This window comes from Anser brachyrhynchus (assembly GCF_964034855.1).
Source record: "Anser brachyrhynchus genome assembly, chromosome: 4".
In the NCBI taxonomy this organism is placed as follows: domain Eukaryota; kingdom Metazoa; phylum Chordata; class Aves; order Anseriformes; family Anatidae; genus Anser; species Anser brachyrhynchus.
Genome location: NC_137698.1, coordinates 72,401,100 through 72,473,188, shown reverse-complemented (window position 1 = coordinate 72,473,188; position 72,089 = coordinate 72,401,100). Strand labels below are relative to the sequence as shown.

General features: G+C 38.0%; 3 protein-coding genes across 5 annotated transcripts in view; all 3 read right to left on the bottom strand.

Annotated features, from left to right (window-relative positions):
- Nucleotides 1-33,301: 33,301 nt before the first annotated feature.
- RNF212 (ring finger protein 212) lies at nt 33,302-56,995 on the bottom strand. The gene is made up of 12 exons (XM_080589722.1): nt 56,349-56,995; nt 54,743-54,804; nt 50,725-50,799; nt 47,384-47,440; nt 42,761-42,819; nt 41,478-41,542; nt 41,319-41,388; nt 40,473-40,518; nt 39,146-39,209; nt 37,242-37,311; nt 36,265-36,461; nt 33,302-34,861 (listed from the first exon to the last, which is right to left on the bottom strand). The coding sequence occupies exons 1-12, from the start codon at nt 56,458-56,460 to the stop codon at nt 34,824-34,826; spliced, it is 915 nt and encodes a 304-aa protein (XP_080445848.1). The 5' UTR covers nt 56,461-56,995; the 3' UTR covers nt 33,302-34,823.
- A 185-nt stretch (nt 56,996-57,180) lies between these two features.
- On the bottom strand, nt 57,181-64,768 carry LOC308194192 (transmembrane emp24 domain-containing protein 11-like). The gene is made up of 5 exons (XM_080589723.1): nt 64,492-64,768; nt 63,563-63,663; nt 62,670-62,795; nt 60,245-60,391; nt 57,181-59,364 (listed from the first exon to the last, which is right to left on the bottom strand). The coding sequence occupies exons 1-5, from the start codon at nt 64,619-64,621 to the stop codon at nt 59,215-59,217; spliced, it is 654 nt and encodes a 217-aa protein (XP_080445849.1). The 5' UTR covers nt 64,622-64,768; the 3' UTR covers nt 57,181-59,214.
- A 5,375-nt stretch (nt 64,769-70,143) lies between these two features.
- Nucleotides 70,144-72,089, bottom strand: part of SPON2 (spondin 2) — a gene marked incomplete at its 5' end in the record, with an annotated part of 23,195 nt that continues 21,249 nt past the window's right edge. For all 3 annotated transcript variants that reach the window (XM_080589721.1, XM_080589720.1, XM_080589719.1), the window contains one exon: nt 70,144-70,899. In XM_080589721.1, coding sequence (XP_080445847.1) covers nt 70,721-70,899 — 179 coding nt within the window. In that variant the 3' untranslated portion in view covers nt 70,144-70,720. The remainder of the gene's footprint in view (nt 70,900-72,089) is intronic.

Genomic DNA, 72,089 nt, shown 5'->3' with positions numbered 1-72,089 from the left:
GAATTAACTGTTTGTGTAGAAAAATCATCCTGGACAAATATTTTTGTATATTATGACCTGGATTTCTGTGTGCTTTATTAGTTGCAAATAAAGCACAAAGTTTATCTTGTATAATCAGATAGTTTGGAGGATGAGATGGGGCTTTGGAGACCCCACCTTGACCTCCAACTACCATCAGAAGGTCCAAAACCAGACCACCTCCTGACCAGCAACCTTTTAGCAGTGCTTTATAAATATTCAGACATAAATCATCACTTCCAAGTATAATCACTAATGTCAAAAGAGTTTGGATTTAATACCAGAAGGAGAGGTGAAGCATCACAGGGATGTCTTCTGTGAGTGTTGCCCATTCCCACTATGAAAAAATGAGCTTCACCCACAAATCTTTGGTCAGCTGTGGGGGAGCCAAAGGGCATGCACAGGTGTTTATCAGCCACAGGAAGCCAAGCTAAGCCTTCTTTGTAAATCTATAATACATTTGCAAGCCACCAGGGCTCCTGGTTCCTTACTAAGAGGTACAGCTGAGCATTAGCAGGCCCCTGGCTGTTGCTATCACCACGGATGATGCTTAATGCCACGCGGACCCTTTGCTGATGGTGCATTGGGTGCCACCATGAGATCTGTATGGGTGACACTACCAGCTGAGCAACCCTGTGTGCTCCTGTTCTGATGCTGGAGACACAGGGCACATCCATTCCTCTTGTTGAGCTGCCTGGGTAAAAGCACCCTGAGGGCTGGGGGTTGCAGTCACCGCAGCACTCTGCAAGGCTGTTGGCACCCACAAAGGCTGCAGCAGTCATGGCAGTGCCACTCCACTGTCCAAACTTGAGAGCAGTTTTAAAAGCAAGCAAACTAAAAGATGCTCTGTCCCAGTGCAGAAAGATGGAACAGGCAGATTTGGTGCAAACAAGCTGAGGGCTGAGCTTTGTTCACTTTGCTTATCATGGATCTATTTGTGCATGGATATGTGCAAACCATCACAGGGGTATGCTCATGTATATTTTCTCACACTTTGTGGACACTGTCATGCACAAAGACGAACCATTGTACGATAAATCAGGTCTGGCATGCGACCCTCAGCTGCATCAGAAATAGCAGCCTGTACTGTTTACAGCTCCTCTACCCACGAGAGGGAGCTGGCAATCCTCCGGCCAACTTTGACAGCCACAAGGCTGCTAACAGGGGCTCGAGTCTGGCTTCTTTTTCCCCTACTTCAGAAATATCTGACACATTTTTCATAAAGCTGGGTAAGAGCAGACAATGTGAGGCAGGTGAAAGAAAACCAGTTAGGAAAGAAACTATAATTGAATTTTTACACATGGTCTAGAGTTTGAAAATAACTTATTCCTGTTTTGACTTATTATAAAATGTTTTAGTTTTTGCCCAGTTCCTTGAGTTCCTAGAGGGTTCTGACTTTGCAGGGTGACTCTGGATCAAGGTCTTGCATTAAGTTCAACCCACCGTGCTGACAGTGTCTAAAGACAGTTAGCATCATGTGGTAATTTGTGCTTCAGTCTGACTCCAAGAAACAGCACACTTAAGCCATGCTGTAACTGGTGTTGCCATACAGGAACCTCAGCAAAGACAGACATGAAAAACAGAGCCCTTTGCTTAGGCCTGGAAGCACATGTCTGTTTATGGAGATGGAATCAGATAAAACTCAACCCATGGCTCACTAGGTCCAGCACTATGTGCCACAGGGGACATAGCTCTGACAACCAGGAGCAAACTGGTAGCTGGCTGGGCTGCTCTGGCCCCATCTCTGAAGATGGACTCAAAGGCAAGGATAAACTCAGGCTGAAATACAAGCACCAGGTAAATGGTCACTGCTCCCACTCCCTGGGCTGAAGGAGCAGCTTTTCAAACCAGTTACAGGGCTGTGCATCACCCTGGGACTCCTCTAAATTGTGATCTTGCACAGCAGTTTGTTTTAGGGTGAAATTTACTGAGAAAATCAGAAGCTGGTGATGTTCAGAGCAGTGTTCTGCAGAATACATAGACACCCTGCCCACCAGCATGCCTCCTGCAGACAGGACACACTGCCTCACTCCCTTTCCCCACTGTCTTCCCCTATGGTGATGCTCTTAACACCAGCTTTCAGTCCAGGGAAGAGTACTGCACAATCCGAGTTAGGAAGATGATGAAAGGACTGAGCAAAGCCTACCAGCAGAGCAGCTTGCTGTAACACATGTCCCCATGGAGATGCGACTGCTAGGACAGGGTTAGGAAATCACGTACTGGGACTAGGAATCAGGATTTAGAAACTCTTCAAAAAAAAAAAAAAAAACAAAACACACACCAGAGAGATCTGAAAAGGCTCAAGAAGCATCAACATAGCAAGAGTGGTGTGGAAATATCCCACAGGTGGAAGATTTCTGCTCTTTGTGCCTAAACCTGTCCCTCTTTGTAGATACACAAAGCCTTTCAGCAGGTTGATTGCCCCCCTCCCATTCAGTAGTAGTTTGGCCACTGGAACATGGAAAAAGCTTTTCTCCGTTTCTTTCTCCAGCAAAATCCCTGGAGCTGATGGGGCTCAGAGAGGCAAACATGATCAGCCTTTAAACACAAAATATACTCAATTTTGAGATGAGAAGGGCATCCTGTGATATTTTGTACAAAAGGATATTCTCACCAGTTCTGCATATAGACATCAATCAAAATAAAAAGAGAATAACCCCAAATAAAATTTTTGTCTTTATAAGACTTGATGAATGGTAGAACACAGCAAAGCATATTTCCATTGCATATGCTCCCTTGACCTGTCGTGAATCATTGTAACAGAAAAGGTATTGTAGTTGTGGCAGTAGCGTAGCAGATTGCCATTTAAATTCCCCAGTAGACAAATAACTCTGTGATTTAGTGCTCCCCTAGCAGCAGACCACTGTAAATAACACCTAAAATGCTCAGGAACTCCCATGATGTCTCTCTTAGGCCCTACACTAGAGCTTGCTCAAGTCAGGAGGGTTTCGTCATCGATTCATCCAGGCTTTGATTCAGGCCTTTCAAACAGATGCTCATCACAGTAAATCTGCTGGTATCAGTGGAAGTATTTTGGGGGTGAATCTGCTATATAAAAATAAATAAATAATTGTATCAGGGCCTTTATTTACTCTGCACTTTGCAAGGAAACAGTGGACTACCGTTGAATTACTCTAAGATAACGCTTTATTTTCAAAGCCATAACAGAGCCTAATTTAAATGGTGTTTTCTGACACATTTTTTTTTGTAACTGCTGAGGCTGTATTACTGTTCAGGTGAGGCTGGAAATCCAGTGAGAGCAGCATGCAGAAATTGGTTCCTCTGTTCCCAATCCATCAGGTGGGCATTTTCAACTCAGGGACACTAGTCCCATCTCTTTCTTCCTCGTTTATTTTGGAGACCAAATAAATAGCTGCTACCCAGAGGAGAGAGCCTACCGGCTTTGGAAACAAAAATCGTCCCCGCGAGGGCCTTCACAGTCAAAACCAAGTCTACTGCAGACTGAAATATGAAATGTAATCTGAAAACTGTCTTTACCCTCGAGGCTAAAGGCCTACATTTCATGAAAAGAAATTTTATTTTCACTGCAAAAGCAAGTTATAGATGGGAGCACATTCACACAAATGTGTTTATTCAATGAAATCCTCACTCACAGTAAGGTGTATTTTCCACTTTCAGCCAAGCATAGCAGTAGCAGAGCAGAGCCAAGGCACTCTGAATTGTCTTGCAAACAGTTATGACTTTGTCAAGGAGCTTATATTAATGAAATTCTGGTAAAGCTAAGGAGTTTTCTATATTTAACAAAGCTGTTTTGCCTGTTCCCTCATTATTTAAGGATTTCTGAGCATTGCTGCTCATTCTTAAGTTGTAAAATAGCTATATCAGGTAATTAGCTCAACTAAATACTTTTCAGGTGTTTTTCTGAGTGCTTATTTTTTGCTTGCTCTTCAGCATGTCTGCTGGGGCCACCGAGACCTCTCACATCGATTTCAAATGTATTCCCATTGATTTAACTACTCCTCCAAGTGTTTACTCAACAAGATAATAACTATCTTGCCAAAAAATCGTCTGAGCGACATTTACACTCAAGGCACCAGGGAAAACAAAACCAGTGCTCGTTAAAAAGTCTTCCCAAATTCCACCCTCTCACCTGTCCCTCTATGTACGCCTTTTCCTGCCTTGGGAATGTGGGAAATACCAAACTGTGCACACATCCCCACTAATAGCCCATTGCTCTACAGCACCTGCCTCCAAAGCTGAATTACAGCACTTCTATAGCAAACTATGTAGGGAGCTCTGCTTGGAGCTGCTTCCTTGGAAGCTGAACAAAAAGAAAAAAAAGAAAAAAAAACTTGAATTTAGTCAGAGCACTCTAAAAAGGGGTGACCTGTATTAGCCTACAGATCAAGCTGAAATTGCAAGACATACTGTGAGTTCTCATTTTGATGAAATCCCAGATGGTTTTCAAAAAAAAGACAGTGTTTATGTAGAATTTACAGAGTGTTTAAATGTTTCAGCTGGAGGGGAACCATCTCCATTGCGCTAAGAGCACTGCATTCATTTTCATACAGTAAGGTGGAAAATAATCTTCTTCACAACCATAAAATTGTTCCTTGTCTCTGTCTGGTTATGAGCATAGTTTGTCAGCACATAAATAACAAGGTTGCAGGATGAATCATGGACAAACTATACAAGGTCTCTTAAAGCCCACTTTTCCTGCAACAAACATGATAAAACTTACTTGCTGCTTTTATGAACTGACCAACAGACAGTTTATATCCCCCAAATACTCAATATGGCACAAAGACACTGACAAACAAGATTTTACCAATTAAGATTCCAATAAGATACCAATAAATTCTACCTAACCAGTAGTTGTGGTTTAAAACTCAACATTACAAATAAAATTTGAGTATTTTACCTTGGTTATTTCAGGAAGCCAGGCCCAAATCCAGACTCAATAGAAAAGTTTGCATCCCCGAGAGCAAGAGGATGTGGATAATTAAAAGTCATCGAGGTCTTCCCCTGGCACCAGCTGCCCAGGAAGTAACGGTGACACAGAAGTGGATATGAAGCATATTGAGTGGCTTCCAGGCATGGACCAAAACACAGAGATAACAACACTCACCCTCCTGTTAAAGCAGTGTGGTATCAAGATGGAGACCACTTGAACTCGTAGACCTTGGCAAGAACCCTCACCACTGTGGTTTCAAGCAACACTGTATGTTAAGGAGAAGTTGATGGGCCCCTCACTCCCTTCACTGCAGAGTTCACAGTTTCCTCAGGTTACAGAGTGGCTTAGTGAACCAGATTCCATTTGTGAGAGACAACATCAAAGCCTCAGGTCTAGAACAACCCAGATGTCCTGTTACACCTACCCTCCTGGTGTTAAGGTCCCAGAGTATATCCTTTGGGTATTGTTTCAGCCCACATGCCTGATGGGGACATTCTGTTCAGGAGACCAGACCACATCTTAAGTGAAAAAATAAAACAAAACAAAACAAAACAAAATAAAATAATGGATGTGAGGACCTCTGCAGCAACCCATTGGAGATACTTACCCAATCCATTTGTGCCAAGCTGTTTGAGACAGCCTTGTAGAAGCTCAGTTAGGAGTTTTGACCCTTTACAGTCAGTTACAGACACTGTTATGAGCAAGCCTTAGGTCTGTCTCTCTCCTTAGCAGTTTCTATTGTTAGAGGTTGTCCTTTGGTTATATTTCTGACTCCTGTGAATCTGGTTCTTAGGTGCCTACAGGTCCACATGCATCACTTAGGAGAATCCACCCAGACAGGCCAGGAGTCTGACCTCCCTAAAGCAACAAAAGCATCTGCTTTCAATATTAAAAAATATACTTATGCTATTTACAGCATAATATAAAAATAGCATACATATTCTTTAATATGCTATTTAAAATTAACACCTTATTGGGGTGCTATAAAGTAACGTGACCTTTCTGTGGATCTAACACACCACCCATGCCACTGCATTGCTCTTCGTAGCTGAATGTAGTGATGGCACAGGGTGGCCGGACACTTTGATCGTGTGCATGCATCCAGGTCACAATCATTGGCTATTAACTGGTTACTTTCCAGGGCACTATTTGTTTAAGTCCCAGCTGTAGAAAAGTCTAGCTGGTGGGGGAGGGCTAGGCCTGGGACAGTGCAATGAGAAAGGAAATGTAAAAGCAAATTTTCCTGGGGAGGATTAGCCTGGGGCTTAGGTGATATTATTTGAATTGGCTTTTTTCTTTAACAAATAAGCCTCAAAGGGAATGCTTTTTAGGTTTCTAATGAACACTCAATTGGCTTCAAACTACAAGGGATCCCACCCAATCCCAGTTTATTTGCACTGTTTTCTGATGGCGTACACGCTTTTTGTATTTTTGTATTATTATTTTTTTTTGTATTTTTGAATGCTGGCCATATAACCCACCTTTGAAACATCATAACTTCCATAACTTCTTTTTCTTTTTAGCCTGACCTAGCTTGCTTTTAAAACCAGATGTGTCTTTTCACCCAAGGTGAGGCTTTTCAGCCAGGCAACATTATGCAAACACGTATTGTAACATCCCCAAACCTGCAGTGAGTCAACAAAACATCAAACAGACCAAAGCACTTTCATGGTAGCCATCAAAGTCAGTCAGACTTTCTCAGTAAAAACTGCCAGCTTGCATCTTTTTTTTTTTTTTTCCAATAGCAAAGATAAGGCTATTTATCTTTCTTTCACAGTTACAAATAAACAAGGAAAAGAAGGACAGTAGTTTAAAATGATATCTTAATCAGCTCTCTTCATCTAGGAGTTTATATTTCAAGCCTTTACCTGCATTTCAGACTGAAGTCAAAACGTCAAACTTTTCTCCTTTATCTTCTCAACTCAAGAGAAGATCCATATCTTACAAAATGAAACAAATGTTTTCCTTGAAATGTTTCAATAGGCCTTGATTTTGTAAAACAAGCTACTTCTCTGGCAGTTGCTTTGGTTTGGGGCAATTAAAGTAATTGCCACAAAAGGGCTGACAAGTGTTACAACTGCTGGAGTAAGAGAAGAAGGAGTGGGTGAGTTGTGTGGATGTGCACAGTGTGTCTGGGCAGGAGATGAAGTGGACTTTTTTTTTTGTTTGGTTGTGGTTTTTTTTTGTTGTTGTTTGTTTGTTTGTCTTTGATATTGGCTTATTTAAAGTACTTTTTAAATATTTAATCCATTTTGGTCCTAAGCATATATCTATTAGCTGTGTTCTCCTAAATCACCTCTAATAACCGGATCAATTTTAGGTATCCAGGGAAGAATTAAAAGTGCAGTCAGAGCAGTAGAAAACAAGGTTGCTGAGGAAAGAGTGCAGAAATAGGGTTTGTTTGGTCTTTTACACAAGAAAAAAGAAATGAGGCAGCTTAGACTTACAAAGTAGTTGCTGAAGAGAAAAGGACAAACGGATCTTTTGGGGTCCATTGATGATACAAGTACTTGGCTTCAACATTCCTAAGAACTTTAGTTTTGCTGTCAGGGAGGCTTTCTGTTGGGGTGATTAACTTTGTGCTAGAAAATCTTGTCTAGGAATCTGTGAAACCTTCACCACAGGAGGATTTCTTAAACAGCTGAGGCAGGAACAGTTCAAGTGTTGAAGGAACAATTGATCCCGCCTTAGAGGAATTGGCTGTATGATAAAACACTTCTTTGAGATCTCCTCCAACATTATCGTTCAAGATCTCCTTTTATTTCCTCAAAAAGCCTTGGACTAAGACTGGACTTGTGGCTCAGAACTGATTCAAAGTTTGGGGTTGTTCATTCCTTAGCCAAGATTTTGGTCTGCACTGTTTTCTCTCTTCTCAGCTCACACAGTGTACAGTGAAATAAGAAATCCAAGCAAGGTGCCAGCATTTGGAGCACACAATAGTCCTCTCTGGCAGCTATTCCCTTCCTACTAACACCAAATGCTTGCAGAGGTTTTTCACCTGCTACTGTCTACTCCCACTTATGCTTAACCTGAACACTGCCTCCCTTCACTCTTCTCTGTTCAAGTAGTACCCCAGGGACAAGAACCGAGTATCTCAATGTATGAGTACAACAGCTAACCCATTTTGGGTACTATGCCTTGAAATGAGGTTGTGGGCAGACTGTTAAACAGATGTTGGTTTGCAAGCTAATGGGGAATGATTCTCTGTGTTGCAAAAAGTCACAGGGCCACCACACATCTACTTTTTCCAACACGCTCCTGATTATTCCACCCAGAAAATTTATCTGCATGGTCTCTGGGGGCTTTAACGTGTTTCTCCAGCATTTCTAGCCATCTCATAGATTGAAAAGGGATGGAGGTCTGGTCAGAGCTGTTGCCCTGGAGAACAAGGCCAAAGCTTGAGGAGAAGAAGAGACAGGCTGCTCAGGTGCTGCCCTGGGCCCACAGCTGATCCACCCATTGCAGGCAGCACATCTGAAAGGCTTTTATTATCTTTAATTCCAAGAAATTAAAATGTCATCACAGCCCTCTGAGGAGTAAACCTGCTTTCTCCCTCACCTTCTCTGTTCTCCATCTGGACCATCTTCCACCGCTCCTCCTGTAACACCTGGAGATCGCTGTCCTTTTCTCCTGTTCATGCTGGGGTCTACATGCAGCCAGACAGCACTGCTAGACCTTCTCTGCTCCCCTTCTGCACACCAACAAAACCAAGCCTTGAGCAGAAAGGACAGGCTGTCTCTCATCTGTCTTGTGTCTCCTTGCTGATGAGGGTGCCTACAAAATTATGATGGGGGGGGGGAACAGTTCACTACTGTAAATGGCTTTTCTTTCTCCTCCTATTTAACACCTCTGAGTATATTTTTGACTGTTGTTTGTTTGTTTGTTTGTTTTGTTTGTTGGTTTTTTTTTGGTAAGGTCACATTTAAATTACTTGCTTCTCTACAGAGAACTTCACTCATGCTAAACCTGGGCCAGTGCCATGCTCTTGGATGTGGAGGTACTCAGAAGTCACACAAAAAAGCCTAATGCCTACCCCATAGACAGGGGGCAGGAATTAATCATTCTGCGCGCATGTAATTGTGGCATCTGGATGTAAATGCACTGACATCTTTGAAATTTGATCTGAGATTATTTTGGATTCCCACATTTCAGTTTCAAAACTATGTCACAGGCACCCACTCTGTACTCTCCTCCCCCAAGGAGTGTTCCCCGCAGCAGGAATTTGCAGATCACTCCATTGCAGGTGCATTTTTTCTCAACTGTCCTGCAGGAAATATTTCTGCAACGCTTCATTTTATGTAAAATAAATGATGTACTCGATGTGAACAGCTAGCAAGGCCCACCATAGTCACACCATACAGGGACACTAGAAGCTTGAAGGGCTTTTCAGAGATGATTGGCTTCATGTCCTTGCACAAGTGATAAGGTTTGTTCTGATCCCACTGGAGCTGTAGGGGCTGTAACTTTGGAGGACAAACCGAATTCACTTAGAGCTGCAGTTTTCTGTAATCCTCAGGATCTTAACTACTGTTAACATGGAAACTGCTCAAGTGCTGCTGCTTTTCTTTCCCCCCTCTCCCTGTCTTTGCTATGTGCAGTTGGATGCTTCAACTTTACCACTTCCTTACAAATTCTTCTCTTTCCACTCCTTTCTTCCTGGACTTCAAGTTTGCTATTCATTTCACCTTCCCATGTTTCACTTCTCTGTTGTTTCTGTATCTAAAATATCCCACCAGTGGCTCTGCTTACATCTCTACCTCACTTTAAGCTTCTTCTAACAAGTTATTCCTTTCAAAGCATCCACAAAGAGAAACTAACAGTCCAAAAGTGCACCACAAAATCGTTCACCTTGCTGCAGCTTTCATGCATCCTGTCCCCTTTGAGTTCAGTCCTTCACAGCGTGGGCTGCCTTCCCCCTCTGCCAGTCCTGCCCAACACCAAAAAACTTCACAAATAATTAGGGGAAGCGATTTGGTTTGGAGAATGAGGTATTGACCTTGCTGGTTTTAGCCCTGCCATTAAGATGCTAAATGACCTCGAATAACGTTTTTAACCTTGTCTGTACCAATCTGCCTCATCCTCTGACTTTTCTCAACAAAACATGTAAGCTCCTAGGATCTTTCTATGTGCTGTTAAAGCCTTTTAACAAAAGGGCCTTATCCCCTGCAGATATCCACATCTAACCTAGTCACTTTAGTTTCCTAGGCAGTCAGAGGGGCAAAATGGGCAGATTTTGCTTAAGATTCACCTAAGCAAATGCAGATCTGACCTTTGGAATGAAGTAAATTGGACCATCAGAATGCTTGCATGTTGAAATTGGTCCCCCAACTATTAGCCCATTGCAATTCCTTGGTTAATTTAGCTGAAGTATCCAAATTATTTTGGTAGATAGCAATTTTTAGTAAATAAACTATTCTTTTTTTAAAAACCACCCAGCTCTGCTGGGTCATACTCAGCATATGAAAAAGAGGTGATTTTTCTACATCTCTTAAGAAGTTTCTTTGTAAGCAGATTCTTGAACTTTTCCTTCATGAGGAAGTTTTATCATGTTTCGTGCTCCTGAAGAGCTATAACTGTGAGCAGTGTCTGTAGGCATGTAGGTACTAGGAAGCCAGCACACTGGACCCACATCAGAGATACCATCTTGGTTGCATGGAAGCAGAAAGCACAGAGCTCCTGTACAGCTTGAGAACTACGTCAGTTCCTAACCATAGGTGTAACACCATGAAAATACTATGTGAGAAGTGCATCCTTTCTACCTTAAATGAGAACACAGAATTTCCGTGAAATGGCGTCTGATGAGGAGCTCATGGGAAGGAATATTCTGTTTTTCTACCCAAAGGAAGGAGTTTTGAGAAGAACAGGCCTTTTGCAAGGCAACAAGATGGAAAAGTCATGTCACTCTCCAAATATGCAGAAATGGAAGAGCTGAATAAACTGACTAGCATGAACATTACACCTATCACTGCTAATCAGTGTCACCTCATACAGCTGAAATGGCATTAGAGTATTTGAGTGTCTTTGAATAAGACTAAATAACAGAATGAACTTTTTGGAAGAAAAAAAAAAAAAAGGTTTTGCCAAAACCTATTACATATATACTACAAAGGGGTGTCTGTGAGCAACTGGGAGGGAAACAATAATAATAAACTGGAGGAATAGCTTTCATAGAATAATAAATGAATTGCAAATAGCACACATGTCAGAAACTAACTCAAAAACAGAAAACTGTTCCAAAACAGAAATAAAATGAGATTGTGACTGGGACACTGGGACAAACAGCCTCTTCATCCTTGGAAAAGGAGAGTCTCTTTCCTGAGTAAAGGATTAATTTAAAAAAAAAAAAAAATTTGGAGTTAAAATGCCTTTTTACAAGCCAAAGTAATTTAAAAAAAATAAAAAATAAAGTATGCTCATTTAACTACTCCAAAATCCCAAGCACCTAGAGAGGTTACTAGAGCCCCATAGACTAAGGGGTTGCCTGGCCTGCAATGCTCTGATATGGAGACCTTCTTAAGAGCACCACCAAATCTGTGTTAGGCATAACCAGGAGAATGGATTTAGTCCTAGAAGAAAACCTTCCCAAGGAAGAAAATTTAGGGAATTCTTTCAGCTTATTAGCCACAGTGTTATTGAAAATGCCTGTGCCAGTAGTATGAGGCTGGAGAAGTCATCGTGGAGAACGGAAAATGGAGATGGATGCAGATCCTGTGAAGGAGACAGAGTTAGTGCCTTTGTGTGAGTCTCTTCCTCCCAGTGCTCCTCAGGAAGGGCTGGTAAAATGTGAAGGCTTAATTATTTCAGCTTGTGCAAATTTGATACTCCAGAGAAATATTGGGGTGGCTTGTAATTCTGAAAAGTGGAAGTTGCTCAGCCAGAACCTCAGTTAGTTTGAAGCCAAGGAATCCACCCTTGTGTACAGCAGCTGGAGATGTAAAGAAGTTGAGATATAACTAAACTAATCAACTGCAAAGAGAACTTTATCGGTCCCCACATCCCTCCAGTCCCATGTCACTGCATTGACCTGTAGATCACTGCTAAGGAAAGGGGGAATTGCCTGTTTAATAATTCTGCTGAGAGCACTGCAGTGCAGCTATGTAATGAGAACACCTGGTAACTGAGGACGGAATGGAGGCTAAGAGTCTCATTTTGAGTGGGCCATCAGCCCAAATACCGTTTTCATTTATTATCAGGCTAGATGGGACTTTAGCTGGCCCTGGAAAAGAAAATTGTATCTTCCAAAGAGCCCCTTGAGCCATCCTGATCAAGAAACAGAGCGATCATAGTAATGTAATGGAAAATATAGAATCTTCTTTCTCGCTTCTTTCCAGGAAGAATGTCCGATGTTTCAAGCTCTGTCTCTTTGGTCGTAACATTGTGCAGGAGTACAGAAAACTAAGGCTTTGTGCAGGTGCACCCCAGGAGCAGCCCCAGATGAATCCAAGCAGTGATTCTCCACTCTTCCTTGAGGTACAGCAGGGTCAACCTGCAACTTCAGAGGGTTGCATTGGCATATCCTTGACAAGGATCAGCAACAGTCTTGGAATTGCTTACGAGTTCTGATACTTATGGCAAAGCCTTTTAACACTAAATAGGGCTAAAAAGAAGAAATATTCCTTATAAACTAGTCAGCAAAACAACAACCTCATAGAGAGTGGAAGCCTTTCCAGAGGAAGCCTAAAAATTTGGTGTCAAGGACATAATTCACTATTAAACCCAGGAGGATTTAACTGCTGGCTCAAATGTAACCGGGTTGCCCTGCTTGGGTTAGTAGATAAAGTTCTGCTGCAAGGCCAGTGCTTGCAGTTGACTGCTGTGGGATTACTGCTTATTTCCTTCCTTTTGGACAAAGAGCATTTCTGATGTGGTGAGTGAAGGAGAGGGATGCTTGAGAAACACAAGTAAGAGAGTGGCTTTTCAGTGAAGATCCATTTAGACAACTTGGTATCTATTACAAGCTTAAGTCAGACGGTGTCTGCATGCAAATGTAGGGAGGTAGTGGAGGGGAGCCTCATAGAGTGAGCGGGTCCTTTTTCATCATTAGCATTTGCAAAGTAAGTAAGTGGCATAAATTCAGCATCCAATGACTGGAAGCACACGGGACATGCCCTGCATGTCACAAAGCTCTCAGACCTCTGTGCTAGCACCATCTGCTGCTATCATGTTCAGGTGCTCTGCTCACCAAGCTGAGCTTAAGGATTTATTTCCATTGTGGAAAAGGTCTGCAATCTCACATCAGTAGGACACAGCTGTCTGCTGCTGCACACAAGGGAAACCTTTGTCCATTAATTCTTTGTCTTTTTTGGAAAATGGCTGGGCTTAGGGGGAGGTCATAAGGATGTTCTCAGATGCCTTAAGTTCTTTGTCATGCTGTCTGGGGCTGGAAAGCAAGGAAAACAGAAGGATGGTGCAACTAAGGAAATGGCCATGCATGGTAAGGGACAGAGGGCCTGTTCCAGAGAGAGGAGCCAGTTGTCCTTGCCTTCAGACGACACCAGGAAAACAAGCCACAAAGCGCTCACAGAGCACGACAGTAGCAATTGTCTATATAAATGTCTATATAAAATCACTTCTGCCATGCTCCTTAAGCACTTTATGTGTGAGTGTACCCAGAGAAAGGACAGGATGAGAGAGGAAGGCAGCGGGTGGCTTCGCACCAGGACAGGGGCTGTTAAGCCACCTCCAGATGGCACCGGCTCCATATGATGCTTTATCTGTCTTGTGAAGAAAGCGGATCTGTCACTCAACTCATTCAGACAGGGTTTCTTTTCACTTTCCTGGAAGGGTTTGACTGTACCTGGCGGTTTTCTTACTGTTACCCATGAGATAAAGATTTTCATCTGTTGCAGTGGAATAGCCAGAACTCCTTTATTTTGGTTCTGTTGAAACAGGAGGCCAGTGATGATGGGAAGAGCTGGTAGCCTGTGCAGGCTGACATGAGAAGTAGTTTGCTGAGCCCTGCCATTGAGATAAGGACAAAGGGCCAGGACCAGCTCTGGGGGAAGCATGCATTGCTCACACAAGGGCCTGCAGCACAGCAGAGGGATCAAGGTGGGGAGATATTTCTGAAGTGGGGATTGTGGAAATAGCATCTAAAAGACAAAGCAGATATGGCACAGACTGTAAGTGACGGGACCTTCTGGCTTACAAGACTTTGCATGGAAAGAAAGGAAGAGGGAGAAAATCTGCAGGAGAAAACCAAGTGTGCAAAATCTTCCCACCACTCTCATGTAGCCATATTATCACTCTGAAAAAAAAAAGAAAAAAGAAAGAAAGAAAAAAAAAGAATTTTCGGGTGTAGCTTTAAAACAGGCAATCATTTGCTTGAAATTACAGAGAAAAGCTGTACTTACTTTCCCTGCTGAAGTACTGTCTTTGGCTTGATGTGTCAGTAAGTGGCCAGGACTAGACCACTCAGAAGAACAGTAGGAATCTTTGCAATGTGTGATTACAGACAGGAGTTAACAGGGACATCCAAATGTCTTTAGTGACAGACCTAATATTAATTCCTTTTAGCCTAGCAGATGGAATTGGAATATACTGTTAGTAAGCATTACACGCCACACCATAATTACAGTATATCCCTCTTACAGTACTGACCTACAATAAATATTGCTTTAACGCAGCAGCCCCTGCCTGGCCTCCTCATGCACAACTACATGAGACAATACGCTTCCCACGAGTCTTTTGACATGCCAGACAAATGGTTTTTCCAGAGAAAAGACAGAAAAGGAAATCCGATGAAGGCTGGGGCAGGGGAGACGAGAGGAAGGAGAGGGACTGGGGAGTGAGAAAATGGCGAGCAGACGGGCATTGGCTGTACAGAGATTAGCAGGGCTTTTTTTTGCAGCACATGGTAGCGTTTGGTCACTTGAGGGGCCAGCACAGGGCTCTCCCACCCCACAGCCACCATCACTGCTGCATACGGTCATAAATCTCCCTCCTTGGAGGTATTTAAAAGTCCTTGGGATGTGGTCGTGGGCAACCTGCTCTAGGTGGCCCTGTTCAAGCAGAGGGTTTGGACCAGATGGCTTCCAGAGGCCCCTTCCCACCTCACCCATCCTGTGGTTCTGTGATACCAGCAGCGGAAGAACAAAGTGATGAACTGGTATTACTGTGGTTACAGGATGATTTCAAACTAAACTGCTAAAGAAGATTTTATTTTATTTTATTTTTACATCTCAAAATATTCCTTGAAAGCAGCTCCTCAGCAGGAGCTGAAGGAAAATAAATTGGTTATGGTTTAATGGACTAGTCCCAGAGAGCCTTTCATAAAATAATTATAATACAATAAATGAGAAATGTTGTAAGAATGGCTAAAATGGGAATTTACACAAAGTATGTTGCCTTTTATTTGCATATGGCCTCAATGATTATGTGCAAGATTTGGCCCTCCCCATAATAAATGCCACATTATGGTTAGAGAAATATGATGCCTTTGTTTTGGCAGAAAATAAATCTCTTAAGGTAATCAAAAATCTATGTAACCTATTCTAAAAATATCCTCTCCAAAACTGCCCGTGCCAGACAAAACAGGAGAAAATATTTGCCTTTGACAGGGATATTGATCTATAAAATGTTTCTTTTTTTCTCTTTTCTTTGCCCGCTTGGTTTTCTTCCAAGTTCCCCTCTCCTGGTGCTTTCAATGGAGCAAGGGGTACTTAGGGGAAGGAACATCTTGAAACGTGACTTTGCCAGCTCTCCCCTGATTTTTATTCACACTGAGGCCCTGTGCACTGTTCTGGAAATTCAGAAAGGGATTGCTTTCACTTTTAGCTCTCTAGACTCCCCCCAGCATGTATAAGGACCTTTGTATGAACAAGGACTTAATACACACATTATTGCAAAGTTGCTTTGGATGCCCTCTCCCCTGCACAGAAATAAATGGAAGTGAACCTGGAAAAAATGTTTCACTTCCTATGAAAGTCAATCCACCTAGAAAGGAATCCTCATAAAGAGCAATACTGCTGGAGGCAGGGATTTCTCTGAATAAAGTAAGTGTCTAGGTGCTCAGGAGGTGGATTTCCTATTCATTGGTGTACACTAGTGGCTTTATAATACTACGGTGACGCAAAGCACCTATACTAGCCTAAAAATACAACACTAGGATCACTGAAACAGCAGCACAAGGCAGCTGGGCTAGACCAGTGTGTCTGACACTTGCTATACTGGTTGTGGAAGCTAATTTAGACAATCTGTGACCTCCTTATATTGGCCACCACTCATCTCTCACATGTCTTCAAGTTGGGGTGAGAAGAAAATTACAACACTATACTCCTTCAAGACCATGACATTATTTATTCCCTACTTTTCTTCAAAGGCCCAGCAGTGTAAAAAATAATTCTGGGAGTATATGGCTGACCATATGATTACAAAACATGGGATTTGGGGTGGAGAGAGGTTGTTTCTTGTTTAGCAGAAATATCAAATCGCTGGGGGGATGGCATTTCCAAACAACAAACACCCCACCTGTTGCTTTTACCTGGCACCCTCTCACACCAGAAGAGTGATTAATTAAATCTTTTATACAGTTAACTGCTGTTCCCAAGGCTCTATTTCCTCATTAGCAAGTGTTTTTCTTTCAGGCAGAATACTGTGCTTTGTTGTGTGTGCTTGGAAAGCCTTGGTTATGCCTGGCCAAAGGGAGGTGGAGCCACAACCCGTCCCCCATGTGAGTGTCTTTTAACAGCTCTCAAAGGCTGCTGATGGGCAACTGTCCCTTCTGCTCCCACACGGTACTTGAGGCTGGTCTGCCCATGTTGGTTTCCTGAGACAAACCATTATAACCTCCTGTTAAGCATAAGCAGACATACGGTTTTTGAGGGACAAAAAAACTATAGGAAAGAGTTTAAATATTGAATTCGCTTGCACAGACTTATAATTTCTGTCTGTAAGGATGAACAGCACAGAGGCTTACTCTGAATTCAATCAATCATTCCAAAGCACAGTCAATAAAACCAGTGTATAATAGCTGCTGCTAACCACAACCATGTATCAAATCAACCATCATGGTTTCTAGGAAAGAGGATGTAAGGAAATCTTACAGTTATTGGACCATTCTTTTTCCTGGAATACTATACTTCTAAAATAGCAGCTTAACAAAACACCACCAAGATCAAGGAATATTTGCTGTCAAAGACCAAAGGAAGCACTGGGTTCATAAACTGAGGGGCCTTTGAAAGCCTGAAGGAGCACTGAAAATAGCCTTTCAGCTTCTCTCTCTCTTCTTTCTGGTCTCTTTTTTAGTTGCAGTTATTTGTAGCTATTTGCAGATATAAATCCTTCTTTTGAATGCATTCTCCTAACTCTCAATTCATACTTTCACATAGAATAGACTTAATATTTGTTCAAGACCCATGACATAAGCTGGCATTCTGAAATTTGAACATATACACCCGTATCTTTGTGCACACATGTAAGTACATGGAGGGTAGCCAGCTGCTCCGCTAGCAGTTCCAGGCTAAGGATTTCAGCCTTAATATTCAAATAAGTCCTTCAGGTCTTCAAATTTTGTGACAAGGCTTACTTTTCCCAGAAAACTTAGAGAAATGCTACCATGTGCCAGGGTCTTCCTTCCCTGCAGCCCTCAGAGATGACAGACGAGCTCCCCAATTGTTAGTACTTTCATATTTTTTGGAGCCAGGAAAATATTAAGGGAATCATATCTCTTCTATAACCTGTTATGACATTTTGGACAATTCTTCTTGTTTTTTATCCATTCCATAATTTTCATGACAGTTCAATGAAAAGATGAGTTATCTGCACCCTGTAACCTGTCATCCCAACACAAGACCAAGCCAGGGATCCAGGACCACACGTGCTGCCAGTCAGCTGGAGTCACAGCATTCAGAACTGTGATGCATATGTTGCTAGAATCAGCTTTTTGTTGAATAAAACAAGCACTTCTATCTCCTCCTTGAAATCTGGAAGCAGTCTAAGCTGATGATAACACATCAGCCTAATTGTTGTCATTGGCATTTAGTGGACTGTTGCACACTGTGACAGCACCAGCTGCCAAACAGCCTTGAAATGTAGGACCCAGCCCCAGCTGGTCACACCTAGACCTGAGATTACTGATCATCCAAATCTTGCTGAGTTCCCACGATGCTTTGACAAGAAAAGAAATATTAGAAATTCCTCGTGATGAAAACAGGAAGCCATCATGGCTGATCATGAAAACTGGTCATGAAAAAAAGAGCTGGGAACTCATGAATAACAAATTGTTATGTGATTATATATTGTCCCATTCAAATGTGTTTCCTTCTTGGGAAAAAGCCCTGTATGCCATAGGTTTGTGCAGCATACATCCAGTAAGCCAGTTAAATTGCTTCGAAGAAGTGAAAGGAAATAATATCCCTCCTGAGAAGAGCACGAGATCTTTCCTGAAGACACCACAGTTATGCCCTAAACTGTGTGTGCAAGTCAAGTAACTTGCCACTTCCATTGCAAAGGCAGGAAAGAATGAGATGAAAGAATCACTCACTGCAGGGAAACAAGAATTTTTGCACAACTTCGTTGAGTTCCCTCTTTCACTGCCTTCCCCTGCCAGATCCTCTTAAGAGAGAGAAAACAATAATCTCATGAGATGGTCTATTACTGACAGTTCATTACACTAATTTGAATGGGAATCTTGCTTTCAGTTTAAAACTGGAGATGTTTTTGCCATTCATGAATGATAATGTATTCATTACGAAAACACCATGCTGTGGGAACATGTCATTTCAGTCATAACCCACCTTTCAACTACACCATTGGTCCCTTTCCAATAATAATTAGAATCATTCTCTAAGTTTATTTTAAAATACAGGAAACTTTTTCAGAGTATGCAGAAGCTCCCTCATGCTGTGCCACTCTCAACTTCATGCTAAATATTAGTGAGAAGCAAGATGGTTCAAACAGTACAGTGGGACAGAATTGTAATGGAGGCTGACCTTCACATCTCCAGGATCAGCACCAATAAATCAATGATTCTCATTAGATGTTGTGTTAGTTTCTACTTTTATTGCTATGGCAATGTAGCAATGTTTTTCTATAAATTTGAAGAAACATAACTGTGTTCAAAACTCTTCTTCCAGTAATTTACCAGTTTATGATAGTTTGTAATTTGTAATTGTAAAATCATACATTTTTTCCCCCTGGAGATACTAGTGTCTTGTACACATACACACAGAAGCGCATACTGTTGCATGATTTGCCTTTGAATGGAAATTTCCCATAACTATAAAGTAAACCATTCCACACAAGTGAATACAGTAAAAGCACAATTACATCAATGTGTTTCTTACATATTTTGGCAAATTACTAGGATCTGGTTATCAAATTTATGATGTTCTGCTCCTGTAATAAATAATCTGTGAACCCATTAAAGCTGTGTTTCTCATATGTCATTAACTACGATAGACCAAGCACATGTGGAAGCATAATCTCCTTCCTAAAGCCAGATACCGTATATCATACTTAGGATTTTCTATGTGGCCTGTTGTAGTATTCTTGGAACCCAGGGAATTCAAATGTTTGCTATATATTTGAGACCTATAAAAGATTGGGTTCATTTCTCCAAATACCAAATAAGTTTTCCCCTCAAAAGATTCAACTTCGTCATTCAGTCTGCTGCCATCACATCCAAACCTTAATCTGCTAATTACAAGCAAAAAGTAAACTCTCAGTTTTTAACCAGCAAGAAATTACATCTAGGCAAAACATTTCCTGCTAATAACAGAAGTTCTGACAACTTCAGTTTAAACTCAGAAATATTGGACTAGTTTTACTCTCCTCTACCCTTACACTTACCTATTTTTACAGCCACTAGCAGATAGTTTTATTGTCTTAGCACCCCACAGAAATTAATCTCCAGCCAATCCTAAACCTCTGGCACCAGAATACCTCTGTCTCCTCCATTAAAAAATAAAACCACCCTGAGAGTGAAAAAAACAGTGGACGGACAGGTTAAATGGTTTGCTCGTGGTTGCACTGGAGCACTGCGATCAAAGCATCTTCCACAAGTGCCAGTGCAGCACTGAAAACTACCCCTCCTTTGGGCAATAAATACTAATCCTTTTGCAAATACTCGTGAATTTGACTGGAGAACAATGGTGCTCTTCCTGCCAGCAGCGCCACCTCCCACTGCAAAGGCAGCAAATTGCAGTTTGAATAAAAGCTGGTCAGCACTGTGTTACTGCTCAGCAGTGAAAGTTGCATTCAGTCTTCCAAATATTCATCTCTTCCTCTAGCCCACATTCAGTTGTGAATTTTCATTTGTGTGAACATTTTTATCCTGTTCTGTTTCTGACAAAGCTCAGAGAAGAAACGTCAGTGATATTACAGCCATCTAGCATAATGTTTACTAAATAATTCTTTGTTGCATCCCTCCAACTGTTTTCTTCGGAGGGAAACAAACATTCTTACAAATACAACAGATGACATATGAAATGATAAAAGTGCCTATTGGGCAAATGAAAGATCTCCTTTATTCTCCAAAACATGAAGCTTTACAAGTTTAATGTGGAGTGCTGTACTATGCCAGATACGTTTGGAAACCATCCCAACTATCACTTTGAAATCCTGCCTATTTAAAAGTTTTGGCAACTTTAATCACAGGCACAAAAGCTTCAGCAAAATTGCTGTTTTAATGAGGCCAGCTCTGCCAGGAAGTGACAAAGCAACCAATGCCATCTGTTTGCATCTACCCACATTTAGTCTATTAATATGAGCCAAACTTACAGTTGTAAGTATTGTTTTACTGGTATCATTATCTGGCCTAAAAATAAGCGATCGGTCTTATTCATTGCTGAAGTAACTCTACTGAAATCAGCACTGTTACACCAGATATAAGTTTGACCCAATGCTTTTTTGGCCAGAAAAGAAAATCGGAAAAATTCAGCTCCATATGCTATGAATGCAAGCAAACCTTGGCTAAACTGATGTGTTTTTTTTTTAATATATGCATTACAAGCTGAGAACTAACTACCCTTGTGGGTCACAGTGACTGTATCCTGAATCTCTGTGGAGTTAAAATGCTTGGAATAAATATAAGTTAAAAATATGTTTCTATGTTACTGTGCTACTATTGAGTTTCTATTCAATGATCCAACATGCAGTAGCCAAATAAATCCATCTGGCTTCTTTTCTACGCAAGCCTTAGGTCCCTCAAGATATTTTTCTGCATATTTTCCATAGTTATAAAACTTGGACATGCATTGATAGAACATGAATATGGGCATTTGTGGGTTCCTTATACTTCAATTGAAGACTTAAAACCACAAATTGATTTGACACTCCAAAGAAGCACACTGCTGAGAAATGTCTGCTCACATTTCATGATGTCTCTGTCTACACATTAAGAATGGAGTAACCAGGGTTGAGCATAAACTGCAGGAACCTGGAGCACTTCTTTGTCTGTAAATCTGAGTATGAGCTCCAGCTACAGCCCAGCTCCCATATAGGATGTACCCTAAGTATAAATCTCCACTCCCCACCTCCTTCTTCCACCCTCCCCCAGTTTGCCCTCTTTTTCTAACCTCTGGGAAGAAGACCCTGGCACATGGATTGAAAGAAAGCCAAAGCCAAATCCAACAAGGGTTGGATCCCTGCTGTGCTTGTGTGAGACTGCACTTGTCCTGCAGCCTAAGGTTGTTTAAAATGCTTCAAAACAACTTGCAGAAGATACAAGGCAAACAGCTGTGCCAGCCTATGTCAAGTTGGTGAATATTACGTATCTTAAGCAACAAAGTGGTCCCATTCACAATGCTGCTTTTCAGTGCCAGCTTCCAAATGAGGAGATAACTGAAAGAGAAAAGTTCATTTAAAGAATGATGCTCTGTCCGGAAAAAAATAGTGAAGGTTTTCAGGTAGGGATGATGCGAGCTTGTGAGGAACACAGACCATTATATTCCTTGGTTGGCTGCACAGCCATCCTTCCTGCTGGAATATTTAGGCCTAGACACAGGAACTTATATCAAAGGGAGATGGACAGGCAATGTCTAGATGTTGCTAAACAAGTGCTAACATAAAATAGATATAATCAAACAAAAGAAGAGGAACTGTAAGCTTTTCCATACCTTTAGAATCTGAAACAGGCCATTTCAAGTGGATGGAGAAGGAAATTCTCCTGGTTTCCCACTTGCTTCCCACATTTATGAATTAAGTGTGTGCAATCACCAATGTCCAGCACTCTTAAACATAGTTTAATACAAGACAGACATTAGTTTCCTTGGCTGACATTCTCCTGCAACAGGGATAATTCTTCTCTGGTCCTTGGGCCTTCATGACTTTATTTCATATTTGTTCAAAAAACTACTTATGATCATCTACATCCTCTTGGTTAATGGCACAATTTATTTTGTTTTGGGCAGCTTATGTTATGATCTCTGAGATTACACTGGATTTAGGGATTTCAGTTCAGTCTTTAGTGGCTCATACATATCACAAATCTAATGCATATCACAGAACACAGGCTAAAAAAAAAGCATGTAACATGGCATTTCTGTAAAAGCCCAGAATGCTGGACCACATTGGCAGGCTAATCTGTCATCACTAAGAATTATTATATTCATAAGTCTGTACCACACAAACAGAATCCTCTGACCTAAATGAAATTACTCTGGTTTCACAGCAGTACCACTTAGACTGCATTACAGTCCCTTATCTGTGGCTTTCCTCTGGCTATAAGTGATGGGAGACTCTGGTGCCTTATGTAGCTATACTGCCCATTTACTTTCCATATTAGAACAATAGGCGTAAAAACTTTGTTTTTGTAAAGATCTGCTGCAGTTTGATTTAGCACTTCAGCCTCCTCTTTGGAAATAGTCTATTCTGGTTTTGATCAAACTTTTTGAATGTATCAGAATTTTTTTGAACACTGTTCCTTTTATCTTGCATGGTGATTCTTAATCATGGGGATGTAACTAGGCTATGACATGAACAAATATTTCCAGAATTTTCTTCCCCTTTAATGCCAAAGTTCACAGTGGTTTATGGATTTTAACTTACTGTGCACACTTGACATTGTATTTAAGATATCTGCATGTAGCGTTCTGACTTTGAAGACTGTTATAGGGTGTAACGTTGGTTTCTTTTAAAGACAATGAATTGCAGTTCTCAAAGTCAGGTTACCTCGAACATCGTTTGGGGATGACCCCATGGGAATACACCCCATGGCACTCCTGGAGAGAAGCGCCAAGGCTGCTGTGTCTGCCCCAGCTCTGCCCATGGCTCCTGCACTGGCCACAGGGGAAAAATGGTGCAGGCTTAGGGTAACCTTGAAAGAACAATTCTTCCTAACCCGATAACCCTAGGCATTAGATTAAGTTCTTAAAAAGATGCATTGCAAATAATTTCAGAGAACAAGAAATGTAATTTTAGTTCCATATTATTTTGTCAGTGCAAGAAGAGAAGACACAAAAAGGGACTTTAAACTAGGACCCGCTTGATTCTAAAACAGCAAGGTAACAGCTGCTAAACAGCATCTGATATTTGATTTCTGAAGCTATCCCCAGACCTGTGGCCCTGTTTAGCAAGTGCCGCAGTGTGACCACCTCTCCAGCACCATCCCCTCAGCGCGGAGCCGGAAGGCCGCGGTGGTGAACCCGCGACACGCTGCAGGCCATGCTCCAGCTGTCTTCCAACAAACCAAGCCGCGGCAGCTCCAGAAGTTCACAGTAGCGGCACTAATTTCTACCAGCTGAGGACTTTGAGCCATTATCACTTGTTTAGACTTCAGAACAGACCTCTGGGCTCTGCCGCCTGAGCCTCCTGTAAACAGAGCGGCTGCGCAGCCACTCCTGACACCGCTGAGCACGGAACACGGTTTCCTGATGGGCCCGGGGTGTTCGCGTGGTTTGCTTGGCCCCAGAGAGCACAATGTGCCTCGTACTGCGATAACGTGCGGCTCTGGTGACAAAGTGACATTTAATGCCTGGAACAATGGTGCCGCGGGTGCGGGGAATGGAGCACCTACCACATGGGCACTGCTGAAACGAAGCCGGCCCCGTGTGCCAGCTTTGTGAAAAAGAGCACTTTGTTTCTGCTTGGCCTTGGCAAGCTTTTAACCCTGGCTAATTTAACATTAAAGCTACACTAGCTGTCTCAGATCCATATTGTTAAAGCCAGCTGGATATGCCAAAAACTACAAAGAGAGGGAGCATTTTGCCTAAACAAATAATACTGACTGTCACTTTGTATCAGGACTTAATCCTGTTAATGAGCCACAGGTGGGGCAATTTCCCTGATTGAATGCATTTTTCAGAGACCATTACCATTCACTGTGCTGCTTGCTGATAGCCATACGGTATGTGCTGTAATCCTGACATCGCTCTTACTCAGCAGTTCATTATTTAGAGTGCCTTTTACTTTCACGTCCAGTCAGCCCTGTTATCTAGCCTAGCCACCAGGAAATGCTGCCCCAGTTTATTGTGAGCTGTATTCAGATTTGTAGATTTGTATTTCTTGTTGTTTCCTAGTGGGTCCACTCTACGGTGCTGAATATGGGAAACTTCACAGGATTAAATTAGCATCAATGAAGACAAGGTAAATTCTTTGGTTACTCTACTTCACGTCCTAAGCTCTCATTTTGTGCTACACAGAAACAGGAACATGGACTGGAGAAGCTTAACAACTGATTAGATGTGAAAATCTGTGCTGAAGTGCTGTTTATGTTAATAGCAAAATATTTCAGTTCATTTGTTAATTTTTCAAGTATATTGCTTTAATTCTTGTTATTATACAATCCCAGTGTGTTTTCATGGATGTAGAAGAAATGAGAGAAAGATTCCATTGCTTCTGAAACCAAATGGCTGAATTCACACCTCTATACATACAGAAATTCTTTAATATTTATTTGGACATTGATGGAAGGAAAATCCCATGCAACCAAATGCGAAGACATCCCCTCTGTCTCAGAACAGGTCTCTCCTACAACCCTGTGGAAAATGAGCAAGCAGCTAATATTTACCCTGCTTCGTTGCAGCGGGCTGGTGAGGTAGTCCTTTGGCCAACCTTTTCTTGCATGACATCCTGACTGTCTTAGCTACGCTTGCTCTTCCAAGAAGAAAAAGATGGGAGAGGAGGCAGCCAGGAAACCTGTTTCACTGTCCGCTGAATAAGAATACACTACGTCAGGTAAAACATTTTGAGTTTATGATCTTTTTTTGGTTCACAAGTGAGAAATATGAAAAGCCCACATATGTTTCAGTGAAAATCATCTGCCTTGGAAAACTTAATTCTTTTCACTGAAAGCCAGCTCTGCTGCTGAAAACCAGTGAAATCAGTGAAATCAGAATCAGTACAGGGATGGGACCTGCAGCCTGAACTTCCCTTGGTTGTGTCGCAGATCACCACCGCAAATGATTTGCTGCTCCTTTTTAAACTAAATGTGAGGCAAAAATGGCTATTTTGGGTTAAACGAACAAGCACATCTCTGAGTACAGGAACTAATAACAGGCTGGCCTCCATCAGATGGTTATCTCATGCTTTGTTTGTTTTTACCCGAATTAGATTAGTGCCGCAGTGTGATTTCACCCTTATTAGACACCAGAAAGGCTACACAATGTAGCACTGAGCCCAAGGAAAAGTTCAGACAGAGTTCAGAGCTAATTAGACATCCCAAGCTCCTCACGGCAAGGAAACCTCGAGGTGGAGTGGATTCGTGCTTGTCTGATATGACTGAATTGCATGGGCACGGATTTTACTGTCAGCAGCCCATCGGGCTTCTCTGGTGCCCAAACACCATTGCAACTGCTGGACTTTGCTCAACAGTGAAATAATAAGTGCACTCTCTGCCCTACCTGTTTGCACGAAAAGGTTACTGGAAAATCACTGAGAACTCTGTTAAAAATATCAGTTACCTGTAATGTAATCATCTGTGACAGAACAACATAACTGGGCACAACCAGGACACCAAGAAAGGATGCATAGAGGTGCAACCACTTGGTATAATTTTTTTTTTTTTGACATTTCTAAATCATTTTTAATGTTACAATGGTTTGTGATTTTTGTTCGTTAATTTTTAGGCTAAATAATAATCAGCCCCAGATTTTAAAGATATATTTTGTATTACCAAAACAATAATATCAGAGTTACAGAAAAGAAAACAGATGCAACCCCTACCAGTCCTTAAGCAAATGTTTATATTTGTTGTCTTCCCAGTTATAAGAGTCTGGTTGCCAGAAGGTTGGCTATTTATGAAATTATCTGCCAAAACACGTGCACATATCTCTCCTTAATCCACAAAAACCTGGGTGTAGGAACTGTGAGCGTGGCCTCTGGTGTTTCACCCCTGCTTGACTTCAGAGCCATTGTTCCTCCCATGCAATACAAAGAGGCTGGCTGCTCTGTTTTAAAAATAATCCCTGGCAGCAAACAGTTATATTCCAGGCACCTCTGCCCCAAAAGCTTCACGAAGAATAAAACTGTGCAGGTGGCCAGCCTCACGTATCACTCTTGTCCCACTCAGTTGCACTTGTCTGCTGATGGTTTTTGCTGGACCAAATTCACCACTGGGTGCTGGGCCCCTCGATAGCAAAATCTGGCCTGTGCCCATTGACTTGGCTTTAGCTGCGCAATGTTAATATAGCGTTTCGGGATCTGCTTAAAGGAAAAGGTAAGAGGTTGTATTTCTCGAATAGTCACAATTTTCACTGCCTTGGGGTATAGAGAATGTGGATTAAACACCACACAAAATGTGGGAAAATACATCATACAGCAGTATCTCATTAAAAGGAATCTATGCAGTAATACGACATTATGCATGGTGGATTCAACCTGCTTGATACTGATGAATGGTAATTCAGGTAAAACAAAACATTGATTAGCGTGCTATGAGAAAAAGCTTTCTGCATAAACTTCAGGTTTTTTACTCGTGAGCTAATTAATTTTTTTGAAACGGGCTGCATTTGTGAATTTTGGAAACTAAATGAAGCACGGCAGGGATTCCAGTTTATTGCCTAACAAAAAGTATTACTCTTTTAACAGTTTTGACAGGCACAACTGAGTCTTACAAGATCTATTCCCTTCTCTCCAACCCTGTTTTTCCCTTCAAACACTCTGTTGCCATATTAACAATCAGTTTAGAAGATTTGCAGTTACCTCAACTGCACATTGTAGGGAGCTGATTTGCTGATTTCTCCCTCTCTCAATTTATTCTCAAGAAAATTATGTATGATTTAATCATTGCAAATGACACAAAAGCTTTCAATGTGTGTTTAGTTATATATACAGCACATATATTTGTGATGTTCATTTTATAGCTTAGAATCATAGAATCATTAAGGTTGGAAAATAACTCCAAGATCATCTGGTCTAACCATCTCCCTACCACCAATATCACACTAAGCATGTCCCTAAGTACCACATCCAACTTTTCCTTAAACAACCCCAGGGATGGTGACTCCACCACCTCCCTGGGAAACCCATTCCAATGCTTGACTGCTCTTTTTGAGAATAAATTTTTCCAAATTTCCAACCTAAACCTCCCTTGCTGCAACTTGAGGCCATTCCCTCTCGTCCTAAAAGCTTGAATCTTTAGTGTTAATATTTGCAGCTCCATCATCAAAACCTGAGAATAGTTTTAAGAGAATAATAGTTTGAAACAAAAATTGTCCCAAATAAAGAGTGCTCAAGTTGTAACTCATTAAATTTCTTGCACATATGAAAAATATTTATGAAGTCCCCCCTTGATCTGAATGACCAAGCCAGAATGCATGGAGCAGATTTCCCTGCCAAAGTGGGGAATTAATTCCCCCCAGCAATTTATAATAGGCTGCAGGAAAGTCACACTCACTACTATGTTATCAGGAGTGCAAGGCACTGCCATGCAAGGACCCCAGAGAGGTTCCAACATGCTGGCATGTAAGTAAGACTCCGAACTTCCTATTCCTGTGTCTTGTCTGGTGTGCAAAAAAGGCTTCAGGAGACTGACGCCTTTGCATTATTAGCTGGCTGTGATTTATGGTGTGAAGAAGAGTGGCTGCGGCTGGGGTGCAGCTTGCTCAGTTTCCTGATTGGAGCTGAACTGGAAATATGCATCAGCTTTCCTCTAAATCTGTAGCCACATCATCATATTTACAAAAGAAAGTGAAGATACAGACCTACCATGTCCACATGTATCCATGACAGGGTACCAGTTGTTGAGCCTCTGCATGCACACACTGCCTCATCTGTGTACCACAAAATGGGAATGGGTGGGCTCTTTGACAAAGAAACCACTTTTTTTAGGGAGACAGCAGTGTACTATGCATATTGTGTATGTCACAGGTTGTGAGAATACCAGTTAGCTTAAAGGAAAAACCCTTACTAGATGTAAAAGCTGCTGTACATTTCATTCACACATTTTCCACATGAACTATTGAAAACCCTGACAAAGTGATATATGAGCAAATAAAATGTGAGTTTACTGCATACAGACTCACACTGTTTCTGGTACATTTTTTCTCAAAACTAACTGTGCCAACTGTTTCTCTTACAATTTTTCTCAAAACCCACTGTGCCAACCAAATGTCATTGATATGTGACTTTCCACACAGATATATAGCGTTGCAAGTTTTCAAAATACTACACTAAGGCTGTTAAGCACATTGCTTTAAACTTGCACAAAAAATCAGAGGATATGAAGGAAGCAGACAATTGGCAGAACTGGCCTTTCCACCACATATGTCAGTAAGACCTATAGCTTGGGAAAATGATGCTTGTTGGAGTATAGCACTAATGTATTTACCATATGCTGTGCTAGAAGCTTTTTACATTCATTCTAATAATCTGCAAACTTGGTAATTCACACACACAAGCTGGAGCTCCTTTTTTTAATGTTTCAGTAAAGATTTAATATATGGTCTTGTAGCATTACAAGGCTGTGTTGGTTTTATCCAGCACACTGTATAGACTCTGTTGGTACGCTGTGAAATGCTGTCAGAAATAACAGTAACTGTACAATTCCTCTACTTAATGAGTGTTACTGGCCTTGCTTCTTAGCCCTTAAACTGTTCCTTAGTTAGTAAAGCTGCACAATTTGTAAAAGTCCTGCTAGTTATTGCTATGAACTACAGAGATAGTGATAAAAGGGGAAATAAATACATAGAAAGCTGGAAATGTTCATTTCAGAGCTCACAATGAACAAAAGAGGGGATACCCCAGTCTGGGTATCTATTCCTAAAGGCATGATACCAAACAACAAAACAGCAGAAGTGTCAACAAGGGGCATTCAACCAGCTCTCTTTTAGGACTTCCATAGTCCCTCCTTGCTTTAAACACCTCCCAGGACCAGTCGACCACAAATGGGCTACAACAGGAAGGAGAAAGTGCATGAACATCTGAGTATGCACAGGAAGAAAAGCTAAGTGAGACTAGAATTAGGTTGTTTGCACTGAAAGCATACCCCAATGCTCCAGGCTGCTTTCCTTCCTCCTCCCTTTATCTCGCTCTCCATCTCCCACCTAGGTTTTCCTGCTTCTCCTCTTCACCATCCCCAATTTACAAAGCTCACATATTACAGACAGCCACGGACACAACAGCTAACCCATGCAGAGCTGAACCGCTCCTGGGTCAGATCTTGTTTGCAAATATAGGTCAAAAACCTAATTGAGACTGGACCGTGTAATCCCAAATGGCCCATCTGTTCCTTACTCCCATTTCACAAAGCCTTGCTTGTCATCACCCCCTGTGACTCCCAGAGCTCTGGCCTGCCTATTTGAAAATCAGTTGTGCTCAGAGGAGCTGGGGATGGCTGAAATGTTTTTTCACCATATTCTGCACAGCCAAGTGCATAAAGACACATGTACTCAGACCATCTCCAAAGTCAGCTTCTGTTTGGCTCAACGCTGAGCTGGGCAAGGATGTCAAACATGGCTAAAACGTGTGCTTGGTTAAGGTAGGGGCCAGAAAAAGCCTTTAGGAATGTCTAGTGGGACTGATTTTCCTTTTTCTCTTTTTGTGTTGTTTCCTCCTGGTTCTTTAACACCGCGATAGACAGCCCTTGATCTTGTTATAGAGGCTGACCTGACAGGAAATGTGTTGTATACCTTTCTTTCTGAGGCTCTGTGTTGGTTAGCAGAAAATACCACTTTCATGGGGTGATTCTCTAGAGTGCCAAAATTAAACTGGATTCTCTTGGCATTGTTGATTTTCTGCAGATATATAGATATATATACTTTTTTTTTTCTTTTTCTTTTTTATTCAGGCCTTCACAGCACTGTTGGTTGAGTGCCTGGGCTCAAGAGTATTTCAAGGTGGACTGGGATGTAGAACAGCCTCCTTCTAGACTTTGGTGGTTTCTAAATAGCTCTAGGGCAGCAAGGTCAGGGGCTACTGCTTACTATGTGTGGAGTAGGAAAGCGACCCAGTTTTCAGTTGTAGACTAGAGACAGTTTTCTTATTTTGCTGGTGGTAAAGCGTGAACAGTGTCATAACACTGCTTGTTCGCTGACTCCTAACCCTGAAAAAGCCTTTAATACTCATGATTGTGTCCCTCCCCACCTTGTCCCAAGGAAGTTACTTCCCTATCTTCTCCGAGCAGCTGGTACCCTTGTCCCTGGCACTACTGTCCTCTCGAGAGTCCAGGCCAAATGCTTAGTGTCTCTTCAAGGGACGAAGTATCAGGGCTGTAGACATAACTGGGGGAAAAGCTGACCAGAGCTCACAGGGCACACCAGCCAAAGGAGCATTAGGACAGCAGGAAATCACTAACCTTCTCCATGAAGACATTCAACTGGCCTATCCTTTTGTTATGAAGGGCACAGCACTGGTGCGTATTGGTGCAACTCAGGCAGTTTTCCTCGCAAAGTGCTGTGGCAGTCAAGGGTGCTAGTGCTTCATGCAACTTAGGGACTGGATAGTGATAAAGCTTGCTGGAACTGATGGGATAACCAACAATCCTGAAGGTGCAATGTGGAAGAATCCCAAAAGCACACAGCACAGACATGAGAAGTAACCTTCTTCAGAGTGATGTTGCTATCCTCACAGAAGAGACTTGTAGAAAGAGTCTGACACAACAGCACGTCTGACTGTCAGAAGCATCACGTGCTCCCAAGAGGCACATAAAACCAATCTGCAGACTTAAGTATATCGGCACACTTTTGACACAGAGATCACAGAAGGAGAGAATTACCAAATTCCCTTTCCTCAGGTCACGAGCAGGTTAAATTCTAGAAGAAAAATAGGACTACCATGGATAAGCCAAAAGTGCTGCATCTTGATCAGTTACAGCATTCTTTCCTGACTGGCAGAACATGAAAGTTCAAAAATAAGCGGTAGCAATTTTGCATTTTAATTGGCACAATTGTAGAAAATGCTACTTGGCAAATATCAGGTATTATGTCTAACAGACTAAGCATTTGTCTACCACAGACTTCCTTTGTATTACAAAGCAATAAATAGATGTGATGTTACCTTAAATGGTATAAATGTCACCTTGTGGAAAAGATAAGTGATGACTGAAATGAAGCTAAACTTGGCAACGATAATGCAAACAAGAGGATACCCTAAGCATCACCGATGACCCCACTGCATGAATAGCATGATTCTGACTTGTAATAAAATCTCGTGCTATTGTTCATATGTGCATAAAACACCCTTGCAGTGAAATATATACACTCTCATGTTCTGTCCCACAAAACAGTTGAAAAAAAGAAATTAGTGCCATCCATGTGTCAGAGCCAGAAAGTTCTGTAGAGAGAACTCATGGCTCACTCGGTCTCTGTGTTTTTCATAACGAACTTTGTGTTTTTCAAAGCTATACACCATAGCATTACCACTGGCATCTTCACTCTGAAGTCTTGAATACCCATCGTGAGGGTGCAGTGACCCTGTCCCGAGAGACTAGCACAGAGCCAACATACTCTGTTGCATTTCCCAGTACCAAGTCTAACTATTTCTTCCTTCAGACCACTCGTGCTAACTCCACCAGCGTGACTAATCTCTGCTTCCATTATTATTACCTTCCATGTATTTGTGGAATACTGTATCTGAATGACTGTAATAACTGTCAGTATAGTTCATTCAAGTCCCTCTCTTTTTTTCATCTTCAGATACTTTTCTGATATTTTATCTTAAGACTCAGACATCTCTTTGTTTCCTTTCTTTTTCTGTAGCATTTCTACATAAATTCCAAATTGTAAAGGCCAAAACAGTACAGGTTTTACTCCATTTACCCAGGAGTGGTGACTAAAATTTGTTTAGAGGTAGGTTAGCACCCTCTGGTGTATCATTAGTGTACTGCAAATTTTCTTTAAGATTAAAGGAGGGTAAATAAATTATCATCAAAGCGAGAAAAAAATCATTGAAGAGGGATGCCTAAGAGATGAATACAGAGAAGATGCTGAATTAAGTATTTTTCAACTATTTTTTTGTGTGTATGCAAATGGTAAAGGCATTGAACTTGGCAAAGTGATTACTGACATGGCTTTTTTCTTATTTTTTTTTTCTAGAAATTATTTTGTATGATATGAAAATCACTTAGATATAAGTTTCATAATTTTCACACTATAACTTCATTAATTTGTGGTTTTGAATTTTCATTTTACCTGAACTGAGATGCAAGAGAGTGTCACTCAGAGGCATTTCTGTTCAATATGTGCAGATTTTATGTAATTTATTTTTGACTGAAATGACAATCCGTTTTCTCATCAAAATACATTTCAAAACTTCAAAATCTCCAAAGATGAGTGGTATTTTTTTGTGTGTGTTTTTGTTTGTTCGTTTGTTTGTTTTTCCTTCAGGATTGAACTGTGGCTTCAAATAGATTAGGTAGTGCCTTTTAAGTAGAAGATATTATCAGATACTAGGAAGTAGTACGAAGCAGAAGAACATTTATATAAATACCTATTTTTATATCATATATCTTTGATGAGATGTTCCAAGTCCTCTTCTCAACCAACAGACACAAAGCAAAGCTTTTACCACAGAAAAGTGGTGAAGACTACAAGAATCATCAAGATCATTACTGAATTGTGTGCAAATCCTTCTGGTTAGCAGCAATATAGAAATCATTCTGCTCTGTGGGTGTACTTATTCATGTTTGAATGACAGCATGCATTTTTTATTATTGTTAATTTTGTCAAACTAGTGTCTCTGAAAGCATATATGACTCTTTCCTATATGATTCTTTCCAGTGACTCTTCAGTCAAGTCTCATTTATAAAGACAACTTTGTAACTTTATCAACTTCAAATTCTGTCTTCCTTTACAACCGTACAAATTACAGGAAAACAAAACAAAGCAAAACAAAACAACAACGACAAAATAAAATAAAATAAAATAAAACCCAGATATTTCAACTGATTGTAGCATGCAATTTTCAGCAACCATAAAAGCTATGAAAGCTATAATCTGACTTTGCAATCTTGGCTGATGACTCTGCAGTGTGATAAAACAGAAATTTGAAATAGTACCTTCCTGTGATCCAACCAAATAGAAAACCATTGGGGCACAATTATAATGGAAGCTGGCAATTGTATTTTACTAGCCTCATTTTTTCAAGCTATTCTAGCTCATTTTGAACTAGAGGAGAGTAGGAATTTGAAAAAGTTATGCCTTACTCCTTTACTTGTATGTGTCTCTGGTATAGTAAAACTAAAATTTTCAAACAGAATATTACTTGAAAAGTAATTTATTTTGAAATCCCATCTACAAATTGAAGTATAATAACACTGGGGAGGAGAAAACACACAAACTGTCCCATGGTAAAAAAGTAAAAGCAATTACTTATTTAACAGCTTTCCAGTGAAATAAGGGAAATATGAAGCTTAAAATTGGCTATTGAAATCCCTGGTCCATGCATGTTCACAAACCTGGTATTTCTCCATCTGTTTTACTCTCTTTTGAGTGGCATACTTAAACCCAATGTAGTGACTTTGCAGTGGAAACATCAGAATGATTAAATCAAATTCAGAAACAGGAAGAGCAATCATTCACACTTCTGTTTTCTGGGTGAATTAGCATTCTGCTTCAGCAAAACAAACTAAAAACCACTTTTATATACCACTTCCTGTTTTAGCTTTTATTTTAGGTCAAGCAAAACATTTTAACCCAAAAGAAGATGTATCATTTACTTAGTGGACTTGATCTCAAAAAACAGCTTGTAGTTTAACTATTTTTAAAACAGACCAGGTAAAGTTAGGGCCAAAACAAAACAAAGGTGCGTATTTGTTTAGTCATTCATACCAAAATTTTGCCAGATATACACAGTAATGATGGGAATTTCAATGGAAGAGTTATTCTCAAAAGAAAAAGGTGGCATTCTGGCACCCTCAGTTCGGAACACCAAGTTGCTATTCCTGTATGTGAGTAAAGGCAGTCACTGGCACGTTCATACCAGTTCCCCCATTTCATCGCATTTTGGGAAGATATTACCCAAGTCAAATGGTAAGCTGCTCAGAGTGTGGCATGCTGCTTTGAGCTTGGCAGAGCCTGCTAGAAGGTAATATCCCTCAAGCCATACCCTTTTCAACAGTGCAAACAAAAGGTGATCTGTCGAATAAGAACCCAAATTTAGATTTCTGGAATCAAATGTCCATAAATTAAATTTATTTTTTTTTCAGGAGTGGGGCTCATATATACAGGCACAACTACTTAAAAACAGAGTTCTGCTGCAGTTCACTGCATTCACAGAAAGACGTGTTCATTAAATATAAAAGCAAAAAATTGTCTTAACACAGTTAATAAAGGCTGTTTATTTTTACAATATATTTTAAACAAAAATTTCTAAAAAAAGCCAGAGCTTTTGGTACTCTTGCTTAATGTTACTGTAGATGGTAATCAGCAAGACCAGCAATGTTTTAAATACATTATTCATACTGGATAGTTAGCTGGTTTATGCCAGTTTGATGTTTTATAGAAATTACAAATACTTTGATATCCATACAGTTTTTCCAGATGCTTATCGAACAAAACAAATCACAGATGTTTGCTTATCTTTCTGATGTATGTCCTCCAAAATTAGCTGATCCTATAATAAAAATACAAATATAAATATTTTTAATAAGTCTAAAGGAAAACTTTATTCATGTAAATTATTTTGGGAACTTAGTCAAGGAAAAGGGAAAGTAAAAAATAGCAAAATTTAAAAATACAAAACGTACATTTTCATGAGAACTTTTATACAGTTTTTTTATGAATCTAAATATGCTCCTTTTTATGTAACTAATATAACCAGATTTCTCTTTTTGTAGGAGAATATGCCATATTTCAACTTCAGCTACACAAGCAAATGTCCAAAGTAAATATTATTGTTCTGCATCTGAACCACAATTAGCTGGTAAACATACAGCTCAAAGAAAATCAATACTGAAGTTCCATATAGCTGCTTGTTTTATTAATGTAGATTTATACTCCATTATTTACAGAACCTATCGGGCTCATTTCAGATGCAGCAATTCCAGATTCAAAACAATTACGAGGTAAACTTTCACTGTCTATGGGCATTCATAATTTGAATATGAGTGAATTTCTTGAAACATCTTTATTTTGGTTTCATGATTTTTCTTTATATCTAGAGAACAGCTTATCTATGAGCTCAAAATTGCTTGGCATGTGTTATTCCTAGAATAGAAAGGTTACATTTACAAATTAAGACTAAAAAATTCTTTACAGAAGAATTAATGTAAATAAGTTTTCACTTGTGATGTAAACTTTGCAATACAAATAATTAATCTGCCCAAATTAATCTCCTACCTACACACCTCTTAGGCTGGTCTCTATGTAACTACTTCTGCTAGCTTTGTGCTGCAACAATTACCCTAGAGTAATTCCTTTTTTTACTGTAACTTTCAGATATTGATTCCCGTTGATGATCTGTTTTGCTGTGACTACCGAGTCACTGTACTTCTACCACTAATGCTTTTCTTTTCTCTGCTCTTTACTTGAGACTTGTTGCAAGATTAGATTTGCCAAATTATTTAGAAATGCTATTTTTCTAGAAAACAATTAAGGAAATCATCAAATTTAAACTCTTAAAATAGTATTGAGGGGTGAAGCAACAACATATTTTCACAGCAGATACTCTATTTTAACAAATGGCTAAGGCTAAACACTGATAAAAATAAATATAATAAATCATATTAATATATGAATAAATCATAAATATATTTTTTTCATATTTTGCTGATAGTCTACTTCCAATTTTCAAATATAATTTTATTCTTGCGTAATTTATTTCTTATTTACTGTTATCCTACTATATTATTTACTGGAGAACAGTAAATAAGAAATAAATTATACCATACTAAAATACTTATTTACTGTTCTCCAGGAAATTAGTAATAAACATATGTTATGCTGATATTTTTCAGGAAAAAATGATAAATGTTGATATTTGATAAAATATACTTGCTTTTGATAATATATACTTGCCTAAGTGTTGTCTTTGTAGAATTCCAGAGATGGTGATAGGATGTCTTGTTACAGATGATTGTGGGGAAGGTGATGTAAGTGGATACAATGGAGGGGTTCTGAAATCAGAAGCAGTCCACGATCCCCTTCTACTGCATTGTGATCCAGATGGTGATATAAGTGAATATCCATTATGTGGTAGGCTTATAGGCGTGGATCTATTAATGAAATTAATTCATGGATAAGATTTGATGCTCCTTTCTCAGAACAAGAGATTTCAAAACCCTTTAATTTCATATTTTTCACATTTTAATTAAAAATACTATACTTTCTTGTGTTCTATAGATTCCTTATCTGATTTTTAGTTATATAAGAAATACAGTTATATAAGTTATAAGTTATATACTAAGTTATAATTATAAGCTATATAGTTATATAAGGAATATTATGTTACATAAATATTAAATTTATGCTAGAGAAGTACACTGGGATTAATAACTATAGACTACAAGAGTACTTTTTACTGAAAACCATTTTAAGCTTTTTTTGATGGTAACAGTTCTCACAGATTGAGACATTTTCATTATTTAGATGGAAAACCTGAAAAAATGTGACACACAGCATAAGGATGTTCAAGTTATTCAGAGAACAGCTGTTGTGTAGATACCATGTTGTCATTTTTGACTTTCAGAAGAGTTACAGAGAGGCTGTTCCACTTCCTTAGTATAAAATTACCTCCCTTTGTATAGAAGTATCATGACTGCATATGTCCACAGTTACAAAAACTCAGATTACCTCTGCACATTTTTAAGAAAGTAATTTCAAAATATAACCTTCCAACAATAAACAAATTCATATAGGTGACAGATAACTTACACAGTAACATTTCTTCAGATATAGAATGTAGCCTTTAAATGTGCAGATTCATAAAGGCCAGGCAAGAGTCCAATTCAGTATCTCATGAGAGACTGTAACATCTTTAAAAGGTTTTTAATTACCTTGTAGATCCTGCTTTATTTTGACTTGATGTTATTCCAGCTGACTGAGAACTTCTGTACGATACACTACCTGTCAGAATTACATTTTTGAAAACAGGACCAAAATTAATTACCTTCTTTATTTTAGAGATCACTTCGGTAACAAGGATTAATACCTTAATAGCATTATCTGGCACAAATTCGTGATCGGTTTATTTAAGAATGAAAAATGGTGCAAAAATACAATAGAAAATGAAAGATAAGGAATTGTTGACTAAATGAAGTCAACATGTCACTTCAGAAATGATAAAAATAGCCCTAAAAATAATTCAGTTTTGGAGGGGATTTAGCACAAACAAGGCATTACTGAAGCATGCGTTGTCTTCCAGTACCGCTTGCTGGAAGAAGCTCCAGCAGAAGTGAAAACTATCAGAACTACTCAACAGCACTCCAGTGATGGTAAAGGTGAAAAACTGTCTTTAGTCGCAATAGATTAATCTCTACATAGAACTTAGCTATCACAAAGACATCATATTGCACCATTCCTTCAAATCTTTTCCAAGTTTAATACAGATATTTTGGTTTCTTTCACATTCTCTCACTGATTAGATTAATACAATAGTTCGGAAGTATTCCACTTCTTCAGCTATTGCTTTTTGCCCCATTGATCTCCTATAAAGAAACCTTCCTTAGTTTACCATTGCATCATTGTTTCTACTCGCCCTTACTTTTGCAAGTATGCTTTGATTCATGAAGTTTATCCACTGCAAAACTTTCCGGGTTGATTCTGAAATGCGCTGAGCACATAACTGTCTTATAATTTTACTATCTAATTAAATATCTATTTATATTTAGACACACACGCAAAAATTATGTAGACTCTGGATATCTTTTTAATTAATAAATTAGTAATTTAATAGGCAAACATGCATTTAGGAAGGATCTGAACATATAAATGAAATGCAATATAGAAAAATTAATTTTTAGTCCTTCATTGTAATTATATTACAACTGCATTTCAATTGCATTTATCCTTGTTTCAGGCCTTTTACACCATGAAAAAATATGAGTGCTAGAAGTTCCGTATGTGGCTCTTAACTACAGGAGCCAGCTGTAAGAGTGCCTGAGAATAGACTACTACAGAAGCATGCTGAATGTAAAACTGAGAATAGTAGGGACACATAAATGATAGACCTGCAAAGCACTGGAAATTCAGGGAAACTCCTCAAAAATAAACAATGCCCAAAGAAATTGCAGTATTTCAATAGGCTGCCATTCATGTCTTATTTACACAAAGGCTGCCAAAGAGTTACCCAAGCTCTGCAACAGCCAAGGAACGAAAGGCAGTACAGGCAGATAAAATGTCTTCTACACTAATAGAGTGATATCGTGCCTAAAAAAAAAATCACCTCACCTGAAGAAATTCTAATGTAATTAAAATTAATTGCCTTATTTCTGTTACAAGATATTTTTCTAGTTTCCTAGAAAATTTAGTTTCCTCTCTTTTCCTCAAGTGATTTTTAACATGATTTTGTGGACAATGTTAACCTCTGGTAGCTATAAACCAGTATAATCATGAAGGCTAGCGGAGGGCCAACACATATTGCAAGTACCTATGTTCTCTTCAACCATACACAACAATACAGTATTTTCTTTGCAAATGTTGACTACGGTTGCTCAGCAAATATCACTTTGGTTACAAGAAATTATTCACAGAACTGGGTAGGTAAGTACGGGGAAGACTTATTTCATTCTTCATTTTTAACTACTTCCCATCTGCTGGACTGATGTCTATATGGTAAATTCCTTACAACTCAACACAATTCAAGTTTGCTCAGTAAATTGCTAATGTATGGATTTAAATTTTTTAACCCTCTTAAAGAAATACATTTTTTTTTCCAGTTACAAACTTTAGTCTTACGTACCCATACGTCCATCCTGAGGTGGAGTTATTAACGATAATCTTATTGGAACCGTCCCTGTCTCAGGCTAAATGAATAGTATAGTATTAATTATAGTGTACATTAATTATTAAGGTATTTTAAGCAACAGTTTTACAGTTTTCAGGACTAGAAACCTGAAGATTTCTGCCACTCTCTACAACCAGGTTTGTTCATGGAACTAAAATGCCAGGAAATAAAACCTTAGAATTAAGTTACTGTAATAAATTATTAGTAATTAAGATAGTAATACACTTGTAATGCCCAGGTACAAAGCCTGCAGCATGATCACCTGGTCAAGCAGCAAACAAAATGTTTATGAAAGGTGAAACAAAATGACTATCATAGTATGTGCTTTAAAAATGCTTTTACCCATCATAAATGGAATTTAAGGAATGCTTGGAAAATCAGAGTGCCAAGGGTGCCAAGTGATTTACCTCTTTAATTTCAGATATGTCAAATGAAAGCATCTACATCTAGTCTGATCCCCTTAAATGCTCTTTATAGTCAAGGAAGAGGAATGAATATACTTTAAAATGAGATAAATAACTCATAATAATCCACAGGTTATACCTATATTCATAGGTATAATTGATATAACTTATCCATAGGTTATAAAGCAAATCCTGGGATGCTAGCTTAGATTTGCACTGGAGCCATCTGCACGAGGTCTGGTCTTACAAACATTTCCAGTCTTTAACATATTAAAAATTAAATTTAATCCCAAATTCGTTTCATAGAATCATAGAATTATTTGGGTTGGAAGGGACCTTAAAGACCATCAAATTCCAACCCCCCTGCCATAGGCAGAGACACATTCCACTAGACCAAGTTCATCTATTAGTAACATTTCTCTTGAAAACAGTTAGAACACTTTTTTAATGAAAACATTGTGAGATTTCAAGAATTTGTCATTTAATTTACCAACAGAAGGTTAAAACTCTGTATAAGCTGTCTGGACATAGTCCTGGACAGCTGGGTCTAGGTGGCCCTGCTTGAACATGGGGGTTGGACAAGATGACCTCTAGAGGTCCTTTACAACCTCAACTATTCTGTGATTCTGTGATATGGCATGTAGAGAATAGAATTTTAGAAAATGGTGTTGAGTTTTTCTTTCCATTTTGTTCCATTCTGGGGATTATCTGACTTCTAAACATCAGCCATAGTTGAAATTAGCATTTACATAAGAATTGGTTTGAATTGGAGGTAGGGGGGAAGTGGTGGTCTTTTTCTACAGTATTAAAAGGACTGGAGAATCCAAAAGCATGTGAGTACATATTTAATACATAGATATATACAAAAGAAACCTTACCTTCCTCATTGGCGAAGGTAAAGGATCAATCTCCATTGACTCCATTCTTACAATAAAGGTCAAAATAAGTATGACATTGTAATTAAAAATAACAAATTCTTTATAATGACTAACATTGTGTTATGTTCTTTTGTTATATTTGACTAATAATACAAAAACATAATGTCTAACACATAACACATATAAGTATATAGAACGTGTTCCAAAACCCTCTAGAGGTAAGAAAAATACATTAATTGATTCTGAGCTTTGATTTAGACATTTACAGAAAACTTTTTTTTTTTATGATTAACATTATTCTTATATTTAAATCTACATATAAATATATACACATTTATCACTTGTCTACACAATAAGGGCATTCTGATTTTTTTTTTTTTCTAATGAATTAGTCACAGGAAAAGAAGTCTCTTAGCTTCAGGAAGCTGCATGTTTAATTTATTTAACGTTTTATGAGCACTGAATGCCTTAAAGGAGCTCATCCCATCTAACTTTAGACAACTACAATGTAAACATAGCTGTCTGTACAAGTCATTTAGATTTCCACTACAGTTAAAGGGAAGAGTTACTCACCAATTAATCAATCTATCTATCCAGAAAATCTTTTGAATAAGGTGCATCATGTCTCAGATTTTTTTTTCTAGTGAGCACAAAGGCAATCTAGACAACTAGCTGTTATGTACACTAGAGTAGATATCCCCACTTCTTTTATGCTGACAGAGTTTACAGAAACAAAAAAGCAAAAATCATTTTAAACTCACTGTAAAAGAAATGGCTTTGTGTATAAGGTGTTAGTATGTTGTCATTGTTAAGATTTTCATTGAAAATCAATTGATTTCCACCTACGTTTCAGAAGTGGAAGGATGACTAGGTTGAAGAGAACATAAAGAGTAGCCATTCGGTCTTCTTGAAGGAACTAAAGTTATTAATAAATTTAATATTAGAACATTGCTATATCCAGTGATACGTATTCCATAGTTAATATCTTAAAACAGCACTTCTTACTGGAAAGTGGGTTTCTACTTGTACTGGCAAATGGCAGTGGAGTAGTTTGTTGAGGAGGTTTCATACTAAAAGTGGAAAAAAAAAAAAAAGGATGTAAATTGAAAGATGTTTTGGTTAATTCATTTTTCTAACTGGTCAATATCAAGGTACTGTATCCATTAATAGTTACATAGTAACATAACACTCTTTGCCGTGAAGCAAAATAAGCAATACATTTGAGAAGCTATTAAATTCATCTTCTCTATTAGTCTGTATCAAGTCACTGCATGCCTAACAATATCAATTTAAGATAACGTGGCTTTTCATGGAACAAGACTGTATGGAACAACATGGCAATTTTATGGAACAACAGATAGTAAAACAGATATTTACAACAGATATTTACTACAGTTGTGACAAAAATCTTCACCGTGATGTATATATTTCCCCAACTTTAAAAAATCGAGTTTTCAAAGGGAATGTTGGCACACTTATGCTATTCACCAACAGCTATGTAAAATGGAGATTTTCCCAATAACCATAAATTGGAAGAACACGTCTACTGGTCATGCAAGGAGAACCCCTAGGTCACACTGTTTTGGTAGAATTCTGTGAAAGTCTGAAATCCAGTAAGAATTCTGTAGTTGGTATAACCAAGGTGCTGTTAATTTGAGATGCAGACAAGGAAAATGAGACAGTGGATAAAAACATATAGACTATGATAATGCACCATATACCTAGTTACTTTAAACTGTGTTTCTCTCAGTTACATTACACCAGAGCACCCTAAGAGAGCATAATGCAGTACTATTTGCATGTCATAGTCAAAAGAAAGCCTAAAAAAAAAAAAAAATTTGCAATTAAATTGCTGGGTTCGTAAACTGTCTTGTCAAGGAGATTTCAGGATCCTTATTCACTGGTATTCATAAAAGTGACATTATGGAGAGGGGCTCCTCTGAAGAAGATGGATCTACAGGGAGTACAACATTGTAACTAAACACCAAGAACTCTAAAGCAAACGAAGCCTGTCAAGTAATTTTCCAGTATTTTTTGAAGTTTTTTAGAGTAGCTACTGATTTGAAAGGATTCCTTCCTGACAGGCTTGATTAACGTGAAGAAAATGAACCTGATGACAGAAATCATTGCTCATTCACCTCTGCAAAAATATTATTCTTCTATTTATACAACATGATATATAAGAGAAAGGCAAACAAAGCAATTTTTTATTGTTTAACAGTGAAATCTACTGTAGTCTGATTACAAAGAATATTTGTCATTTACTTTCACTGCATTAAACCTCTTACCATTGTATCTGATGCATTTGTTGTGTTGCTTTCCTGAGAGATTCTTCCAGCTTTATTCTCTGTGACATAAAGATTTAAACAAGCTCTCTTTGTATGATATACAACTTCATTTTCATAAAACTAGCATTCTAAAGTGTTGAAAGGTTGTGTTTTATTGCTTTTAATCCTAGGTATAATTGTTATTCCAGACTTACTAGGTACAATGAGGTAAGATTGTAGCTCTTATATGGATGCATTACCCAGCCAGTCTGAAAAAGATAAGCTGCTTTTTAGCAGCTACAGACTTAGTTTGATTATCTTTTCTTAAAAAGTGTAATACTTCATAAACGAATACCAAGAAAAGTGCTTAAAATAGTTTACTTCTATTTTTCTTTCTCTCTTCCATATCTGATACGCTACGCTCACTAAGCCACTTTCAATAATTTACTAGCAGTCTTGGCTAACCAGGGAGGTCCCAGTTGACTGTAGGTTGACAAACGTGACTCCAGTCTACAAGAGGGGCAGGAAGGAGGATCCAGAGAGTTACAGGCCTGTTAGTCTGACCTCAGTCCCACAGCAGGTGATGGAGCAGATCATCTTGTGTGCCATCATAACGCACATACAAGTGATCAGAAGCAGCCAGCACGTGTTTATGAAAGGCAGGTCATGGCTGACTAACCTGATCTTCTTCTATGACAAGATGACCTGCTTAGTAGAGGAGGTAAAGGCTGCAGATATTGTTTACCTCAATTTTAGTAAAGCATTTGACACTGTCTCCTACTGTATTCTCCTGGGCAATCTGGCTGCTCTGAGCTTGGACAGGTGTACAGTTGACTGGGGAAAGAACTGACTGGATGGCTGGGCCAAAGAGTCATGGTGAATGGAGCTCAACTCAGTTGGTGACCAGTCACCAGTGGCATCCCCCAGGGCTCATTCTTGGGGTCAGTTTTGTTTAATACTTTTATCAATGATCTGGATGAGAGAATTGAGTGCAACCTCCAAGTGTGCACATGGTACCAAGTTAGGCAGGAGTGTTGATCTGCCTGAGGATAGAAAAGCTGTGTAGAGGGATCTGGGTAAGTTAGTTCGATGGTCTGAGTCCAAACGCATGATATTCAACAAGGCTAAATGATGGGTTGGCACTTGGGTCATAACAACCCTCTGCAGTGGTATAGGCTTGGGGAAGAATGGCTGGAAAGCTGCCCATCAGTAAAAGACCTGGGGGTGCTGCTCAACAGCATGTCCATCACTGTGTCCAGGTGGTCATCAAGGTCAAGAGCATCCTGGCTTGCATCAGAAATAGCATGGCTAGTAGGACTAGGAAAGTGTTTGTCCCTTTGGTGAAAAAGCACCTTGAATATTGTGTTCACTTTTGGGCCCCTCGCTACAAGAAGGATACTGAGTTGCTGGAATACAGTAAAGAGAACAACAGCGAGCAACACAGCTGGTGAAGGGACTAGAAAATAAGATCTAGGAGGAGTGACTGAGGGAACTGGGGTTGTTCAATATGGAGAAGAGGAAGCTGAGGTAAAACCTCATTGCTCTCTACAGCTACCTGAACGGAGGCTGCAGTGAGGACAGTGTTAGTCTCCTTCCTCAGGTAACAAGTGATAGGACATGAGGAAATGGCCTCAAGTTGCACCAGGCAAGGTTAAGACTGGACATTAGGAAGAATTTCTTCACAAAGAAGGAAGCATTGGGATGGGCTGCCCAGGGAAGTGGTGGAGTTCCCATCCCTGGAGGTATTTAGGAGGTGTGTGGACATGGCACTGAGGGTCATGGTTTGGTGCTGGGACTTGGTAGGTCAGGATGACGGTTAGACTTGGAGATCTTGAAGGTCTTTTCCAACCTAGAATCATACAATCATAGAATCATTGAAGACACAAAAGTTTTAGTGCATTTAGTATGTAATCACCTGGAAAAGATACTAATAACAATATTTCCAAAACACCAAATACTGTATGCCTATATTTCCCATTACAGATTCAAAATGTATTCAGTTCTTAGCAGTATCTATTTGTACTAAGATTATGTGAAGAGTATTTCCTATTATTTTATAGACACAACAAAAAAATAATTAAATTAAAGGTTACCAGCTTGCAAAATTAAAGAGTCCAAAGAATATTAGGCTAACTCCCTAGTATGTGTATTTTTTACAGTTATACATTACATGATCATACATAATTTTTATGCAGAATGTAAAAATTTATTCAATAGCCTCCATACTGCATTTGCATTTTATCCTCAATTTCCTGTGTGACTTCAGATCTCTGCTACTTCACACTATTATATTTTGATTTGAAGACAAGTTATACATTTTCTTGTTAAAGTTTCATGCCTTCACAATATTTTTTTTAATTCTTTTAAAACATTTCCTCTTTTATAAGATCACACTGTTTGTGGGAGATATTATGTGTTGCAGGTGTGAAACTGCACAACAGATCAAAGATAAAAATCTAACATATGTAGGATCTGTTTGGTTTATATATGTATATATATTCCTTCTTTTTTTTCTAAAGAAAGTTAGGTTTGATTAAGAGAGTGAGCAGTACAGATGTCAGGAAGAATGTACTTTACCATACCAGTCTCTAGGACTGCATCATTTTAATAATAAAATGTCTTAAAGAAAGTGAACAGCTATGTGCTTTTTAGTATTTCTCAGTTCTTGCAGAACACGGGGGCCAGACTTGTCAGGAATACGGACATCAAGTATCCACACCACATGCCATCATCTGCACCCCAGTATCTCTGAAACTCACAGGAACAGCAACAAAGCTTTTATCAAGGTCATCAGACCTGTTGGCTGACAGTGGAAAGGATGACCGACTAGAAATAAGGAAAGGGACCACAAACAAAATAGGCAAGCATGAGAACCCCCTTTTGTGAATTCCCTTATGCAGTACTCTGCCTTTCCCAGAGGCCAAGGCCCATGGAGAGGAGGGTGGCAGGAAGAATCACTTGTGTCAAAGGGGAGACATGTGCTTCCTTAGTTTCCCAGGAGTCATTGCCATTTAACAAACTGTTAATGCTGTAAATCATTCTTGCTCCATTTTTTTCCCACTCACCTCATCTCAAAGCCAGTGTCAGGAAGCCTCAATGGAGATTATAAACCTGAGTGTGAGCGTCTATTCCTACTATGCCATTCCAAGTGCCTCTGCCAGCTGTGATCTACCCTTCCCTAGCCACTTCAGACTCCCCATCAGTAGCCTTGAAAGAGGGAGCATTGCTAACTGAAATTCGTAGAAAGGGGATGGTTGTATGATCACAAAGAGAAATTCTTCTAATCCTTGCTCACCTCACCCTCACTGTCAAACCATTTCTCCACCAAAACAGCTTCACCAATGCTAGCCATTGCTTCAGATAGGATGTTTAAGACAACCAGCCTCTTCTCACCCAGAAACAATGAAAGTAGTTTTAAAATAATTAAATGAAATGGACAAAACAGCAACAAAAGCACCCTAAACAGTGTGCCATTGAAATAGCAACCAGCCAAACTTTCAGCTGTCTCTACCCTGGCACCTGAACATCTTCTTTAGGTCAAGCAATCTTCTTTGGTGCTTTACAACCATTGGTGAATGAGTATCTTAACAGCAATTAACTGAGAAAGTAATCATAAAAAAGCATTAAAAAATCTTCAAAGATTCCTCGGAGATATCATTTTAATTTATGTAGAAATCTAGTAAGAGCTTTATTTTATTTTGTCTATAGGTCTGAGCTTTACCATCTGGAGTCACTATAATAGGTTATAAGGGACCACAAAGTCAGGATTCCTCCATGGCCTGCCCTTGAAAGCAGGACTGGATCTTGAAAGAAACACCCACTCCACAGTACACCAGGACTGATCTCAAAAAACCATCATGAAACAAGGGGAGAATGGACCTGAAAGCATTTAAGTTTACAAGCTCTTCTGTCCATGGGGACCATATCATATGCTCTTCTCACACAAGAAACGGTCAGTTGCACAGATATATGAGTTTGCCTCTATCATTTCATACTTAGGGCCCCTACTGAAGTGCTGATCCACCAGTACTTTCAAGTAGCTCTTAGTAAGATAGCTGGCCATGCCCTTAGAAATAAATGAAACAGCCACCTATTTTTGCAAATATTTGGAATTAGCTCAGAAATCAAAAAGAAATGTTGGATTTCTTTCCAACCTGCAAAGCAAGAGACATAGACATGAATTCAGTACCTGTTCCTGAGGCTGATATATTCTATTTCTCTCCCCATCAAACTATCCCTGATTCAGGGTACTAGCCTTTAATCTTCTTTCATACTGTTCAAGCTTTTCATTTAGTTTGTCAGCTCTAGACTTCTTTTTCTTTAGGCTTATCATCTTTGTAGCAATCTCTCTCTGCCTCTTTCACTTTCACCTCCATACAGTGAGTTAGTTTCTTCCCTCCCAATTTTTTGACTCCTCATTTAATCTCAGTCACCCCACAACTAGCAGCCATCTTATCAAACTATAATTAATAAAGTCCTCACATATTTTAAACAATTAAAAACTGATATTTATAATGACAGAAAGGTGACAAGCCTGATAATTCTAAGTATTCCAATAAAAGGTGAATGTATTTTCTAAAACTTAACCAAAGTAATAAGGCAAACATAGCCAACAAAAAAAATAAAAATCACAATTAGTTTTACCTTTTTTCTGTGGTATGCTAATAAATGTTCACGATTTTTTTCCTGAAATTCTGAAATCTAAAAGTAAAATGTGTAGTTATACGGTTATATCAAGCTTTGTCTAATTACATTCATGTAACTTCAGAAAAAAAAAAAGTAGTGAAGAAGAACTACTTCTCAGCACACATTTTTCTATATTTCAATAAGTATTTAACATTTCCTTTATATAACTCTTTAAATCCTCTTCCAAAAAAGCATTCAAAGTCCAAGTTATCACTGACACGGAAAGACTTATAAATATTAATTAATTTAGTATGACCTAGTGGTAGATTTATTTCACTGAATTTGTATTTTAACACTGTTCAATAATAAGGTAAAGAAATTGGAAAGGCAGTTTACCTGAAATGTTTCTTAGTCACTAATGTTAACCAAATACACAAAATTAATGGCAACATAAAAATTAATGCATCTTACTGGCAATTATAACTTGCCTTGTAAAATATCTTGTTAATTAAAAAACTAATTGTTAGATACACTGTCCAGTGGTGTGTAAGCACTTCTTGTTGTGTCCAAATGAGGATCATAAACTATTACAGGTTAAAAGTAAAAAGAAAAAAGGTAAGCAAGACAAGAGTTTGATGAACAAATTACAATAGGCAGAAACTTACTAATAAATCTTTCTTCTGACCTCTTAGGAGCAAGAAAAATGCCAGAAAATGTGTAGGTCCAAAGGCAACCAAAAAGAAATACTCAGAGAAGATAAACCCACAGTGGAATTGCTAACTGAAATGGTTACTTCTGGTTGACTGTAGAAGAGTCTGGGAGATTTCCATTCGATGCTCATCAAAAGATCAGAAGCGTCTTCAGAAGAACTGATAGAAGAAACAGCCAAAAAGGAACGATAAGAATTCCCAACATGCTGTCCTAGCAAGTAAAACACTGGTTTAACACAGCTGAAGGAGATCATCAGAGAATTTCCACAAATACCCAGACTGGGTCCTGTGATGTTCAGCATGTTTATACATGACCTCCAGAAGAAGGTGACTAGCAAAGCTATTATTAATATTATAATAGCAAAGTTTGCTGATGATACTACATTAATCATGTTAATGAAATTAAGTTCATGCAGTAAAGAAATTCAGAGGAATTTTATGAGACTGAATGGCTGAGTAACTGCAGTTCAGTCTAGATAGTGTGAAGTGATATACAGAGCAGAACAAAAATATCTACATTTATTCATAAAGTAATGGGCTGTGAGCTGGCTCCCACCACCTAGAAATGGGTTCTTGGGTATATAAAAGAGCGATCTCTGAAAATGTCAGTTCAGTGCTCAGTATCTGTCAAAAAAGGAAACCAGATCTTAGGAGTGGTTAAAAAAGGAATAGTATAGGCAACATCATTATTTCACTGTAAGCATGCACTATGACACTGTATTCTGAGTCTTCTTAACGTCTGAGAAAAGATATAGCACATCTGGAAACAGTTCAGATTAATCAGAGGTATTTAATAGCATCAGTACAAAGAATGACTGCATGGATTATGAGTCTTCGTGTCTGAAAAAGAGACAGCTGAAGAAGGGATGTGTTAGCAGTCTAAAACTAATGAACAGCACAGATAGAGTACATAGGAACAGTTGCTTTTTCTTCTTGCATGGGATGCAAGAAATCAAACAAAACTAACAAGTAGCAAGCTAAAACCTGAAAAAAATGAAATGATCATCACAAAGTGTGTAACCTGTGAACCTCCTTTCCATATTAGGTGATAAATGCTAAATATTCAGAAAACAACTTTACAGTCACATGGAGAAAAATATCCACCAAAAGCTTTTGAATGCAATGGCATCATGCCACCTTGAGAAATCCCTTTGCAACAAACAGTTAAACAGTAGGATCCTGTTCTGAAGACTTATCACTGCACAGCAGTCTTGCTCTCATATGCTTTCCTAAGCACCGGCTGCTGTGACAAAAATATTATGTTGGATAAACCTTTGTCCTAACATAGAACAAGCTTTTTCTTAAAGTCCTTTGATGCTGGTGGAAGTTCTGGCCATTTCTTAATGCTTTCCAGATTTTACATTTCCCTGTTTCCTAAGGGTTAACTCAAGCTACAGAAAACCCACCTTAGACTTTTGGTATCATGTCCTACTTTTCCTTTCTTTGGCACATTACAGAAGTTTATATTCAGGTATGACTGGTGAGATAGCTGTCTGAATTTGTTCAGTTTACATAATAACTGCTCATCTTTGTAGATGTTGCTAAAAAGTGTGTGTCTGAAAGGACCCAGGAAGGCATCTTATTTACCTTTGTGTCAGCTATGGATCTTCAGAAGATGATTGTTGAGGAAAGGGACCATGCTCAACTTTGGAGAAGTCAGAATAGAGCAAATATGAACCCTACAATCACCATTGTCAATGAGGAGATTCGGAGATTCCTAAGATAAAGGGAAGAGGTGATCTTTACTTTGTTAATTTTCTACTGGATCAGCAAGCTCACCACAAGACCAAACAAGTACCAGCACAAAGCAGGTGAAAACAAATGGAGGCTGCAGCTCAGTTGAGGAAGGATGTACTACTTACAGTCCAGCCTAGAGCGGCTGAGGCTGCCACTGAAATGTTCAATAAGAGGGACAAGGATGAGAACCAGTTGCAAAGACAAGCTGAAGAGATAGAGAAAATGAGAAGACAGTGGGAGTTTCTATGTATTTGTTTAACCCAGAGAATTACTAAAGTTCATGGACTGGAAACTAAGAGTGAAAGAAAGGAACCTGTCCAGAGTTTAATGAAGGCAGGGAGAAAATTTACCTTGAAATCTTTTATTGTATCCGTCTAAGAAGGCAGATCAGGGTTTGTTTTCACATTTTAGGAATTATATTGTTATTATTTTTAGTAAAACCTAGCTTTTGAGATCAGGAATCTTTGTTTACTCTCTCACTATTTCCTTTTTTTCTTTTTTTTTTAAAGAAGAAAAGAAGGAAAAAAAAAAGGAGGGAGCATTCATCTTAGGGCTTTAGCTAGCTCAGGTTTTCACTGTGTAACTTTTTATTGCCATAATTACTGTATATTGTCTGGGCCTGTTTAAGATTCTGGCAGATCTAATTTTTCATTTCATGGCATTGAAAGTGATTCTACACCACTGAAATAACCAGAACTAGTGGTCCTCAGAGAGAGTTTGAAAACATAAGCAGAGAACATGATGAATAATTTATGCTTCCTAAGAACTTTGAAACTGTGAAATTAAAGAAGTGAAGACAGTAACAATCATACATTCATTTTCAAACATTCATTCACACATTTTTACACACATAAAAATCAGTAGAAGTTTCTGATTATTTTATATAGTAAAAATGTTTTAAGAGTGATTCACCTGTGTTATTTCTTTTGAATATTTCTTGCATAATGTATCTATTCCCATGAACAGTGACTGAATATCAGGATTTGTCTAGCAGGAAAAGAAAGTATACCAAGGTTAGTACTTTTTTTTTTGCAAGCTATATTAAACAAAGCATTTTGTGAAGTGTTCCTTAAATTGAATGATGTACATAAACCAAAAATGGACAGATCAGGAGTAGGATAATATGGAAACTAAACAAGTTCAGTTTTATTTCCTGTATTAAATATCTGGAAAGCTTTGTGCTTTTGTTTAACTATATTAGACACAAATACATTTATTTTAAGAAAGACAGTAACAATTCGCAGAAGACATTCAAGGAAGATGTTGTGCTGCCCTGCAGGAGACACTGCCCTCAGACCAACAGTCAGGTTTCCTGCAGGCCCTTTCTGGGCTTTTTGGCTCTCTCCATCCCTAGCCACATGGATACACCTTATCATTGGTTTTGGCTCAAAGGCCTTTTTTGAAATGGCCCTTTCTCTCTCCTGCCTGTCAGGCAGAAGAATGCCATCCTAGCATAAGAAAAAAAGCCCTACAATGATAGTTGAATTTATCAGATATTTTCTGATTGAGGCTTTATTCAGAGAACATGGTATGGATTTGCAAACGGCAACTTGCATTTTAAAAAAATGCACTTGTGTTTAAAAAAAATGGAGAGAAAGTGTTCTGTAGCTAAGCTATCACTGTAATAAAGATATATTTTTTATTTGTGCTGAGAGAGAAATGCTACAAAATGCAAAGTGAATTTAAAATTGATAGTGACATTTGGACATCTATTCAAACCTGTAAAGCAATGTAGTTAGTTAACTGTTGCTTTAATCCAGAATAGGTCTGACTTAATTTAGTCATAAGAAAATACAAACAAATTACTCCCTCAACATACTTATGCTAGTTATAGTACTCAGTTAAAATATTACAGAGTGATAGTAATCAGTGATCACATTTCAAGATTCTTCATGGGAGAACCTTACAAGATTTCTACTGTAACAAAATGAGGAAAATGAGGAATCTAAAACGGCAAAAACAATCCCAACGTACTTAGATCATGAGGCAGGACTGTACCAGAACATAGACGCCCTTCATGTAAGGAACAACCTTTTAAAAGCCAATACAAAAACAGAACCGAAACTGTTGCAGGTAAAATGCAAATACTAGAAGTTCCAAGGAATCCTAGAAAGTTTAAAATTTTGAAAAATAAAAGAAAGGTGAATTATTTAAGTAAAGAAGAAGCTGACCACCTATGAATGAAACTGCAGTTCTTCTAAGCTACCAAGAAACTAGAAAGTTAAGCTCTATTACTTAAATAAAAAAATTACATTGAAATTAAAAAGAATTAGACTTTGCTCTATTTAGAAATGAACAAACCTGTAGAGAGACAATACTTTTATTTAGTCCAGAAGTAGTATAATACTAGTGTAAAGTCAAATAACCATGACTATGTAACAGCTTCACTTCCCAAACCTATTTTTAATGTGTACTTTTATTTTATATTTTTGATAGCAAAAGAAAGTTAATATTCACATATATGAAAAATAATTATGTGAGGGGCTAAATTAATAACCCACATTTGCAGCAGATTTATATCTTTTGTTCCTCATATTTTGATATCTACTTCTACGTCGTGTACAGCAATCCAGCTGAGCAGCAATGGCACACACTGTTGGTTACTCTGTGTTGCACACTCTGTTGGTTACTGTACGTGTGGCTGCCAAATGCCCTTCTACTTACTGATGAGCTGATTTTGCATTTCTCTCACCATGAGAACTACACTGCTTTCCTTGCTTTGCCCAGCTACCAATTTTCATAGAACTCACAGGAGAAATTTATTTGTATTTGAAACTTTCTCTGCTCTCTGAATTTAGTTGACATTAGCCAAAGCTTTCAAAAGGTTCCAAAAGGGTGAATTGGCTCGCTGAGAAAGAGAAAAGCAGATAGACCAATAGCACACTCTAAACTATGGCATACGAGTAAAGAAAATACGAGCAAGACAAAATTTTGGTGCCTTTAAAATGTGTTCACAGGAGGCAGCTCTAGAAAGTTATTCAGAGTCCTAACAAAGCAACGACCTTGGTTTTGAGTCCCTATTAGATCCTGAAGGAAATAAAAATCCCATGAGCTTCATTGCTGATTTATAAACTCTTTAAAATAAAGGATTGTAGAAAACTGTTTAGATTTTATTTGCATGGAGGAGTAGCAGATGTTAACATGGTATTCTGAAATAATGAACAGTGAGATTCTGATTTATCAGAACACTGAACCATCCTCTGGGAAAAAGCAAGTGGGGACCATGAGACAAGGAAGGAAAATATAAAGGTGACAAGTATGCATTAATGTAAAGATGAGAATATTTAATGTGTAGTTGTTGATTACCCCAATATACAATTTAATAAGGAGTTGTAACACATTTGCAGGACCTCCTACTCATTGGGAATTCTGCCACAGCATCAAGCTCATAAAGGTTACCAGGTATATTTCCACTCAGGTTCCTGAATTATAGAGCCATATGACTTTTTTTCTATGCATCTTTAATTAACATTCCAATCATTTTATCTGTTCTTAATCAAGGCTAAGTAATCATCATTAATGTCTTTTTTAAAGAATATGATAATTTGCTTCCTTCCAGCCCTCCAGAGCAATGGCAGGTTCTAATGAAACATCTAATTTTTTTGTTAGTATCACAACCATTACGATTTTAAATTCCTTCAGTATTTTTGAACTAAATTATCAAGCTCTCTTGATATGCTGCAATTTAAGACTGATCTAACCTAGAAGTTAGCTTTGTTTTGAGCAAGGGGCTGGACAAGATGACCTCCAGAGGCTCCTGACAACCTAAATTGTGTTTCAGTCAACCCTGTGACTGAAATTGATAATGAAACTTACACTGGAGTAGGCTGATACTGAAAGATAATTAAAATGCCTCCTTTAGAGGTTCTATGAAGGTTTTTTTGTTTGTTTTATTTGATTGCAATGTTCATTGTTCCTTTTTATTACATTAGCATTTTACTGTTTTGCTGTAATGTTTTACTTCTAGATAGAATTGCCTTCTTCACCCCGTCTCAGTTCTGCAAGGTTCTTTGTTTACAGATGTGAAATACAGTGTAACAGTATTTTAATTTTCTTTATATACAGCATGTAATGTAGCATATGTATTTAGATGTACACCAACTCAGTTTTGAACACAGCTAGAGGAATCATGCCCTTCTCTAAGGTCACCTGTTCAGGGTTAGTCCCAAATTATCCTCCAGTTCATATGCATGATTGCCTTATAGCCTTGTATGACTGATGTTTTATCTGTACTGAATGCTCTGAGTACTTCTCTTCTACCCTTGTAAGGTAGATTTGTCTCTTAGGCAGGTGTCAGTCTAGGAAAATATAACTGTTTTCAAAGCCCATTTACGAAATCAGATAAGGAGAAGATGGTTCCTGGGAGAAATGAGAAAATTAAATCTTTTTAATGATCTCCTAAGAAAAAGAACTAAAAGCTATTAATTCTCTAGTAAATAACAAGAATTTCTATAAATACCCCAGATCATCTCTCAATCACATGGCCATGAGGAAAACAAGCAAAAGAGAAAATTTAGAAAAAAGACCAACACACTTGAAAACATTGATGGGCCCCTACACAGATTTTTGCTTCAGTCCATTACATAAGTTAATTCATTGCAGTCCACTTTCTCTGATGTACAAACAACATTTTCCACATTTTGACAGTAGTCACTCATGTTACACGGAAGCCACTTATATTCCTTGAAAAGGTCAGAGTGATTTACAGTACAACAGACTAAGAGGGCGTAAAGAGTCTACACAAGCTTTCCTTTGAAAACCAGTAAAGCTAAAAACTGTATAGTGAAAAGTATCTAAGTCTACCAAACGATCATCAGTAAATTCAAGTCACAGTGGGCAAACAAATGGGAAGTATTTTGTAATGCAAATAATTTAGCTGTTAAGCAAACCACAGATTACTGTAACACAATAGTACTAAAGCTTCATTTACCTCTTTTGAAAGGAATATTGTACGACAAGGAGTTCTGCAGATCAAACATTCATCTTTTTTGCCTGTAAGGTAAAGACACAGTTAAAATGTACATCAAACAGAATAGCTATTGAATACATTTTTTAATAGAATATGAGGCCTAGAATCTGAAACCTTTGTTTGGAGCTTATTGAAGGAATGTGAAGGTGATATAAGAAATGCAAATAAACATGAATAAAGAATTCGATTCTACGATGACTAGCGCACAGTTGCACAGGAAAAATGTGTGTGAATGTCATCTGGTCTTAATTCTGCAAGTAAGTATTCATGTAAATGATTTAATGAATATCATTAGTGTCACTGAATGCAGGTGACTTTTAGTTCCTTTGATTTAAATAGGACTACTTGCCTGGTTTAATTAAATGCATGCTTAAGAGCACTAATGAGTTAGAGCCAACCAGATATATGACTTTTTAGGTTGGGACTGTCTTGCTCTCTCTATAAAATATGTGAAACTTTAACTTCAAAGAATTAATAATCTTACCTTGTGATTTTTGCTAGTGAAAAAATTAATCACCTCACTTTTTAAAACGTCATCATTTTTTAAATCTCTTTGATTATTTGCAAATATATTAGCAACTATTTCTTGTAAATGCATATGGCTGCAATAAATCTGATAATTTTATTTTATGCTCTCTTTCTAAGGGTTCTAAAGATCAATGTTCATAAACATCTTTAAAGAGGAAATACATTTCATTATCATTATTATTGAGTTCACAGAAAAAATAGTTTCTCCGGGATTTTTTTTTGCTAAAGGATATTAACAACCAAAAGGAAAACAGTGGTTCATGCTCTAGGAGTCTGCAAATTGTATTTAGAGATGGCTTTTTATGATCCTCTTTCCTCTACAGCAAAAGTGCAAAAACATTTAGTTAAAAGATTTGTTTTTAATTCTGAAATATAGATGTATCACTTTTTCAGTGTGCAGTTACCAAAAGCAGGGCATTTAACATGATCTCAAAGGGAAAAGCATTAATGCTTGCCTGCTATTTTTTTCTTTTGACAAGAAACTGCTATATTCCCCTATGTTTTTTCCACAGATCCTCATGTAAGAAAATCACAGAAGTCCCAGAATATGGCTCAGGAATTGCATAAAACACATAAAAGCATCAAAACATCACATACAATCCTTCTAACCCTAACGAATTTTTCTAGTGTTTCGGTAGCAATACTGATATTCAAAATGTCTTCAGACTAATATCAAAATCTGTGCTCAAAATACTAATCTTATGTTTTGCAAATTGCTCGCTCACTTTTTTGTTTTGTTTTTCACAATGCAGACATGGATCATAAGCATTGGGACTCAGCTTTTAATAAAGCTTCCAGTTTTCAGCATCCAAGGTTTGTTCTCAAAATCCGACTGCTCCAGCCAGATTCATCCGGAAGCATTCACAGGTTGCTTTTACTATTTAAAGAAAAACAATTGAAAAGGTTTATCCATAACATTAGGTCAACAAAACGAAAGGCCTTTCTTTTTTCCATAGTGAGTAGGAAGTGCTAATGGCCCAGGCACGCCAGCGCTGCCTGATGAGCTGAAGCAGGGAGCCCAGCCTGTGGCAGCCATTACCTTTCTGGAAGCAGAGCTCACAGATAACATGGCCGCAGCTGGTGAAGAGGAACCGTGGGGTGGCCTTGCGGGGCTCGCAGAAGCAGGCATTGCAAAAGACTCGGACAGCCATGCAGCAGAGGGGCAGGAGGGGCCAGCAGGGAGCGGGTGGTTGAAGCAGACGCTGTCCCTCCTTGCCACCCTGGGTCGAGGCCTACAGGCCTGCCTCTGCCGCGTCCCGTCCGGCTTGAGGAGCCTCAGGGCCCTGAGGTGAGGGGTGGCAGCACCCCTTCCCCACCCAGCGTGGGACCTGGAGGAGGCAGGATTTGACCCTCACTCCAAAAACAAACAAACAAACAAAAAAACACAGGATTTCTGTGGCCTTTTGCTACCGAACTGGAGAGGGTGCCCGCGGAGGAGATCCCCTCTGTGAGGTTTCCTTCTCTTCCCCACACAGGTGACCAAACTGTGCCAACCACCAGGGCTGCGGGTGGGTGCTTCGCCATGAGCCAGCTCTCCTCACAGAGACGGTTGTGTAACAGGTGCTGCTGTCAGGACATGTGGAAACAGTGGAGTTTCTCTCCTCTTTTCTTCTTTTTTCCCTCTTTTCCTGATTTGGGAAAGTTATTAATGTAAGGAAGGTTTGTTGTTGCTTCCTTTGGTGGGGAACAGAAGGCAAATAGGAGCATTTGGATTTTCATTTTTTCAGATAACAAACAAAGATTGCAGATTTCCCTTGAAAATTTAAGGAAAATTCCCCTACTGGCCTACTTAAGATTGCTCTTAGTATGACAGAGCTGCAGACTACATTGGAGGAACCTCTTATTTTAAACTTTGAAAAGACTACTGCGCCCAAAATGCTTCCCAAAAGAGTTGTGTTTCAACTTCTGTGTTGTAGATCTAATTAAAAATCTCGAAGGAGACTGAAAACATTTCACCAAATCAGAGATATTTAATAATAACAATTCTAGATAAAGAATAAAGCACTGTGAAGGTATATTCAAGGCTCAACGTCTCAGTGCTGGTTTGAGGTTATATCTAATTAATACTGAGTATAATCGGCTGCTTTATAATTTCTGACGTGGTGCTTTCCCATGGTTTAAAAACTTAAGTGCATCTTAAGTGAGATGATTTAAGTTTATAATTGAGATATAGTTAGGAACTACATAGCAGCTAATCTGGACCACGACATCATAGCAACATATTATTAAACTTTCTTCTTGGACTTAGCATACCATATGGTTGTAACTTGTCTTTCCTTCTTTCCCACCACTGAAGATTTTATTACAAGACATGTTTTAAGTAAGTGTTCTGTAAAAGTGAATTTAATAACACTTATTTACTGGTCATGTCAACTGACAATTCTGAAGTCTGAGAATTTTAAATATAGGACACACCCCAGTGAGTAGCTTCATAAGATTTTATTTTGATTGATTTAGTCCATAGAGTATTGCTTTTTGTCTCTACTTTTGTCAACTATATGGATTCTCACATACTCACAACTCACATACTCACATTTCAGTACTGTAAAAATAAATGTAGTTAAAGGACAATGTCATTTCCTTGCTAATGAAAACAAAAGGTGAGAAGATAGGAAAAAAAAAAAAAAAAGGCATTTCCTTTAAAGCAATAATTGCTCCAGACATATTTCGGTTTGCACTACCTTTTAGACCAGCAAAGGGTCTGGAAAGACAAATAGGAAGGCAAAATGCAGTACAGGGCAATCACAGTGCTCTCTGGAAGACCTTTTTCAAGAATGTCTTTTCATGTGTTAACCAAGTTGTTAGATAGATCATTTTATAATCACCTCCACCTCATTCTTGCACTGCTGCTGCTTTGTCAAGCTAATTATCTGAAATTTTAAACACTTTCTTTTGACTTGTAACTGCATGATGCTGTAGCTACTTAGCTAGTTGTACATAAACTAGCTAAATTAAGACATAAAAATATATTCAACCAAGCTGCAATGTGAAATGGAAATACATAATTAAGACAAAAACTGCTAAGTTCCTGAGACAGTCATGTTACAGTTACTGAATAATTAAAATAAAAATAATTCTCCGACATAGAATGAGACTGCAGAATTTAGTATATGCACAACTTAAATATACAGGAACAAATTCAGTGTTTACAATGAAAACTCTAATTTGGTCTGTGTTGGCATTCTTCATAAAGATTATAATTTACATACACAACTGCAAAAGGTCAGATCTCCGCTATAGCTTAATGTTTAGGGCTTATCTGGGAACAAAGAGTAACTACAATTCCAAATTGTTTGTCTGGGTCTCTGTCTCTTCCATGGTAATTGCTGCATCTTCTGATCATAATCGTAAAGATAGGCTCCACTGTCATGTAAAACTTTGAATATTTTAAAAGAAAATAGTCACAATTATATTTAAGGAAAACTTAGTGTACATACAGTGCAATATGCAACTCTCACCAAATTAAGTGCCACAGGGGATATAGTTTTTTCTCTGCCTACTATCTGAGTCCTACTCAGGCTGAAACACTGACCTGTTCAAGCTAGTACAGAAAAAGATTACTAAGCAAGTAGAGAACTTTAAAATATTAGGATTTTATTTTTAAAGATTTCTATTTTAAATTTAACAATCCTGTGTTGAAGTTAAATGCTGCCTTAGTCATTGAGTCTTCTAGATTTAGCTTTACATCTGCAGAGGAAAAGAAACTAATAAAAGATGGGATTCGAAGATTAAAATTTAAGGGGAGGCCAGAGGCTGAAACCAGAGTTAGAGTAAGAATTAGAGTAGAAAATGAGAGAAGCTTGAGAATTTTATACAACATATTTGCTCATAGGTACATGGTTTCTTTGAATTTTAAGTATTAGATAAGGAGGAAATTTCAAATATGTGCGTTTACTTCATAAGACTTAAACAAGCTTCTTAGTTATAAAGAAATCTCTGAGAGATTTGATTTGCCAGATTCCAATGGAGATAAGGATAAATGTTTGTGCAACAGCCCACCACAAAATATTGCTGTTGGTCTGTTCACTTATATTCCGAAATTTTTCTTCACGTTCCTGAAGAAAAAAAAAAAAAAGAAAAAAGAAAAAGCATAATTATTACTTACCAGTATCTGCATGTTTCATGCTGTTATCATGTTAACTAGACATGCATCCCTCTTCTGCATGGTAGTAAGCAAGCACTTTTCTCATATTGATAAAAATGAAAGTTTGTTCTTCCATAAGGTGTTATATTTACAAACCACAACAGAGAAGCAGACAAATTGCTGTCCTGAAGCAGAAATGCAAGCAAATTTCTCTTGTTGCCAATATATATATATATTTTAAATATGTCCCACTAGTACATGCTTAAGACATTTTAGGCTTACAGTTGCTTGCACATTGCAGTCAAGAACCTTTTGGCAGCCAAATGTCATTTTTTAGGGTACTAGTTGATAGATTTCAAACACAGTCTGAGTGCCTCTGTATGTGTAGAAAAGTGAAGACAATGGGTTTACTCTTGTTTGAAGGAGGGCTTTATTTCTAAGTGCATGAGGATATATAAATACACACACAGTCATTTCTTTATGCACTCCAATAAAATTTATGCACACAGACCAGCATGGAAACAACAACTGGCAACATCACCAGCAATGGTACCTGCCACCTGCTCCACTGCTGTTATTGGCTCTGGCCAAGAAAACTATATTTGGAAATTCCAGCTTTAAAATAACACCTGTTGCTATAACCATGAGTTCATGGTAATTAGTTTTTATGTTGTTTCCTTTTACAGCTTAAAAATATTTTGTAAGGTAATGTGGGCTGTTTTGGTTAAATACTAATAGCTTTTTATGGGTTAGTTAAAAATAATACTGCAATTAAACAAATAATAAACCTCAGATTACTTTATAAATCAATAAGCCTCTGTACATTTTTTTCTATTAGGGAACATACATACTCTTTCATAGTTTTGTTCTTTGGATATGTGATGAATTTGCTCAATTAGATGTTCTAGTCTAAAGTTAACTTCATTCACTTTGTCTTTGGCTCGAACAACAGTTTCATCCAGAAAATGTTCTCCAACTCTAATGTCCAAATGGATACGCTGAGAACAGAAAAAATATTCTCATTACTGTGCCTCCTGTTTTCAAAATTCCTTAGGAAAAAAAAAAAGCATCAGATAATTTCCCTTTAAGCTCATTACAGGAAAAGAGCTTTAAATGCTTTTATAAATCCTTCCTAAAGTTAGAACGAGATAGAATATTTGAAGTGTTTCTTCATTTCATTTTAAAATTAATTATGCAAATTTAAAAACTAACATTAGGTTATTGTTTTATACTAGTGTTGATTTAACTACTATGAAAATGTTTTCTGTTCTCTGCCCAAATTAGTTAAAAAAAATGAGCACTATTAGGACTGCTTATTATATTTCACATTCCATCTTAATATTGCAGAAATGACATTCTTCAATGAAGAATGCAGGAAGCTGCAGGAACCTTTTAATAGATGCGCTTCTAGGTATTCCACTTACAGTTAGGAATAGAAAACTGGAAGGAGACCAGCCAAATCATCATTTGCAGTTTATCATAGGTGTTAAAGCAGAACAGTCTATAAAGTATCTTTTTTTTGTTTCTCCACACACAGTATATCAGGTATGAAATAGTTCCCAATATCCTATAAGCAACTGTTAGAGCAATAGCAGAATTGTCCCAAACCCTCCAGGTGTCAGACCAATAGAAAGAAAAGAGGTGAATAAAACTTACAGTATCATGAAACTTAGGCATGAATTGAAAATTTTGCTAAAACTAAAAGGAGAAAGTTGGCCCAGAAGCCAATTTGTACCTAAGGGAAAATAAAAAAGTTGTAGTCCAGCAGATAATCTGAAATCCTAGAGTTTGGAATTATGCAATAGGAGTTTGATCTATGCAGACGTCAACCACAAATGGTGACCACATCTCCTTTCAGGTCTCTTAGAGTTAGCTAACTGATCATCCAGAAATCCCTCTCACAACATTATAGTAGCCTGTGAATTTAGTAAAGTTTGGTTTGAAGCAGTTCAGATATCCACTTGGTTCTTACAGAAGGCTACATCAAGACTACTTCAGTTAGCTAAAGAATGTTTTTCCCTTTCTGATCTTTAATCCTGCAGATATAATTATAAAGAACAATATTTTCCTTTTTTTATTTCTGTATTCTTAAGCCAAACTCTTTTTAATATCCATACTATTAATCTTCACCTTCCTTGCACGGGTTTACTTCTTTTTAAAGAAGATGGCCAGAACTGTACATGGTGCATGGATCACATAAAACGATATTAGTATATCTCCGTCTATACCAGATCAAAATCTCCTCGTGTATCCCCAGTATCACACTGACGGTCTGTAGTTAACTCTGACCAACCAATATTTTACCTCCCTTATCCTGTCTAGTTGATGAGCTCTACATTTACTTTACTATTATTATTATTGTTATTATTATTATTATTATTACTGGATGCTAAGTGCTTTTGCAAAGTATATGATTAAATTTCAACTTATTTCCATTAAAATGTTAATAATAACACCTAATTATTCCTGTGTAACTCTTCTTCTTCAGTAATGTTAACATCTCTCGATTCTGTGTCATCTACATGTTTCTAAAGCAAACATCTAGGATAAAATTTGTCCTGTCTGGCTTAACACATTTACAAAATGTTTATATTATCTAACATTTACATTTTTTTGCAGCCAACTGTAAAAAACAAAAAAAAAAGGCAACTCTAGAGAGTAATGCTCACCTGTTAAACTACCTTTTGAGAATAGGTATATAGATAAATTTTTCAATAGTGTTTGTGAAATGGTTTACCAAAATAGATTAGAGCCATGATATCACCTCTGATGCCCCTCTTTTCAAAATATGTATGAAGAAAATCTTTGTTGGTTGTAGACAATATCGAGAATGCCAATATGTTCTTATATATCTTATATTTCTTGCAAACATTTCTATGTTAAATTTTCTGAAAGACTTAGATCTAAGGTATTGAAACCATGCAATAGCATTACGATGTCACTGTTTTGTGACAGCATGTGTGGTAGTCAATCTCACATATCTATCTTTCTGAACCAAACAGTTGTTCTTATTGATCAGAACCATTTCACACTCAAAGCACCATGCAAACATTAAATCAATCTGTAGTTAAGTCTTGCCTCTTGAATCTTAACTTCTTAAATAGCAGAACAGTCTTTTTATCTCTTCATCTTCATAAGTTTAGATTTATCATCTTTAATCACTAGGAAATGTTGCATTTTCTGCCAGAAGTTAAATTTCTAATGTATTTTGTAAACTCTATAGTGTGTATACAATTAATACTATTACAACAAAGAATATTTAAGAAATACACCTACCAGTCTACTTCCTGCAAATGCCACAAGTCTCGTGGAGTTAGACTGTAAACAGATAATATGCTCCCCAGATAGATAGGATGTAAAAGAAAATGTTGCTTTTGGCCCATACAGTTTTGACAATATTACCTGCAATTTAGATATGATACATGTTGGATATGTACATTAAATATATTAATAAAATAATCAAATGCAGTACTGTGAATTGGATGTAAAAAGTAATAAATTAACCTCCTGAAAACATAAAACTTTTCTGAATTTCAGAAGAGATTTAGAGAATGATAAACAATTTTATCTCACAGTAAACATTGAAATGCTATGAATTTCTGCAATGTACAAAAGCCAATGGTCTCTAAAGCATTAAAAGGTTGAAAACTAAGACCTTGTCTAGGCACAGAATAAGTTGGTCATTGTTGAAAAAGCTCAGGACCTCATGTTGCAGTTGCTATGCCTGCCTGATAGCTGTATGCAGCCTCACAATATCTAGTCTTTTGCATTTAATTTTATCATTAGCCTTCCTTTCTGCTGCTCAAATACTTTCTGAACCATTTTGCTTCATTAGTGGATTTTCATTCTTTTTAAATATAATATGTTTTCTCAGTTGTGGCTTACTTGTCTTAATGGCATAGTTTCCCAATTCCAGTAATAATGCAAACATTGTCCACAAAAATAATTATCAAACATTCAATTTCTATTTATTTTCAAGCATGCCATTTCTATTTATTTTGATATCTACCACAAGTTGCTTATGCATTTCAACATGAAAATACTGAATTAGCAGATTGATTGCAGATTTACTTTCTCCCAAAAAGCGTCCATATTTTTAGAGAGTTTTGACTGCCAGTGTTGAAAGTCAATACATAAATTGTATAGAAACATTCATAAAGAATATTTACCTCAGCAGAAGGAGTTGTAACAGTCACAAACATTCCCAAACCAGGAGCAGAATCAAGAAAATCGTGTTTATGTATATCCCATCTCTGTACTTTGTAATTCCCTGAATAAAAACATAGATAAAAATCTGATAAATAAAACGTAGTTTAATATTAAATGTCCTTATTGTTTTTTCAGTAAAAATATAAAGATAAATGATTAAAAATAATATATGTATTTCATTATGTACAATTAAAACTACTCAGGAGGCATTTTATAACAGTGTGAAATGCAATGAATTTTTACTACACTAGAATACTACAAAAATGATTGATTAACAAGTAATACTTTTTGATTGCTCCTAATGCTCTTGCAAGATAAGCATCCAGAGGGCATGCTGAGACCACCAAAAGAGTAAGTGTTCAAATTAAGAGTAAGTGTTCAAATTAAGTAAGGGTAAGTATTCAAATTACATTTTTTGGATTCTTTCATATTTATCACATTACTAGTAAAAAAGATGATTATATATTATATATATTTATGATATCCCCAGCGGGATGGAACTTCAGTACATCTTGAATTGCTTCTTTCCAGATCACTGTTAATCAAAATATTGTGGTATGAATGAGTCATAATATATAGAAGCACATGTTGAAACAGCAATCCCACTGCCATAGAATTAGAAGACAATATTTTTCTTTGTTCAGACAGTTAAGCACTCTGGAAACCTTTTTTTTTGTGTAATGCAATCACACGTGAATACAAGATGGCTAGTCACTGCTGCAGGGACTTACTTGCAGTGTGCACTTTTTTTTATCAACATGGTCTTACCATATTCATCAATCACAGATTTTCCTGTTAAATTACAAGCTATCTTTATGATTGCATAAGATATAAGGTATATAAGATATATATAAGATTGCATTTTTATGTAGCAATGACAGGTACCTACCAGTTACCAACGTGTCACTGGGAACATCTTCAATTATACATTTCTCTTCTCTTTCTCCGCTATGAAAATACAAAGCAATTGAAGAAGAAATCCAAAAGTTTATAAGAAATCCTATTAATTGGCTTTTCATTGTTTTTATGTATACTAGTAGTACTGCTTTTTGAAAATAACTATTTACAAATGTATGTAGTCCTGTGGTTGTTCCTTGTTTGCTGCTTATCAGTGTGGTTTTGAGAGAGAAAAAAAACTGTGAGAAAAGGCAGCTGGTGGTTACACATTTATAAATAACTACAGTATGTTCTGTAGAATGAGATAACAAGAAAAAGATAACTTGTAAAATCTTTCTGCTTTCCCAGCATCTAGATTAAAATTTCATTTTATACACAGAGTAGTATGAAACTAGAAATCACTTCTCAGGTACTTGAGATTGGTTCTCTAGATCACTGTAAGCAACCGCATTGGCTATCTCTTTCCATAACCTGCTAAAATTTCGACTTACATTGAACTTAATAGCTTATATTTCCCATTTATCCAGGGTGATTATGGGTGATAAAGCTTCACTCCTCTTTGTGACAATTACAAGAAATCTTGTAATTTGTAACCTAAATCATTGGACATAGGCATATGCCTGTACAGAAACTGTAGGGACTACATAAAAAGGCCAAAAGAAATATGAAGAAGAAATTAAAAAGGGAGGAGAGGGAGGGGGGAGAAACCAATCTGAAACACTAACCTAAATACCTAAAATTTCAGGTTGGTAGCTCTTAATGAATTATTTCACATTTGCAAAAGAAGCACTGGTTTGTGCTTATTGCATTTCACTGCACCTGCTATCTCTGACGCTGCCTCAATAAAAAACATCTTTATCTAACACTGGTCAATGGTCAAAACCAGCTGGGCCACCCAGCTGGAAAGCAGCTGCCTTGCAGAAAAGGACCTGGGTGTCCTAGAAGGCTAACGGTATCTGGGGCTGCTATAGGCAACGTATTGCCTCAAGAGAGGTAATCCTTCCCCTCTGTTCAGCACTGGTGAGTCCACACTTGGCATACTGTGTCCAGTTCTGGGCTCCCCAGTACCAGAGAGGCATGGAGCCACTGGAGAGAGTCCCTTCCCTCCAGGAAAGGGCCACAAAGATGACGAAGGGACTGGAGTACCTCTTCTACAAGGAGAGGCTGAGAAAGCTGGGACTGCTCAGCCTAGAGAAGGACCAGGAGTGAGCTTAGCAAAGTCTATAAATACCTGAAGGAAAGGTGCAGAGACGATGGAGTCAGGCTGTTTTCATGGTGCCCAGTACCAGGTCAAGAGGCACAATGGGCACAAACTGAAACACAAGGGTTCCGTCAGCACATCAAGAAACGTTGCTTTACTGTGTATGTAACAGAACACTGGCACAGGTTGCCCAGAGAGGTTGTGGAGTCTTCCTCCTTGAAGACCTGCAAAAGCCACCTGGACGTGGTCCTGGGCAACCTGCTGGGGTGTTGTACCAGATGACCTACAGAGGTCCCTTCAGACCTAAACCAGTCAGTCATTCTGTGTGATTTTGTGGTTATCAGTTCAGTATATTTTATAGCATGAAGTATCTTCACAGAAGTTCTGGCACAAGTATTAGTTTACCTCTTGCAAAATACTTTATCCCTGTACTGATAAAGAGTCTCAAAAACGAGAAGCCTCAATTCCTTAAACATTAATGCTTTTTCTTTCACTCCATATGGTTAAGGTTGGAGGGATACAAATCACATCTCATGGCCATTGAAGCCTGAAGAGTCTCAAGGGTGATGTTAGGACTCCATTACTACTTTAACATTTATCCATCACATCTAATTTTAGATTACTCAGAATCTTATTTCATAATTGGACTCTTAGCCCTCCAGCACAGGGAGATCTTGACTGACATTCACCTGTATAAATTCTCATGCCTTTCCGTATCTGCAAGAATTATATGTTTGGCTGCAGACCATGAGCTACTTAAGCAACCACCCTTTCAACTTTTTATTTATTTCTTGGGGTCTCCAAAAAAGTATGTTCCAATGACAGATGTAGAAGGGGATGTCACTTTATTCTTCACTATGCCCAGGCACAGCTGGGACAGACACATTACTTCTATATTTCTGTCTAGCAAAATACTAAGATAGTAGAGCTGCTGGATTCAAACAAACAAAAAACAAACAAAAATAAATCAGTCTTCATGTGATCAGGATGCCATGCAACATACGGAGAGCATTTTGTCTCAGGCATTCAGAGTACCTGTAATTTATCATGGACCAAACTTCTACATATTACATCCCGTTAAGCAGGATTTAGCTGATTTCAGAATTGCTGCTTCAGGTGTTAGATTTATTTTCTAAGCATATTACATATTATCATGGAATAGTCTATATTGCCTTTATTATGTTGTATCAGGACTGATATTCCCAAAGTACTTCAATTACCCGGGACTGAGAGTATCCTGAACTGGTTTTGTCTTGTCTTTTGTCTTGTCTTCGATGCCAGCAAGTACTCTCAGAACTTTTTGCCCACAGACCAGTTATGTCCTGCTGGGCACAGTTCTAACTCTGTGATCAGAAAGGCTGGCATACAGATTCCCTCCTGTTCTAGAAATTAGGTACGCACTGGTTTCTGTTATCATGCTTTCCTTAGGCAGTGTGGCTAGGGCATTGGAACTTGGATATTGGAGCTTGGTATTCAATGAACCCAAGACTGTCTCTCTCCAGAATGATCTTTAATAGAGGACCCTGTGCCATTTTGACATTCACCTGCAACATTTCTCAGCAGGCTTTGTGGATGCGATTTGGTCAGTTAGCTCGCTCATCCCCTCTGCTACATTCACCCTCTCCATCTCCTCACAGTGGGAAGATATATGTACATGGCAAACTTGAACAGGGCTTCAAACTGCAGTTAATTAGTCTGTTTCACACATGCACACACACACACCAGTCCCTCCGTACTATCTGGCAGTACTTAATATCTACCCTCTCCTTTAGTCCACCTAACGTTTTACTATAGTACCTAGGAGAACTTTTCAGTACCATGGATCACATCGATCTCTCTTGTACCCTCACTTATCTACAAAATCACCTTGATATTTCCCAGTCAGTTAGCACCAAGGTGCTACTCTAGATGTCTGCAGAGAAGCAACATCCCATAAAAGAGCATAAATGTAGACACAGCTTCACCTGGTGTTCCTACTTACTGGTAGGAAGAGCTTTCATGTGTTAACAGCTAAGTGTTCTTAAATTCCTTAAAGTCTTGGACAAGCTGTTCTCAGTAACGGGGTACCCTATTCCACAGTTCCTATGGGAACTGAATTTGGCATTCATGATTTTTGTAGGACCACAGTTTAAGTCAGTGGTTTTGCTGCTACACTTACCTTTAGCTGTGTCTTCCTTTGCTGTAAGAATGTCCATCCTGACATCAAAGCTGATTATTCCAGCATAACATTCTCGTTGAAAAAAAAAAAAAAAAAAGTGTTTCTAAATCCATTCTAAGTTTCTTCGCAAAGTGTTTTATGAGATTAGTTTAATCAATAAATTAATTTACATATTTCTTTCGCTAAATTCCATGTATTTAGTACCATAGTATCTTGGCTGCCAGCCATCTGTAACAATAGATGTGAGGGAAGAGTAAGGAAGAACTGATCTGTCAGATCTGTCAGATCTGACTGTCGGACAGAACTTTCTTTGCTGTCCCAGAACTGTCAAGACAAATTCAAGACTGTGCTGAAAGTAGAAGTTTTAAAGGCCTACCCAAAGCCAAACAGGGATCACATACCTCATTAATCAGTTTAATAAAGGTATATTATGAGAAATGTGCTCCATCATCAGAATGTGCTTCACTAGAACTCACTGTACCCACAGTTTTGCCAAGAAATGTCTGTCCCTGGTATTTGCAAAGTGAATATCTGAAACTATACTTATGGCCTTCTCCAAATACTACAGTACCACAGGGGCATCCAGACAGGATTCCATATTTACCAGCGTCTTCTGAAGTCACTGCTTACATAAAAAAAGCCTATCCACATAACTAAATGGGTAGGAAACTTTTGTTTGAAGGAACCTGCAATGAATATTCATATGTAAACACTAAAATAGAAAGGAAAGTTATCACTAACTGGACTTTACTGAAATGTGTTGACCTTTTGCATATTCACTTCCCTTTCTACTCCATCTTCTCCTTAGGAAACTTTTGGCTTCAAGAATATGAGGGACTCTGCTTTCAAATCATATCCTATAGGGCTGACATCCTACATTTGAGTCATGTAGACAGTTACAGGTGGAGGTATTTTTCTGCTGGGCTTAGCCCTTCAGTTATTCTGAACATGTGAAAAAGCAAAACTTTAGTGTTAAGGGAAGGTCTCGGAAGGTTCTTTCAAGGACACCTTGCACTTCAGCAAAACTTTGTGGGATTGTTTTCACTAATTCATAATTTAGACTTGCATCTGAGTTCTGCCCAAGACCCTTTTTGAGTTTAGTCCTATGAGCAGCTGATGAATCAATTTGAATTTAGTTTCTGTCCTCAGAGAGCATTTAAGTATATGCAATAATAAGTTTAACAGAAAAGAAAACATAAAGTGAGGAAAAAATAATATAAAAAGGAGACAGAAAAAATGGAAAAGATGTAGAAATTGACTAAACACAAAACATGGAAATGATAATGTAATAACACTATTTCCATTACAGAATGGGCACAGGGGAACATCAAGAAAAGAAAGTATAATAAAAAGAATACTGAAATAATTTTGGAAAACATGCAACAGGGGGAATCTGAAGAATGTAAGATGTAGAAATTCCTATACTTAGCTCTAACAACTGTGCATTCATCAGCATTGCAAGACCAACTTAGTTTAGCCTGATAAAGTTTCAAGTTTCTTTGGGTCTTTGCAAGATTTATCTCCTGTAAAAATATATAGAGAACTTTTTATGTGTTTCTACTCTACAGAGAATACAGCGTGTTCCTTTAAGTACATAATAAAGATTGCGATATTTGATATATTCCAAAATGAACCTACACATATGCAACCCAACATCTCCTGTTCAATATCTTTGCTGTGTGTTTGTAGATTTGCAGTGTGCTGTAAAAGTTTTCAGGGTTGATTATAAATATCACATACTGAACAGTCTTGAACAGTCTTACTTCAAAATTCTTTTCCAGTTGGTAGCCACAACTCTTTATAAGCCACATGTTACATTCATTTTATAACAATTATTTGAGCATTAAAACTTGCCATCTGGAGCAGTTTCTGACATACTGTGTTTTGTTAGATCTGCGTATACCTCAGTCGTAGATAATATTAAAACTTCATTAAGTTTTCTCTGTCCAAAGGCTAGGATGACCCAAATAACAGCAAATACATTTAAAGGAACATGAAGACATTTACTGCACATATAAAGAGAATTATGTAATTTGTGTTATGGTCAACAGTGATAACTTTTTAACAGTTATTTTTCAGACAACTCTCTCATGGGGGACACCTGCCAACTATCAGTCAGGTCTTAAATCTCATTTAACATTTTTGATTAAGTTCAGAACTTTTGTACTAGTATCCAAACTTCTGGGATTTTTTTTTTTTAGTAATTTTATTGGTTGAGTGTCTTCATGATATGTATTCTTCTCATGTTTGAGGGGAGAAAAAAAAAAGACATGTTCATGTATTCATAAGTCTCAAGACAAGTTTACTCAGTCATACTATTCTCTTAGCCATACTGCAAACATCTGGTCACTCTGATTTACTTAAGTAGTTTCTGAAGAAAGGCAAGTAAAACATGTTTAGAAAGACGACAAAAATGCCAATAAATTATAATAAACATAATTTAGAGAAAAATTAATTTCTAGGTATAAATAGTTGTAAATCAACAAATTACAGCATTTAAGAATGTTACCAGTTTAGATTTTGTGATAGAAAGATTTTTACATGTGTGAAGCGTAATCTTTCCAAATGTCTTCTTTTCTGCCACTAGAGGGTACTCCAAGAACTTACAGTATATTTATAACAAAGATTTATTTGGGTTTTCTGGTCTGTAAATGATCGAGAACTGTTGTCATACTAAACCTGAAGAATTTAACCCCCCAAAAATCTTGATATTAAACAACAACTTTCAGAACCAGTCTAATATCTTTTCCACAAAGTAGCGCAGCATATCTGAATTATAAGGAACATTGAATGACATGTAGTTTAGATTTAGTTAAACTTATCCTACTTTTAAATTATCTAAATTATTATCTTTTATTTATTTCAGACACAATTATCTGGTTCACATCCTGTTTCTTCATCCAGATTTGGACAAGGAGTTCCATTATTGGCAGGGTGAAGAAGTACAAAACGAGTTCTGGTCTTGGTCCCTGGTTTTCTGCAAGGACCTCTACAGAGACCCCAGGAAGACCATTGGGAAACCTCACAGTCCAGCGGTGTTTCTGCAATATACACAATAAAAAGGTAACTACAGAAATTTGTGCTTAAGGCAAATACATAGTTGGCAAAGCATTAAGGAATGATGACCGAGTAGTGTCCTTTCTTATACAAAAATACATGTGATATTAATAAAATCCATATGTCATCTTATAAATAAAAAAGTCTGTTTTCAGCTCCTAAACCCAGGGACATTGGTGTTATTATTGTTGCAGTCCAGAGACTGTCTGAGGTACTACATCAGTAGTGCAGCAGATTATTTATTGAATTGAAAATATAGAATTCCCATCAAATAAAACTATTTTTAAAGTAATTGCATTAAAAAGATTACATTCCAAAAAACATGTACTGTCAATTTTATAACTCATTTGCCATTGCATAGCTTACTAAAAACACTAGGATTAAAAGTTTTATCTAGTTTATTTATGTATACATATATTTCTTTGGCGATGTATATTGTTCCTGTAGTTGTTCATATCAAATTCCATTGAACTCTAATTCCAATTTGCTTCAGAAGTAACAGAAGTCACATCTTTTAATCAGTAAATCTTCTCAATATTTTTCGGTATGTATGCTACAGTTCCCTTTACCAATAAAGATATTCTGTAACTACAAGCCTTCTAATACTAAATGTGTTTTCAATAAAGTTTTAATTTAATTTAATACTGGAACTAAATAAATCAGAAACTCTAAAGTACTTTTCATATTGTATACTTTCATTGAAAATATCTGTCTTAAAAATATAGGTGCCTATTCCTTAACAGGTTAAATAAAAATATTGCTTGTCACAGGAAATTGCATCAAATCTGTGTATTACAGCATTTGTGGGTAAAATAACTGTGCACAAGACCAGCTTCAAGATTTACTGTATCAAGTGTGTGACTTCTGGTATAAATTTCTGGCATTACAATGGAACCCACTACTTCTGTTGTAATCACCAGTACCTGTGCTTCTAGCAGGAACAAGTGACACAGTTTGATCTCTGATAATTAAATCTGTCCTTTTGCTTAAGGAATATATTTTTGAATAGACTGGTTTACTGGTTAATATATTATAAAATGAGGATGTAGGATTTAATTTTTTTTTTTAAATACTGTACTTTAAATGAATTGTTTTAGATTTAAATGCTAAAAAGGGCCAAATGTTCCTTTCAGATGTTGTGGGAAAGACATGACTGAAAATGTGATTTGAAGCA

Coding starts and splice junctions, on each gene's coding strand:
- RNF212 (XM_080589722.1), bottom strand. CDS start 56,460: ATGGCTGTCCGAGTCTTTTGCAATGCCTGCTTCTGCGAGCCCCGCAAG. Junction 50,800..54,742: donor CAATATTCCTTTCAAAAGAG/GTAAATGAAGCT, acceptor TTTTCCTGCTAG/ACAAATCCTGATATTCAGTC. Junction 36,462..37,241: donor AATAAAGCAGGATCTACAAG/GTAATTAAAAAC, acceptor TTTCATTAATAG/ATCCACGCCTATAAGCCTAC.
- LOC308194192 (XM_080589723.1), bottom strand. CDS start 64,621: ATGAAAAGCCAATTAATAGGATTTCTTATAAACTTTTGGATTTCTTCT. Junction 62,796..63,562: donor TTACAACTCCTTCTGCTGAG/GTAAATATTCTT, acceptor TCTAAATTGCAG/GTAATATTGTCAAAACTGTA. Junction 59,365..60,244: donor AAGAACAAAACTATGAAAGA/GTATGTATGTTC, acceptor TTTTTTCTTCAG/GAACGTGAAGAAAAATTTCG.